The following is a 72,089-nucleotide window of genomic DNA, read 5'->3' as shown; positions in this document are numbered from 1 at the left end:
GAAGGGACACATAATCCAGACCAATAATTATTAAAGAATAGCAATGGTGAAGCAAGACGGTGGATTGTTTCCTATGCAGGAACACCAAATTTAACAGCTATCTACATTTAAAAAGTGCCTTCAGGGTTTGAGGGCAATCTGGCTGCAACATCTGTGACCCAACTGATTGTCATGTTTGATTCAGCTGACCTGACTGGCTAGGCAGGTGTCCGTTTTTCTCCCTCATTGCTCCATGTATTTCCCTTCCAAATCTGCGAGCTTGGTCAAAGAGAATGTCCATCCCCCATGAAGGAGGACTGGTCTTCAGTCAAGGATATACAAATAGCTGTGCTCCCCTGCTAAAACCTCCAAACAAGCTCTTGTAAAAAGCATCTTCATAAGAACCAAAAATCAGGTAAGAACTCAGAATACCTGGTTCTAAATTCATATCACCAAAAGAGGCATGGAAAAGGATAAGAAAGCCAGTCTTGAAATGCTGATGCCACCCCTCCCTCATTCTCCAGCAGCAGTCATAGGGTGCTGAGAAGTCTGTGCATTTGGGAGAGGGAGAGCACAGTGATGGTGAGACTTTGCATTGAACATAGGGCTGCCATGTGACAGGGGAAAGCAAAATTGGGCTGAGCTCAGTTGATGTCTGCCCATGAAGGGAGCATTTAGATAAACCCTAGCAAGAAGAGAATTGCCTATTCCTGCACTTGGAACTTGAGTTATAGTAAGTCCCACAACCAAAACAAAAGTGCTCTGGGGTCTTAAATAAACTCGAAAGGCAGTTTAGGCCATAGAGACTGCAAGACCTAGTTCTGATTTGGGCTTGGAGCCAATGGACTTGGGAACATGTGACTTATTGAGACACCAGCTGGATCAAGCAAGAAAGGGCTTACATCTCCCCTTCCCCAACCCCAGAGAGCAAAGCTTGTGGCTCCAAAACAGACCTCTTTTTTTCTGCTTGAGGAGAGTAGAGGAAAGTGTAAAGAGGACTTGTGTGTTGCATCTTCAATACCAGCTCAGCCATAGCAGGATAAGGCAATGGTCAGAGTTGTGAGGCTCCCCATTCTAGATCTCAGTTTCTGTACATTTTTAGAAACAACCTGGGCAAGACAAGGTCCCATTGCCTTCAAGGGAAGGACCCAGCCCCGGCAGGAACTATCACTTGCTGAATAGTGAACTCCTGAGCCCTGAATAACCAGTAGTGATATGTAGGTAGTATACTGTGGCCTTGAGTGAAACCATGAGATTTGCTGGGTTCAGGTGACACCTACCACATTCCTACCTGTGGTGGCTCTGGTGAAAGAATACTTCTACTTGAGAAAAGAAGAGAAAATAGTAAAGGGGACTTTTTCTTGTACTTTAGTTGCCAGTTTGGCCACCGTAGGATAAAGCAGCAATTTTAGTCCCTGGCTTTTGGACAGCATTCCTGGACATGCTCTAGATCAGAGGGGAGCCCACTAATGTGAGGAGTAAGTCCAAGGCCTTGCAGCATTCACCACAAGCTGACGCCGAGCCCTTGGAACTTAAGTGAACCCTGGAAGTAGCTTGGAAGTACTCCCTGTGGGCCTGTGGTGATGGTGGCCATGGAGTGAGACTCTTCTGTTTGGGGCAAGGGGAAACAAGGGTGGGAAAAATTGTGTTTCATGGTTTGAAGGCCAGCTCAGCCACAGTAGAATAGAACATGAGGTAGACTTCTAAGGTTTTTGACTCTATTCCCTGGCTCTGAACACACCTGAGGTCTAGGGGAACTTGTGACCCTGAAGGGAAGAACACAAGCCTGGCTAGCCTTACAACCTGTTGATTGTAGAGCTGTAGGGCCTTGAGAGAATGTAGGCCATAACAAGGTCATGGTTACAGCGGGCATTAGGTGAGACCCAGTGGTGTTCTTGCTTCAGGTCTCTCCTAGCACAGTCCCAGTGGCAATGGCCACAGGGGTGCTTGTATCACATCACCCCACGTCCCAGGTGAATCAGAAAAGAGAGAGAGATTTCATATGTATGGGAGAAAGGACGAGAAGAGAATAATAGTCTCTACATGATAATTTAGAGAATTCATGTGGATCTTATCCAAGACCACCAAGGTGGTATCCCTATGAGTCTTCAAGAACCACAGCATGGCTGGGCTTGGCATGCACCATAGTGCAGATATGGCTTAGATTATCACATTAAAGTCCTTTTGAATACCTGGTAAGTCTTCCAAAGATGGATGGATACAGACAAGCCCAGGCTCTGAAGATTAAACTAAATACCTAACTCTTCAACACCTAGACACTGAAAAACATCAGTAAGCATCAAGACCATTCAGAAAAGCATGACCTTACTAAATGAACTAAATAAGCTACTGGGGACCACTTTTTGAGAAACAAAGATTTTTGACCTTTCAGACAGAAAATTCAAAACAGCTATTTGAGGAAACTCAAAGAAATTCAAGATAACACAGAGAATGAATTCAGAATTCTATCAGATAGATTAACAAAGACACTGAAATCATGAAAATAATCAAGTCGAATTTCTGGAGTGAAAAAATGCAACTGACATACTGAAGAATGTTAGAGTCTCTTAATAGCAGAATTGATCAAGCTCAGGAAATAAGTAGTGAGCTTAAGAACAGACTATTTGAAAATAGAGAGAGGATACAAAATAATAAAGAATAAAGAAGAATGAAACATGCCTCCAAGATCTAAAAAAGGCCTCAAAATGGCAAATCTAAGAAATAATGGCCTTAATGAGAAGGTAAAGTAGTAGAGATAATGACCCTAAAGAGAAGGTAAAGAAATAGTAGAAGAAAGTTTATTCAAAGGGATAATAACAGAGAACTTCCCAAACCTAAAGAAAGATATCAATATTTAAGTGCAAGAAGATCATAGTACACCAAGCATTTTTAACCCAAAGAAGACTACCTCAAGAAATTTAATAATCAAACTCCCAAAGGTTAAAGATAAAGAAAATAACCTAAAAGCAGAAAGAGAAAAGAAATAACATGCCGTGGGGCTTCAATATGTCTGGCAGCACTCTTTTCAGCAGAAACCTTAAAGGCCAGGAGAGAGTGGAAGGACATATACTGAAGGAAAGAAAAAAAAAAAAAAAAAAAAAAAAAAAAAAAAAAACTTTTAACCTGGCATGTTATATTTGGCAAAAATATTCTTCAAACAAAAAGGAAAAGTAAAGGCTTTCTTAAATAAACAAAAGCTGAGGGATTTTATCGATACCAGCCATATCTTACAAGAAATGCTAAGGGGAATTCTTCAATTGGAAAAAAAGGGACTGTACTGAACAGTAAGAAACCATCTGAAGATACAGAATTCACTGGCAGCAGTAAGTACACAGACAAATACAGAATATTATAACACTCTCACTGTGGTGTGTAAAGTAGAACGACTAAACGATGAACCAATCAAAATAATAATCACAACTCTTAAAACGTAGTACAAAAAGATAAAAATAAAAAATAAAAATTTTAAAATGAGAAAAGGAAGTTAATAGTAGAATTTATATGAGTTTTCTTTCAGTTTGTTAATTGATTTATGCAAGCAATGTTAAGTGTTAAATAAAATAATGAATTATAAGATAATATTTGAAAGCCTCATGGTAACCTCAAATAAAACAACATACCACAGATACACACAAAGAAAAAGAACAAAATTAAAACTTAACATAATGGAAAAACACTTTCACTAGAGGAAGACAGGAAGGAAAGAAGGGAGAGAAGACCACAAAACAACCAGAAAACAAACAACCAAATTGGATGAGTAAGTCCTTACTTATCAATAGTAATGCTGAATGTAAATGGATTAAACTCTCCAATCAAAACCATAGAGTGGCTGAATGGATTTAAAAAATAAAATCTAAAACAAACTTCACCTATAAAGATACACATAGACTGAAAATAAAGGGATGGAAAAAGATATTTCATGCCATTGGAAACCAAAAAAAGAGCAGGAGTAACTATATTTAATTCAGACAAAACAGATTTGTAGACAGAAACTGTAAAAAGAGGCAAAGGAGGTAATTATATACTAATAAACAGGTCAATTCAGCAAGAGAATATAACAATTATAAATATGTATGCATCCAACAGTGGAGTATCCAGATATACAAAGCAAGCAGTGTTAAAGCTAGAGAGAGACTCAGACCCCAATAAAATAAGAGGCGAAGACTTCACACTTCACTTTCAGCAATGGACAAATCTTACACTTTTAGCAATGGACAGATCTTACAAACAGAAAGTCAACAAAGAAACAATCAGACTTAATCTGCACTATAGAGCAAATGGACCAATAGATATTTTCGGAATATTTTAATCAATGGCTACAGAATACACAACCTTTTCATTAGTAAGTGGATCACCCTCAAGGGTAGACCATATGTTAGGTCACAAAACAAGTCTTAAAACATTTAAAAAATTAAAAGATCAGGTAGTTCTAGATGCTTAGTGGTATTTCTGAGGCCTCTGTTCTATTTTATTGGTCTATATATCTGATTCGGTACCAGTAACGTGCTGTTTTGGTTACTGTAGCCTTGTAGTATAGTTCGAAGTCAGGTAGCATGATGCTTCCAGCTTTGTTTTTTAAATTAAAATTCTCTTGGCTATGCAGGCTCTTTTTTGGTTCCATATGAAATTTAAAGTAGATTTTTCCAATTCTGTGAATACAATCAATGTTAGCTTGATGGAGATAACATTAAATCTATAAATTACTTTGGGCATTTTCAAGATATTGATTCTTCCTATCCATGAGCATGGAATGTTTTTTTTTTTTCCATTTGTTTGTGTCCTCCCTTATTTCCTTTAGCAGTGCTTTGTAGTTCTCCTTGAAGAAGTCCTTCACATCCCTTGTAAGTTGTATTCCTAGGTATTGTATTCTCTTTGTACCAATTGTGAATGGGAGTTCCCTCAAGATTTGGCTCTCTGTTGGTCTGTTACTTGTTTATAGGAATGCTTGTGATTTTTGCACACTGATTTTGTATCCTGAGACTTTGCTGAAGTTGCTTATCAGCTTAAGGAGATTTTGGGCTGAGACAATGAGGTTTTCTAAATATACAACATGTCATCTGCAAACAGAGACAATTTGATTTCTGCTTTTCCTAATTGAGTACCATTTATTTCTTTCTTTTGCCTGACTGTCATGGCCAGAACTTCCAATATTATGTTGAATAGGAGTGGTGTGAGGAGGCATCCTTATCTTCTGCTGGTTTTCAAAAAGAATACTTCCAACTTTTGCCCATTCAGTATGATGTTGGCTGTGGGTTTGTCATAAATAGCTCTTATTATCTACAACCATCTGATCTTTGACAAACATGAAAAAAACAAGCAACGTGAAAAAGATTCCCTATTTAATAAATGGTGTTGGGAAAACTGACTATCCATATGCAGAAGGCTGTTGGATCTCTTCCTTACACTTTATACAAAAATTAATGCAAGATGGATTAAAGACTTAAACGTCAGATCTAAAACCATAAAAACCCTAGAAGAAAATCGAGGAAATACCATTCAGGACATAGGCATGGGCAAAGCCTTCATGACTAAAAAGTCAAAAACAATGGCAACAAAAGCCAAAACCTACAAATGGGATCTAATTAAACTAAAGAGCTTCTGCACAGCAAAAGAAACTATCATCAGAGTCAACAGGCAGTCTACTGAATGGGAGAAAATATTTGCAATCTATCCATCTGACAAAGGGCTAATATCCAGAACCTACAATGAACTTAAACAAATTTACAAGAAAAAAAAAACACCAAAAAGTGGGCAAAGGATATGAGCAGACACATCTCAAAAGAAGACATATATGCAGCCAACAAACATATGAAAAAAAGCTCATCATCACTGGTCATTAGAGAAATACAAATCAAAACCACAATGAGATACCATCTCATGCAAGTTACAATAGCAATCATTTAAAAAGTCAGGAAACAACAGATGGTCTAGAGGATGTGGAGAAATAGGAAGGCTTTTACACTGTTAGTGGGAGTGTAAATTAGTTCAACCATTGTGGAAGATAGTGTGGCGATTCCTCAAGGATCTAGAACCAGAAATACAATTTTACCCAGCAATCCCAATACTGGGTGTACACTCATTAGGATTATAAATCATTCTACTTTAAAGACACATGCACATGTATGTTTATTGTGGCACTGTTCACAATAGCAAAGAGTTGGAACCAACCCAAATGCTCATCAATGATAGACTGGATAAAGGAAATGTAGCACATAGGCACCATGGAATACTATACAGCCATAAAAAAGGATGAGTTCAAGTCCTTTGCAAGGACATGCAAGAAGCTGAAAATCATCTTTCTAAGCAAGTTAACACAAGAACTGAAAACCAAACACCACATATTCTCACTGATAAGTGGGAGTCGAGCAATGAGAGCACATGGATACAGGGTGGATATCACACCCTGGGGCCTGTCAGGGGGTGGAGGTGGGGCTAGGGGAGGGATAACATTAGGAGAAATGCCTAATGTAGATGACTGCTTGACGGATGCAGCAAACCACCATGGCACATGTATACCTATGTAACAAACCTGCATGTTTTGCAGATGTATCCCAGAACTTAACGTGTATATATTTATATATCAAAAATAAAAAAAGAAATGGTTGTGTAAAACAGTAATGCTTACAATAAAAAAATTCTATGTACAAAATTACTTACTTGAGCTCAAAGATCCCATTATAAGACCCAAATTAGACTTACAACAATGCAAAAAGGTAAAATAAGGGAAATGGGAATATTGTAGTTCTGATACCACAGAAACTCAAAAGATTATTAATGTCTACTACGAGCAACTATATGCCAATAAATTGAAAAATCTAGAAAAATGCATAAATTCCTAGTCACATACAATCTACCAAGCTTATGTCATGAAGAAATCCAAAACCTGAACAGACCAACAACCAGCAATGAGCTTGAAGCCATAATAAAAAGCCTCCCAGTGAAGTAAAGTCTGGGACCCAATAGCTTCACTGCTGAAATTTAACAAACACTTAAAGAAGACATAATACTCATGATACTCAAAGTATTCTTAAAAATAGAAGAGGAAGGAGCACTTCCAAATTCATTCTTTGACACCAGTGTTACCCAAATATCAAAACCAGACAAAGACCCATCAACAAAAACTGTAAAAAAATAAACTACAAAACTATGGGCCAATATCATTGAAGAATATTGATGCAAAAATCCTCAACAAGATACCAGCACACTGAATTTAACAACACATTAAAAAGATCGTTCATCAAGACCAAGTGAAATTTGTCACTCAGATGCAAGAATGGATCAACATGTGCAAATCAGTGAATGTGATACATCATATCAAGAGAATGAAGGATAAAAACCATATGATCACTTTGATTGATGCTGAAAAAGCACTTGATAAAATTCACCATCACTTTACAATAAAAACCCTCAATAAATTGGTGCTAGAAAGAACATACCTAAACATAATTAAAGCCATATATGACAGACTCAGAGCTAATATCATATTAAATGAGGAAAACCTGAAATACTTTTCTCTGAGATCAGGAACATCATAAGAATGCTTACTTTCACTACTGTTATTTAGCATAGTACCTGCAGTCCTAGTTAGATCAACCAGACAAGAGAAACAAATAAAGAGCATCCAAGTTGGAAAGGAAAAGAAGTCACATTTTCCTTGTTTGCTGATGATATGATCCAGTATTTGGAAACACCTAGAGAATCCACTAAAAAATTGTTAGAACTGATAAATCCAGCAACGTTGCTGGATACAAAATTAATATGTGAAAATCAGTGGGTTTTCTCTCCTTCCCTCCCTCATTCTTCTTCTCTCTCTCTCTCTTTTTCTTTCTTTCTTTCTTTCTTTCTTTCTTTCTTTCTTTCTTTCTTTCTTTCTTTCTTTCTTTCTTTCTCTTTCTTTCTCCTTTCTTTCTTTTTCTTTTTCTTTCTTTCTCTCTCTTTCTCTCTTTCTTTTCTTTCTTTTTCTTTCTTCCTCTCCTTCCTTCCTTCCTTCCTTCCTTCCTTCCCTTCTTTCTTTCTCTCTCTCTCTCTCTTTCTTTCTTTCTTTCTTTCTTTCTTTCTTTCTTTCTTTCTTTCTTTCTTTCTTTCTTTCTTTCTTTCTTTCTTTCTTTCTTTTGAGTCTCACTGTATCCTCCAGGCAGTGGCACGATCTCAGCTCACTGCAACCTCTGCCTGCCAGGTTCAAGTGATTCTCATACCCCAGCCTCCCAGTAGCTGGGATTATAGGCACATGCCAACACACCAGCTAATTTTTGTATTTGTAGTTGTGAAGGGGTTTCTCCATGTTGGCCAGGCTGGTCTCGAACTTCTGACCTGAGGTGATCTGCTCATCTCGGCCTCCCAAATTGCTGGGATTGCAGACATGGGCCTCTGTGACCAGTGAAAAATCAGTGGCTTTTCTATATACAAACAGTTAACATCTGACAAAGACCTTAAGAGTGTAATCCTACTTACAATAGCTACAAGTAAAATAAAATACATATAAATTAATTTGACCAAAGAAGTAAAAGATCCCTACATGAAAACTATAAAACATTGATGGAAGAAATTGAAGAAGACCCCCCAAAAATGAAATGATAGTCCATGTTGTTAGAATGGCAGAATCAATATTGTTAAAATGTCCATACTACCCAAGGCAATCTATTGATTTATTGCAATCTCTATCAAAATACTAATGACACTCTTCACAGGAATAGATAAAATAATCCTAAAATTTATATAAAACCACGAAACACCCAGCATAGCCAAAGCTAACCTAAGCAAAAATAACAAAACTGGAGGAATTACACTATCTGACTTCAAATTATACTATAGAGCTATAGTAACCAAAACAGCATGGTACTTGTGTAAAAGTTGACACATAGATCATTGGAGCAAAATATAGAACCCAGAAGGAAATACCTGCATCTATAGTGAATTCATTTTTGACAGAGGTGCAGACAACATACATCAGGAAAACTAATCTGTTCATTAAGTGGTACTGGAAAACTGAATATCCATATCCATCTCTCACTCATATACAAAAATAAAATCAAAATGAATTAAAGTCTTAGATCTATGACTTCGAACTGTGAAATTACTGGGAGAAACTATTGGCCAGACTGTCCAAAAAACTAGATTGGGCAAAGATTTTTTGTGTATGACCCTGCAAGCATAGGAAACCAAAGCAAAAATGGACAAATTAGATCACATCAAGGTAAAAAATATGACAAATTGGATTACATCCTGCTACACAGCCAAGGATATAATCAACAAAGTGAAGAGGCAGCCCACAGAATGGGAGAAGATATTTGGAAACTACCCATCTGACAAAGGATTAATAACTAGAATATATAAGGAACTCAATTCTATATAAAAAATATCATAATTTGATTGAAAAAATGGGCAAAAGACCTGAATAGATATTTCCTGATGGAAGACATACAAACGGCAAACAGGTACTTCAAAAAGTACTCGACATCATTGATGATTAGAGAAATACAAGTCAAAACTACAATGAAATATCATCTTATCCCAGTAAAAATGGCTTGCAGGTAATATTAGTACAAACACTATGTAGAACAGTTTGAGTTTTCCTCTAAAAATGCTAAAAATAGAGCTACCATATGATCCAGCAATCTGACTGCTGGGTATATACCCCAAAGAAAGGAAATCAGTATATCAAAGAGATATCTGCACTTCCATGCTTATTGCAGCCCTGTTAACAATAGCCAAGATTTGGAAGACACATAAATGTCCATCAACAGATGAATGGATAAAGAAAATATGGTACATATAACCAATGGATTACTATTTAGCCATATAAAATACTGAGATTCTGTCATTTGCAACAACTTGGTTGGAACTGGAGGTCATTATATTTACTGAAATAAGCCAAGCACAGAAAGACAAACTTCACATATTACCACTTCTTTATGGGAGCTAAAAATTAAAACAATTGAACTCATGGAGATAGAAAGTAGAAGCATGGTTACCAGATGCTGGGAAGGGTAGTGGGGTATTGGGGAGAAGTAGGAATTGTTAATGAGTACAACAAATAGTTGGAAAGAATAAATAAGACCTAGTGTTTGCTAGCACAACAGGGTGACTATAGTCAAACATCATTTAATTCTACTTTTTAAAATTAATAAACTAATACAATTAGATCATTTGTAAGACAAAAGGTAAATGTTTGAGTGACAGATACCCAATTTTCCCTGTAGTGATTATTACACATTGCATGTCTGTATCAAAATATCTCATATAACCCATAAATATATACAACTAGTATGTACCCACAAAATTAAAAATAAAAACTAAAAAAAAAATAAGGAAACGTCACATTTGAACTATACTTAGACCAAATGAACATTAATGACATATATAGAAGATTGCACTAAAAAGCAACACAATACACATTCTTCTCAAGGGCACACAAAACGTTCTCCAAGATAGATAATATCTTAGGCCACAGAACAAGCCTGAGCAGATTTAAGAAAATTGAAATTATATCAATTAGCTTTTTCTGAACACAATGGTGTGAAACCAGAAATTGCTAACAAGAGAAATCTTAGAAACTCCAAAAATACGTAGAAATTAAACAACGTACTCCTGAACAACCAGTGAGTCAAAGAAGATATCAAAAAGCAAATGAAAAAATACTGTGATATTTTTCTTGTAAATTTGTTTGAGTTCTTTGTAGGTTCTGGAAAAGAACAAACAACCCCATCAAAAAGTGGGCAAAGGATATGAATAGACACTTCTCAAAAGAAGACATTCATACAGCCAACAGACACACGAAAAAATGCTCATCATCACTCGCCATCAGAGAAATACAAATCAAAACCACAATGAGATACCATCTCACACCAGTTAGAATGGCAATCATTAAAAAGTCAGGAAACAACGGGTGCTGGAGAGGATGTGGAGAAATAGTAGGGCTTTTACATTGTTGGTGGGACTGTAAACTAGTTCAACCATATTGGAAAACAGAGTGGCGATTCCTCAAGGATCTAGAACTACAAATACCATATGACCCAGCCATCCCATTACTGGGTATATACCCAAAGATTATAAATCATGCTGCTATAAAGACACATGCACACGTATGTTTATTGCAGCACTATTCACAATAGCAAAGACTTGGAATCAACCCAAATGTCCATTAGTGACAGACTGGATTAAGAAAAGGTGGCACATATACAGCATGGAATACTATGTAGCCATAAAAAAGGATGAGTTTGTGTCCTTTGTAGGGACATGGATGCACCTGGAAACCATCATTCTCAGCAAACTATTGCAAGAACAGAAAACCAAACACCCCATGTTCTCACTCATAGGTGGAAATTGAGCAATGAGATTACTTGGACACAGGAAGGGCAACATCACACACTGGGGCCTATTGTGGGGAGGGGGTATGGGGGAGGAATAGCATTAGGAGATATATCTAATGTAAATGATGAGTTAATGGATGCAGCACACCAACATGGCACATGTATACATATGTAACAAACCTGCACATTGTGCACATGTACCCTAGAACTGAAAGTATAATAAAAAATAAAAAAAAAGGAAAGAAAAAATACTTTGAGACAAACAGAAATAGACGTGCACATACCAAAAATTATGAGATGCAGCAAAAGCAGCCCTAAGAGAGAAATTTACAGCAATAAATCTCTATTTTGGAAAAGAAGACATATTTCAAGTCAATAACCTAACATTGCATCTCGAGGCCCTAGAAAAAGAACTGACTGAATCCAAAACTATCAAAAAGAAGGAAATAAAAGGGACATGAAAGCAGAAATCAATAAAACAAAGACAAAAAAATAGAAAAAAAACAAATTGTTGGTTTTTTAGAGAATAAACAAAACTGACAAAATTAGCTATACTAACTGAGAAAAATAAAAAGAAGTCTCAAATAAAACTAGAAGTGAAAGAGAAATGACAATTGAAACCACAGATATGACGAGTTGATGGGTGCAGCACACCAACATGGCACAAGTATACATATGTAACAAACCTGCACGTTATGCACATGTACCCTAGAACTTAAAGTATAATAATAATAATAATAAATAATAAAAATAAATAAATAAAAAGAAACCACAGATATGCAAAACATCATAAAGGATTACTATGAACAGTTTTATGAGGACAAATTAGGTAACCCCTAAGAAACATATAAATTCGTAAAAATATATCACCTACCAAGTCTGAATTATAAAGAAATAAAAAATCTAAACAAACCAATAATGGGTAAGGAGATTGAACCAATAATTGTAAGTCTCTAATAAAAGAAAAACTCAGGGAATAATGGCTTCTTTCTGAATTCTACCAAACATTTGAAGAACTGATACCAATCCTTCTCAAAATCTTACATAGAATAATTTCTGGTTATTTTTTCTATGAGGCCAGTATCACTCAGATACCAAAACCAGACAAAGACATTACAAAAAAAAAATCAGGCCAATAACACTGATGAACATAGCTTTAAAAATCCTCATCAAAATACTAGCAACCCAATTCAAAAGCACATTGAAAACATAATTTACCTTGATTAAGTGCGATTTCCCCCAGGGATTCAAGGATGGTTTAACAGATGTATATCTATAAATGTTACCACATTAACGTAATGAAAGATGAAAACTATACAATCATATCATTAGATGCAGAAACAGCATTTGAAAAAAATAAACATCATTTTGTTATTAAAAAAACTGTCAACAGATTAGGTACAGAAGAAATGTCCCTAAATACGATAAAGGCCATATATGACAAACTGGCACATAACATTACAATCAACAGTAAAACGTTTAAAGCTTTTCCTCTAAGATCAGAAGCAGAACAAGAATATTCTCTTTTGCCATTTCTATTTAATGTAGTACTGGAAGTCCTAGAACAATTAGGCAAATGCATAATTAAAAGGCATTTGAACAGAAAAGGAATAAATGAAATTGTTGCCTTTTGCTGATGATATGCTCTTTCATATTAAATAAAAAAACAAAACTAAAGACTCTGCCAAAATGCTGTTGGAATTAATAAATGAATAAAGTTGCAGGTTTCAAAATCAGCATACTAAAATTAATAGCATTTTTACACACTCATTCACAAAATGTACAAAAAATTAAAATAGAAATAAAATTTAATCAAGGTGGGGGAAAATCTATACATTGAAAATGACTAAACTTTGAAAATAAAATTGAAAAAGACACAAATAAGTGGAAACCTTCTTTGTTTATGGATTGAATGAATTTATATTGTTAGAATTTTATAATATCCAGAGTGATGCATATATTTTATGCACTCTCTTTCAACATTCTAATGTTATTTTTTAGAGAAATAGAAAAAAAATCTAAAATTCATATGTAAATATGAAAACTACTCAATAGCTAGAGAAATCTCACATGAAAAGAACAAAGCTGGAATGTCACATTACCTGAATTCAAAATATATTGCAAAGCTATAGTAATTGAAGCAACATGGTACTGATATAAAAATAGACACATCAACCAATGTAACAAAACACAAATTCCAAAATAAGTTATATATTTATTTTAATTGATTTTCAACAAAGGTACTAAGAATACACAAATGAAAAAAAAATGCTTATTTAATAAAAAGGTGCTGAGAAAACTAAATATCCATTGGCAGAGGAGTGAGATTGGACCCTTATCTTACGCTATATACAAAAAATGTTGCAAAATTGATTAAAGGCTTAAATGTAACATCTGAATCTAAAACTACTCGAAGAAAACATAAAAGAAAAAGCTTCATAACATTGCCCTTGGAAGTGACTTTTTTTAAATTTGACCTCAAAAGATGAGGCAACAGCAACAAAAAAGACAAATGAAATTTTATCAAATACAAAAGTTTGTGTATAGCAAAGCAAAAAAATTAAAAGAGTAAGAAGGAAGCCTACAGAATTAAAAACCTTGTAAACCATGCATGTGGTAAGGGTCAATATCTAAAATTATAAGGACCTCAAATAACTCAATAGCAAAAACAAAAAATAAAAACTCAATTGAAAAATGGGCAAATGACCAAGTAGGACATCTCTCAATGGAAGGCATACAAATAACCAACAGATACTTGAAAATATGCTCAATATTACTAATCATTAAGAAATGTAAATTAAAACCCCAATGAAATATCACCTGACACCTGTCAGAATGGCTATTATCAAAAAGATGAAAGATAAAAAGTGTTGATGAGGATGTGGAGAAAATTGACCACTAGCACACTGTAGATGGGAATTTAAATTAGTATAAACATTATGGGAAACAATATGGAGGTTTCTTACAGAAGTAAAAATAGAGTTACCATATGATCCAGCAATCCCACTTCTGTATATATATTCAAATACTTTGAAATCAGTGCATCTAAGAGATACTGCACTCCCATTTTTATTGCATCATTATTCACAACAATCAAGATATAGAAACAACCTAAGTGTCCATCAACAGAAGAAAATGCATTACATATTCACAATAGAATACCACTTAGCCCTAAAAAAGAGGGATATTATGCCATTTCTACTAATATGGATGAACAAGGAGAACATTATACTCAGTGAAATAAGCTGGGCACAGAAAAACAAATACTGTATGTTCTCATATCCATGTGAAAGATTAAACAATGAACACATAGAAACAGAGAATCATGGTTACCAGAGGCTGAGGAGTGGGAAGAATGGGGAGATTTTGTTTAAAGATTACAAAACATTCAGTTAGACAGTAAGAATGAATGATAAGTATTTGAAGAGACGGCTATCTTAATTCCCTTGACTCAATCTTTCCACACTGCATACATATATCATAGACTCACTTTGTACCCCATAAATATGTTCAACCATAATTTTTCAATGGCCAGTAAATAAATCAAAAACAAAACAAAAAAAAATGATTTATTTTGAGGAGTGGTCTCATGCAATTATGAAGATTGCCAAGTCCCACAATCTGCTGTTTTGCAGGCTGGAGACCCGGGAAAGCCAGTGGTGTTATTTCAGTCTGAGTGAGTAAACCTGACAACCAGAGAAGCTGATAGTGTAAATCTCAATCCAAAGGCAGAACATTTATGCCCCAGATACAGAAGGAAGGCAGAAAGTAGAAAGGGACAAATCTCTCCTTTCTCAGTCCTTTGTATTATTCAGACCCTCAAGGAAGTGGATGGTGCCTACTGGCATAGAAGAAGACAATGTACTTTACTGAATCCGTCAATTCAAACGTGAATCTGATCTAAAAATAACCTTCAGAGACACGCTCAGAATTAACGATTAATCTGGGCACCTGTTATCCCTATAAAGTTGATGCATAAAATTAACCATCATGCATTAGTAGAACCACAGCTTCGGAATATTGTAGGAGATGAGTTTGTTGATATACCACCAGAAAATATCCTCAATTTTCTGCTTAAATTAGGCTATGAATAGTCAGCAAATTTTCTTCTGATCAAAATTTTTTATGTTACTTAACAGTAACCATTGGAACACAGAAGCATTTCTAAGTACATACTAAGAAAAAAACATTCAGTATCCACCACTTGTATCAAACTACAATGAATGTAAAAGCAGATCTTACCACTTCATTTTTATTATTATTACTACTATCATTATTATTATTATACTTTGAGTTCTGGAATACATGTGCAGAACGTGCAGATTGGTTACATAGGTGTACACGTGCCATGGTGGTTTGCTGCACCCATTAACCCATCATCTACATTAGCTATTTCTCCTAAAGCTATCCCTCCCCTAGTCTCCCACCCCCTGACTGGCCCCGGTGTGTGATTTTCCCCTCCCTATGTCCATGTGTTCTCATTGTTCAACTCCCACTTATGAGTGAGAACATGCAGTGTTTGGTTTTCCATTTCTATGTTAGTTTGCTGGGAATGATGGTTTCCAGCTTCATCCAGGTCCCTGCAAAGGACATGAACTCATCATTTTTATTTATTTATTTATTATACTTTATGTTCTGGGGTACATGTGCAGAACGTGCAGGTTTGTTACATAGGTATACACGTGCCATGTCGGTTTGCTGCACCCATCAACCTGTCATCTACATTAGGTATTTCTACTACTGCTATCCCTTCCCCAGCCCCCTCCCCCGCCACCCCCAACAGGCTCCAGTGTGTGATGTTCCTTTCCCTGCGCCCATGTGTTCTCATTGTTCAACTCCCACTTATGAATGAGAACATGCAGTGTTTGGTTTTCTTTTCTTGGGTTAGTTTGCTGAGAATGATGGTTTCCAGCTTCATCCATGTCCGTGCAAAGGACACGAACTCATCCTTTTTTATGGCTACATGGTATTCCATGGTGCCTATGTGCCACATTTTCTTTATCCAGTCTATCACTTATGGGCATTTCAGTTGGTTCCAACTCTTTCTATTGTGAAGAGTGCTGCAATAAATATATGTGTGCATGTGTCTTCAGAGTAGAATGATTTATAATCCTTTGGGTATATACCCAGTAATGGAATTGCTGTGTCAAATGGTATTTCTGGTTTTAGATCCTGGAGGAATCACCACACTGTCTTCCACAATGGTTGAACTAATTTACAGTCCCACCAACAGTGTAAAAGCCTTACTAATTCTCCACAGCCTCTACAGCATCTATTGTTTCTTGACATTTTAATGATCGCCATTCTAAGTGGTGTGAGATGGTATCTCATTGTGGTGTTGATTTGCATTTCTCTAACGACAAGTGATAATGAGCTTTTTTTCATATGTTTGTTAGTCACATAAATGTCTTTTTTTGAGAAGTGTCTGTTCATATAATTGGCCCACTTTTTAATGGGGTTGTTTGTTTTGTTCTTGTAAATTTGTTCAAGTTCCTTGTCGATTCTGGATATTAGGCCTCTGTCAGATGGATAGATTGCAAAATTTTTCTCCCATTCTGTAGGTTGCCCGTTCACTCTGATGATAGTTTCTTTTGCTGTGCAAAAGCTCTTTAGCTTAATCAGATTCTGTTTGTCAATTTTGGCTTTTGTTACCATTGCTTTTGGTGCTTTAGTCATGAAGTCTTTGCCCATGCCTATGTCCTGAATGGTATTGCCTAGGTTTTCTTCTAGGGATTTTATGGTTTTAGTCTTACATTTGCATCTAAAATCCATCTTGAGTTATTTTTTGTATAAGGTGTAAGGAAGGGTTCCAGTTTCAGTTTTCTGCATATGGCTAGCCAGTTTTTCTAACACCATTTATAAAATAGGAAATCCTTTCCCTATTGCTTTTTTCATGTTTGTCAAAGATCAGATGGTTTTAGACATGTGGTGTTATTTCTGAGGCTTCTGTTCTGTTCCATTGTTCTATATATCTGTTTTGGTATCAGTAACATGCTGTTTTGGTTACTGTAGCCTTGTAGTATAGTTTGAAGTCAGGTAGCATGATGCCTCCAGCTTTGTTCTTTTTGCTTAGGATTGTCTTGGCTGTATGGGCTCTTTTTTGGTTCCATATGAAATTTAAAGTAGTTTTTTTCTTAATTCTGTGAAGAAAGTCAGTGATAACTTGATGGGGATAGTACTGAACCTAAAACTTACTTTGGACACTATTGCCCTTTTCATGATATTGACTCTTCTTATCCATGAGCTTGGAATGTTTTTCCATTTTTTTGTATCCTCTCTTATTTCGTAGAGCAGTGGTTTGTAGTTCTCCTTGAAGAGGTCCTTCACATCCCTTGTAAGTTGTATCCGTATGTATTTTGCTCTCTTTGTACCAATTGTGAATGGGAGTTCACTCAAGATTTGGCTCTCAGTTTGTCTGTTATTGGTGTATATGAATGCTTGTGATTTTTGCACATTGATTTTTTTATCCTGAGGTATTGCTGAAGTTGCTTATCTGCTTAAGGATTTTTTGGGCTGAGACGATGGGGTTTTCTAAATATGCAATCATGTCATCTGCAAACAGAGACAATTTGACTTCATCTCTCCCTATTTGAACACCCTTTATCTCTTTCTCTTGCCTGATTGCTCTGGCCAGAACTTCCAATACTATGTTGCATAGGAGTGGTGAGAGAGGGCATCCTTGTCTTGTGCTGGTTTTCAAAGGGAATACTTCAAGTTTTGCCCATTCAGTATAATATTTGCTGTGAGTTTGTCATAAATAACTCTTATTATTTTGAGATACATTTCATCAATACCAAGTTTATTGAGAGTTTTTAGCATGAAGTGATGTTGCATTTTATTGAAGGCATTTTCTGATCTATTGAGATAAAGAAGAAAAGAGAGAATAATCAAATAGACACAATAAAAAATGATAAAGGGGATATCACCACTGATCCCACAGAAATACAAACTACCATCAGAGAATACTATAACCACTTCTATGAAAAAATCTAGAAAATCTAGAACAAATGGATAAATTCCTAGATACATACACCCTCCCAAGACTAAACCAGGAAGAATTCGAATCCATTAATAGACCAATAAGAAGTTCTGAAATTAAGGCAGTAATTAATAGCCTACCAACAAAAAATTTCCGGGACCAGATGAAGTCACAGCCGAATTCTACCAGCGGTACAAAGAGGAGCTGGTACCATAACTTCTGAAACTATTCCAAACAATAGAAAAGAGGGACTCCTCCCTAACTCATTTTATGAGGCCAGCATCATTCTGATACTAAAACCTGGCAGAGAAAGAACAAAAAGAGAAAATTTTAGGACAATATCCCTGATGAACATCAATGTGAAAATCCTCAATAAAATACTGGCAAACCGAATCTGGCAGCACATCAAAAAAGCTTATCCACCACGATCAAGTGGGCTTCATTCCTGGGATGCAAGGCTGGTTCAACATACGCAAATCAATTTACCTAAACAGAACCAATGACACACATAAACAGAACGAATGACAAATACTACTTAGTTTTAAAGGTCATTTGTGTGCTCACAAAATGCAAGTTTAAAAGGTTAGATTCCATCAAGCTTTAAATGGAAAAATCAAAGCTTCTATTAGCTTTATTCAATGTTGCTTCCATTCTTCCATCTCATTAGAAAAGGCTTCATGAAATTTCTGCTGAGTTTCTTTCAATAAAAATTGCCCAAGGCAAAGTACCAGAGAAATAGTTAAAATTTATTCATAATTTAAAGAAAAATAAGTTTATCTGTGTATAACTTTAATCCATTAAGGAAAGTTTATTGTAATCAATATTCCTTTAAAAACCTGTAGCCTAAAATAAACATTTAAGAGTTATTAACTTCAGGTTAGTCTAAAATGCTATGATAGTCAAGCATTGTTCTTTAGTCTAAAATGCTATGATAGTCAAGATTTTTTCATTTTAAAATGTTTTCAAGTTAAAAGTACTGATTTTGTCTTTTTTCATAAAATACTTTCTGTTGGACCTACCAATACAAGGTTAGTTGTCTTGTCCTGTGCTGCACACAGCAAAAAATAAGTCAAAACAGCGTTTTGACTTCTAAGTGTTTTTCCTTTTGCTTTGAATTGAAGATTGTCCTGTAATGAAGGCAGTCTTAATTTCTGTGATATATGTGTGTGGTTTCAGAAGGCCCAAACTATGTTAGTTGTGAAGATGACAAGACCAATTTCATCTCACCTGTCAACAATAACATCTATGTTCGTGGCTTTATTACAATTAAGAATGGGGTGAGATTCTCTAAAGTAAAGAACTTGAAATACTGTTGGGAACTCAAATGATTCAGAGTAACAGCCACATAGGACACTAGCAAGAAGCATTTGTAATATTATTGCCTAGGATACCTCTTTTTTTCACTTTACCTGTTTGCAAAAAAATGTGATGAAAAATGGTCTCAAAGGACAAAGTAGGATTTTAAGTCTCCACCAAAGCAGAAACAGCAGAAAATAATAATGTGTCATGCACCCAAGTGAATTTAAGAAGATCGAAGAGAATGGTTAGTTGTCTTGCCCTGTGCTGCACACAGCATAAAATAAAAACTGCAACTTTCAACAAAGCACTGCATGGACAAATCTACAAAGATGTAAGACGTCTCAAGACTAGAAAACAGCAATCTCAAACATTATCTTCAGTGAGTATGTTTGAGAGTAAATGTCATTCACCTATATAGATGTGAGACAGATGATCATTTTAGTCTCTTTGTGCATTTAGGTGTTACAGCCATTAGAAAAGATTAGCCTATAGGTACACTGTCCTAAAATGTGAAACTAATATTAACTAGGATTCAATATTGTGTAAAGTCAGATTCCATATAAACTTTAAAGCAGTTTTTTCCAATTCTGTGAAGAAAGTCATTGGTAGCTTAATGCGGATGGCATTGAATCTATCAATTACCTTGGGCAGTATGGCCATTTTCACAATATTGATTCTTCCTATCCATGAGCGTGGGATGTTCTTCCATTTGTTTGTGTCCTCTTTTATTTCACTGAGCAGTGGCTTGTAATTCTCCTTGAAGAGGTCCTTTACATCCCTTATAAGTTGGATTCCTAGGTATTTTACTCTCTTTGAAGCTATTGTGAGTGGGAGTTCAGTCATGATTTGGCTCTCTGTTTGTCTGTTCCTGGTGTATAAGAATGCTTGTGATTTTTGCACATTCATTTTGTATTCTGAGACTTTGCTGAAGTTGCTTATCAGGTTAAGGAGATTTTGGGTTGAGACAATGGGATTTTCTAAAAGTACAATCATGTCATCTGCAAACAGGGACAATTTGACTTCTTCTTTTCCTAACTGAATACCCTTTATTTCCTTCTCTTGCCTGATTGCCCTGGTCAGAACTTCCAACACTATGTTGAATAGGAGTGGTGAGAGAGGGCATCCCTGTCTTGTGCCAGTTTTCAAAGGGAATGCTTCTGGTTTTTGCCCATTCAGTATGATGTTGGCTGTAGGTTTGTCATAAATGGCTCTTATTATTTTTAGATACGTTCCATCAATACCGAATTTATTGAGAGTTTTTAGCATGAAGGGCTGTTGAATTTTGTCAAAGGCCTTTTCTGCCTCTATTGAGATAATCATGTGGTTTTTGTCTTTGGTTCTGTTTATATGCTGGATTATGTTTATTGATTTGTGTATGTTGTACCAGCCTTGCATCCCAGGGATGAAGCCCACTTGATTATGGTGGATAAGCTTTTTGATGTGTTGCTGGATTCGGTTTGCCAGTATTTTATTGAGGATTTTTGCGTTGATGTTTATCAGGGATATGGGTCTAAAATTCTCTTTTTCTGTTGTACATCTGTCAGGCTTTAAGAATGGGGTAAATAAATTTAGCTCAACAGCCACCCTCTTTCCCTTTAATCACAATAGAAAACAAGGTGACTTACATATAAGGAGTAAAAATTTGTTTCTTTCAAATTTGTAATTCTGGGAAATGGTGGTTTGGATAGAAATATAAGCTTCCATCGTTGTCCTTTATTATTTGTACGACTTTCTTTGATAAAGACAGCTTAAAAAGCAAACTGAAGGATAATATCAGAGAGCATAGTTCAACTAAATGGTATTTTATTCAATGATCTGTTCATAAAATATGTCTAATTTTTATGACTATATAATAAAATATCTGACAAAAACAAATGGAATGTGAAATGAGTTTATCCACATTTCTATAGATTTTTACCCAGAGCTTCAGAGAAATGTGAGGTGTAAAATAGGATTCAGGAAACACACAGAAGGCTCTTCACTTGCATATATTCTCTTCTACAGTTGTAACAGTGACCTCTCTATTTTCCTAAATTCTAAGTTTATCACACCCTTTTTGTCCTGAGGAAAGTATTTATAGTTTTCTCAACCTGTCAGGTTTACCTTACTCCTGAGACAGGCTTAGACCTATTAGTTACATGACTTGATACTCTTTTATTGTGTGTTTTAACTGTGAAAAGAAGTTTGAATTTTCAAAGCAGCCACATTCAAAATGAATTTGAAATGTGATCATTTTTATTCAAGGTTTGTAATGTCCAGGCACTTGTCACTTTTACAGTCACACATAGACAAGTAGGCGTGGCTGCTGCCAAAGTCAGAATTAAAACAAAACTGAAGTAAAATTTTCTATTGTATTTTTTCATTTTATGAAACCTACACATTGTGTTTCTTCTTCTTTTACGTGTCATTCACCTATTCTTTAAATGTCAAAGGAAATAAACATCCCTGAAATTATCAATGTCACTATTGCTTTATGCCTTTCCAAGATCAGAACAAAAGGAATCTTGTGAACATTCTGGTTTAGATAACAATAATTTAAATTTGTAATATAACAAATATGTTAAAGGAAACAAAGAAAACTTGGAAACATCTCAAAATACAGAACGTTGCAAATACACAGTGAACATGAAATGACTAACAATCTCATGACAAAATTGGGTCAGAATTCAAAGTACCTTAAAATAAAAACTATCAAAGTCCACTGATGTTTTAAATAATACCAGATATTCAAAATTAAAATATATTTGCTTTCTTCATGGCTTCTTTGCTTACAGGATAAAATGAATAACTGAACTATGCAATTAATTGCTAACTGATTCACTGCAGGTCAGAAAACTTTCACAAAACAGAGCAAAATGAATGCATATGGTAGAATTCATACACCCCCCCCACACACCCTACACACATATACATATAAATCAGATATTTTTGTTCCCTTTTCCATGTTCCTTCCATAGTATAAAAGGGCTCTACTGTTTCTGATCTCTGGTCCTTGCTCCCCTAACCAATTCCATGGGATGAGACTTTTTGTTGTTGTATCATCAAGATTTAGTCTTTATCTTTTACATTTCCCCATGCAGATTTAATATTTGATGGCAGTACTCAATAAGTTTCCAGGGTGGGAGCAGAAATTGAAGAAGTAGAACTAGAACCATGTATGATTTCATGTAGAGGGACTGCCTTACTAGTAACAAAAGTTGGGAAAGGCAGCAAGCAATAATAAGTCTAAATACTGAAAGCATTTTGGGAGTGATTGCCTAGAGTAGGAAAAGTATATTTGTCTGCTCAGGCTGCAATAACAAAATACCACAGGCCAGGTGAGGTGGTTCGTGCCTACAGTCCCAGCATTCTGGGAGGCCGTGATGTATCGATAGCTTGAGCTCAGGTGTTGGAGACCGTGATGTATCGATAGCTTGAGCTCAGGTGGCCAACATGGCAAAAATCTGCCTCTTCAGGAAAAAAAAAAAAAAAAATAGGTAGGTGTGGTAGAGTTGGAGTATGCCTGTGGTCTCAGCTACTCAGCAGACTGAGGAGGGAGGATCACTTGAGCCCTGAAGTTTGAGGCTGTCCTAGACAACAGAGTGAGACCTTGTCTCAAAACCAAACAAGAAAAAAACAACCAAGACTACATGGCTTACACAACAGAAATTTATTTTCTCATAGTTCTTAATGCTGGAAAGTCGATGATCAAGGTTTGGCATGGTTTGGTTCCTTGTGAAGACTCTCTTCCTGGATGGTAAATGAGCACTTTTTCCTCGTATGGCTTTTCCTATGTAAGTGTCTCTAGAGAGAGCACAAGCTCTTTAGTGTCTCTTCTGATAAGTACACCAAGATGGGGAAAGAGACTAAAGTAACCGTGTAATGCTGAGTTTCAGAATGACTCTCAGAGCAGAGAGGAAATAGCATTGTTTATTGTTAAAGAGATTTGTCTTCATTCAAAGACTTGACCTTAATAATCAAAATACACGAGGTACTATTGTCTAGCATCAAAATAATGCAATATTAAGCCCCTAGAATGATCTAATTTCAATATTTTTGTAGAAATTATGTGGGTGTCAGCAATTTGCTTTATCAAAAAATTAAAATTAGGGATTTCACAGAACATCCTAGATGAATTAATCATAACTCTTTGAGGAGAACTTGAATTCTCAAATTCTTGAACATGGTTAAATGAAGGATGCTGGAAATTTCTAGGTGATGTTTCAAGTATGTAAAAACCCTTAGCAAATCAGAAATGATGGTTGGCTTGGAGAGACACCAAACTGGGTGCCCTGTATGAACGTGAGTTGTTTCTTAAAAAAAAAAAAGTGCTTTATGTCTTTAAAAAAAAAAAAAAAAAGGATACATGTGCAAAGCATGCAGGTTTGTTACATAGATGTACGTGTGCCATGGTGGTTGGCTGCACCTCTTGACCCGTCCTCTGAGTTCCTTCCCCTCACCCACACCCTCCAACAGGTCCTGTTGTGTGTTGTTTTCCTCTCTGCGCCCATGTGTTCTCAATGTTAAACTCCCACTTATGAGTGAGAACATGTAGTATTTGGTTTTCTGTTCCTGTGTTAGTTTGCTGAGGATGATGGCTTCCAGCTTCATCCATGTCTCTGCAAAGGACGTAATCTCATTCCTTTTATGTCTGCATAGTATTCCATCCGGTATATGTACCACATTTTCTTTATCCAGTCTATCCTTGATGGGCATTTGGGTTGGTTCCATGTCTCTGCTATTGTAAACAATGCTGCAATAAACATACGTGTGCATGTGTCTTTATAGTAGAATGATTTATTTTCGTTTGGGTATATACCCAGTAAGGGGATTGCTGGGTCAAATGGTATTTCTCTTTCCAGATCCTTGAGGAATCGCCGTACTGTCTTCCACAATGGCTGAAGTAATTTACATTCCCACCAACGTGTAAAAGCATTCCTATTTCTTCACAGCCTTGCCAGCATCTATTGTTTCCTGACTTTTCAATAACTGCCATTCTGATTGCCATGAGATGGTATCTCATGGTTTTGATTTGCATTTCTTTGATGATCAGTGATGATGAGCTTTTTATTCATATGTTTTTGGCTGCATAAATATCTTTTGAGAAGTGTCTGTTCATATCCTTTGCCAACTTTTTTATTTATTTATTTTTCTTGTAACTATGTTTAAGTTCCTTGTTAATTCTGGATATTATACCTTTGTCAGATGGGTCTGCAAACATTTTCTCCCATTCCATAGGTTGTCTGTTCACCTTGATGATAGTTTCTCTTGCTGTACAGAAGCTCTTTAGTTTAATTAGATCCCATTTGTCAATTTTGTCTTCCGTTACAATTGCTTTTTTTTGTTTGTTTTTATCATGAAGTCTTTGCCCACGCCTATGTCTTGAATGGTATTGTCTAGGTTTTCTTCTAGGATTTTTATGGTTTTGGGTTTTACATTTAAGTCTTTAATCCACTTCAAGTTAATTTTTGTATAAGGTTCAAGGAAGGGATCTGGTTTTAGTTTTCTGCATCCCTTCTAAAACCAGTATAAGACAAGGATGCCCCCTCTCTCCACTCCTATTCAACATAGTATTGGAATTCTGGCCAGGGCAATCAGGCAAGGGAAAGAAATAAAGGGTATTCAAGAAGGAAGGGTGGAGGTCAAGTTGTCTCTGTCTGCAGATGATATGATTTTATATTTAGAAAACCCCATCATCTCAGCCCCAAAACTGCTGGAACTGGTAAGAAACTTCAGCAGTCTCAGGATACAAAATCAATGTGCAAAAATCACAAGCATTCTTTTACACAAGCAATAGGCAAGCAGACATCAAATCATGAATGAATTCCCATTCACAATTGCTACGAAGAGAAAAAAAAAATGCCAAGAAATATAGCTAACAAGGGATGCGAAGGATCTCTTCAAGGAGCACTACAAACCACTGCTCAAGGAAATAAGGGAGGACACAAACAAATGGAAACACATTCCATCATCATGGATAGGAAGAATCAATATGAAGAAAATGGCCATACTGCCTAAAGTAATGTATGGATTCAATTCTATTCCTATCAAACTCCCACTGACATTCTACACAGAATTAGAGAAAAAAAAAAAAAAAACTATTTTAAATTTCATATGGAATCAAGTCCCCATATAGACAAGACAATCCTAAGCAAAAAGAGCAAACCTGGAGGCATGCATACTGCCTGACTTCAAACCATACTACAAGGCTACAGTAACTGAAACAGCATGGTACTGGTACCAAACCAGACATATAGGCCAATGGAGCAGAACAGTGACCTCAGGAATAACACTACACATCTACAACCATCTGATCTTCAACAAACCTGACAAAAACCGGGAATGGAGAAAGGATCTCTTATTCAGTAATTGGTGCTGTGCTGTTTCTTAAACCCAGGAAAAAAATTAAATTTACATCAAAATAGAACAAACCTTTCTGTATAACTTTCTGGAATTCAATTACTCTTGATGTGTATGCATAGGTCTCAAAGTAAGAGTCAGTATTCTGGGTCTATCTTAAAGCAGTCACTAATTGGGAATCAAAAGGCACATCACTTTTCCTTATTTTTAAGTCAAGATCTTGGTGTTACTGCTAATAATTTCCTGCTGTTACTTTACTTTCTGTTACTTTATTGTAAGCAGAAACATTAACATACACACAACGTATATGCTCACATACATGAAACTGACACAAAGCATATTTAAAGTTTTATTTAAACTACCACAAAACATTCACATACATTGGATCCCCCAGAACACTGAAAGACATAAGAGATTCTTATTAAGATGTTTTCATAGTGCCAACACTGCGAGGAAAAATTGTAATAGCTTTTAATTCTGTCATTTTAATGAGCTATGGTACCCTTTTTAGTTTGTGTTTTGTATGTATGCTTGTTTGTGTATGCATGTGTTTGTATATCATTTGTGTATGTTTGTATGTGTTTTGAATACCAGAGATTTTAGCATATTTTTGTTTTTGCCTCCAACTATGTAACTATTCATCAACTATCTGAGGTGGAGAAATGTAAAATAATGTGTAGAGTTAAAAATAATAAAAACATCTTCGAGATGTATTAGCTAAAATTTATGCTCTTTGTTACATGTGTACATACTTTCCATTAAACATAACGAGTTCTGAAATTGCCATCATCTTGTATTTGAAGCTTATGTTGTGGTGTTTCCTGTGTTGGACTTACCAACGTGAGCACTAACTGGGTAGATACTGCCTGAATAAAAGCTAACAGAATTACAACTTTCATTATAGGTATGCTGTGCTATCAATTTTGTGTGTCATTGTAATCAGAGCTATTTCTCATAAACAAATACTGAATATAAAGTCACTTCAACATTTAAACAATTGCTTTTATTCTTTAGATCATATACATTAAAATAAAAGAATATTCAAAAATTGTACTTTGCTTCTGAAACATTTAAAAGTGATTAAATATTTAACTCAATGATAGATGTTTAAATGTCAGTATGACAGTACTCCATCCACATGTCCACAGGATTAATGAAGAAAAAAGGCTCTCTTTTAGAACTTGGACACATTTTTAAAGTTATTTTTCTGTATCTTAAATATAAATGAATACACAATGCTGGCAAAATGGAAACAGAGACAGGAAGGAAGGAAGAAGAGAAGAAGGGAAGGAAGGGGTGGAGAGAGTGAGGGAGGAAAAGAGAACAAGAATGAAGAGGAAAGAAAGAATATGGGGAATGAAGGAGAGCAGGCCTGAATGTAATCAGTTAGTTGATATCCCATGAGATGTCAGCTACATGTGACAACTCTACAACTCCAAATACACAGCTACACAGAGTAATACATACAAAGATTTAAGACATTTCTCCAAAATTGATGGTTCATTTTATAAATATGTAGTCATTAAGAAAACTACTATTTGCATTTTTATTGCTACAATAAATCTTCATTAAGAAAACTATTTTTATTTTTAGTTTTTAAACTTTTTTCATTTGTAAAATTTGTATTCATTCAAGAAAGCAATGCTAGCTTGATAACAGCTTAATTTTAGTTCTTTAACACCAAATCAGTTATTACTAGTGGAAATTCTCAGGTAAATTTTAAACACCTATATGCTAACACACACAGTCACACAACCAACCTAACTAATACTAGTAAAAAATATTTCTCTCACACCCATTTCACAGGAAATCCAAAACACTACTCTGGTATAATTAACTCAGGGTTTATCATTAGATAAGAGAAACATCAGTTTCTTTTCTAAAATTAGAAGATTCATGCAGAAAAAGTGAGAAATGCAATTCAACTCTATTAGTTTGCGGTATAAATATTCAACATACTGATGATATGTAATGATATTACAAATCATTATGGTTAATTTTCCATGTAAACTTGCCTCAATCACAGTACTTAGATATTTAATCAAAAACCAATCTAGATTTTCTGTGAGGGTATTTTGTAGATGAGAATAACATTAAAGCAGTAGACTTTGAGTCCTTAATGTGGGTAGACCTCATCCAATCAGTTGAAAGTTTGAAGAGTGAAAACTGAGGTCCTAGTGGACAATGGAATTCTGCCTCCAGATTACCTTCAGACTGAAGCTGGAATGTCACTCTAATATACAAACAGTCTTTCACTGTGGCATACAATGCCAAATAAATTAATCCGGCAAAATAATAATACAATCAACTTTAAAAATAATAAAATATCAAATGACTAGATGAACACTTCACATGATAAATTTAATTTAAACTCTTTTGTGCTTATTCTTCATACGTGTCATTTATGTTATGTCTTAAATAATTTGAGACAGCATTCTGTTCCAAATTATATACTACTCACTTTCTTTTACATGACACAACTCACATAAACTTTGTTATCTAAAGTTTACAAAAATAATAAATATTAGGCTATAAAAATTAACAAAATTAATAATAAAAATGTTTTTATTTTAGTTTTATTTTTGAGGTGAAAAATGTTAACAAAAACACTGATAAATTCAGAACTTATTAAAAACCGTAAAACTTATTTCAAACAATGTAATATTTATAGTAATATATATTTATTACACATTTTTTCATGTATTTCAAACAACAGAATATCTAGGATAATCTAAATGAAATTATAAGCTAGTGGTAACCATGAATCAGGAAAATTACATTTGTATTTGATACATTAATACTTTTAAGTTTTACATTTACAGCAGTTCCCTAGTCTGAATCTTAATTTTAAAGAGAGATGCATCACCTTAGTATTTAATGCATAAAAGTTGAGTGGCAATAAAACATTTAAAAAATAATTTTTTCACTATTTCTTACAACTGCTAGGGCAATTTTCCAGGATTCCCAACACATATAACCAAATATGCTGAAAAATTTTATTCTTCTAGAAAACATTCTTCAAAGAGCTTAATGAATAAGATAATTGGAAAGTGCTAATAAACTGAGAGTGCCATAGCATTAACAGTTTTCAACATAATAATCATATTACTTTTTAATAAGATTACTGCTATTTATGAGATATGATCATTTAAAAAGAAATTTGGAGATACATTCTTACAGGATAAAAAGGAGAGGGAGAGAGATACAAAGAGAGAGACCAATAACTAACATTAAGAATTTCTTCTCAAATTTCTCCTTATCATATTAGTTTTCCTTTTGCTTTTGTTCTGGGAAAGTTTAAATTTGATATTCATTTAATTTCAAACCTCAATTTCGAAACAAAACAAATGATTGAATATTTTCACAACTATATTATTCACTAATGTCAATGACCTTTAACCAGAAACCACAAGGAACACATCAGCAGCTTCAGCAAGAAAGAAGATCCCCAGGAGGGACCCTCAGGCACCTCAGTAGGAGGGTTTCAGGACTCACAGGATTTGCACTCTCATTCTGTGATTTTGGAAAGACTTTATGCAGTCATGGATTTACTCTTGAATTTGTTTCACTCTCAGGCAGCAGGATTAATTCGATGTATCTCTTTATCTAGAAGGATAAAGAGGCAGCAGTCCTTCATCCTAGCCAGAATAGGGGGATGTTGACCATTTTTATGGCTTGGACAAGGTTCAGTGTCTATGTTCAGACATGAGAACAGAGTGGTCTGCTTTTGTCTTGAATTATATGGGCAGCGAGTGACCTTACCAATGTTAATATTCAGTGAAGCTTTGTGTTCAACAGAAGAACATCAGGGCCTAACTACAACTACAAGGCTAGATCTCCTGTTATGGAGTTGTTTTTCTTTCTCATTAGTCCATGTAAGATTTCTCTCAGATGATTTATACATCCCATTCCGTGTACTGGCAAAGAATATCAGGTGAAAGTGTCTTTCTAATTAAATCCTATGGTAATGAGTTCAAGAGAGACTTTTGATGTAGTATATATGTCAAATTCCTAAGGTCAGAACAGAGAATAGTGGACAAAGAGTTTGCAAGAGGACTTGAAACTGTCTAACTAAGAAAGTTACTCTTCTAACACTATGTTGAATAGGAGTGGTGAGAGAGGGCATCCCTGTCTTGTGACAGTTTTTCAAGGGGAATGCTTCCAGTTTTTGCCCATTCAGTATGATATTGACTGTGGGTTTGTCATAAATAGCTCTTATTATTTTGAGATACGTTCCATCAATACCGAATTTATTGAGAATTTTTAGCATGAAGAGCTGTTGAATTTTGTCAAAGGCCTTTTCTGCATCTATTGAGATAATCATGTGGTTTTTGTCTTTGTTTCTGTTTATATGCTGGATCATGTTTATTGATTTGCATATATTGAAGCAGCCTTGCATCCCAGGGATGAAGCCCACTTGATCATGGTGGATAAGCTTTTTGATGTGCTGCTGGATTCGGTTTGCCAGTATTTTATTGAGGATTTTTGCGTTGATGTTCATCAGGGATATGGGTCTAAAATTCTCTTTTTCTGTTGCGTCTCTGCCAGGCTTTGGTATCAGGATGATATGAACAGACACTTCTCAAAAAAAGACATTTATGCAGCCAACAGACACATGAAAAAATGCTCATCGTCACTGGCCATCAGAGAAATGCAAATCAAAACCGCAATGAGATACCATCTCACACCAGTTAGAATGGCAATCATTAAAAAGTCAGGAAACAACAGGTGCTGGAGAGGCTGTGGAGAAATAGGAACACTTTTACACTGTTGATGGGACTGTAAACTAGTTCAACCATTGTGGAAGACAGTATGGCGATTCCTCAAGGATCTAGAACTAGAAATACCATTTGACCCAGCCATCCCATTATGGGGTATATACCCAAAGGATTATAAATCATGCTGCTATAAAGACACATGCACATGTATGTTTATTGTGGCACTATTCACAATAGCAGAAACTTGGAACCAATCCAATGACAGACTGGATTAAGAAAATGTGGCACATATACACCATGGAATACTATGCAGCAATAAAAAAGGATGAGTTCATGTCCTTTGTAGGGACATGGATGCAGCTGGAAACTATCATTCTCAGCAAACTATCACAAGAACAGAAAACCAAACACCTCATGTTCTCACTCATAGGTGGGAATTGAACAATGAGAACACTTGGACACAGGAAGGGGAACATCACACACTGGGGCGTGTTGTAGGGTGGTGGGAGTGGGGAGGGATAGCATTAGGAGATATACCTAATGTAAAAGACGAGCTAACGGCTGCAGCACACCAACGTGGCACATGTATACATATGTAACAAACCTGCATGTTGTGCACATGTACTCTAGAACATAAAGTATAATAAAAAATAAAATAAAAGAAAGTTACTCTGTCCGACTTCCAAAAAGAAAAAAAAGTCTGGTAGCAATAAACTAATAAATGAGGAATTTTTGAATAGTTACTTTAGAAGTGGTTTTGTACTGGTGAGTTTTTATTGGCCTTTTGCTAAAAGTTTTCTCTTAAAAACATTTTCTGCAACATTTAATGATTTAAAGTTTTTAAATCATGAATAAATATAAAAATATAAATAGACTCATAAATATATAAAAGCTAGATAGACAAAGAAATTATAGTCCCTTCAAACTCAACATGTTTAAATAGAACTTTTTCTGTTCTTCCAAAATAATAATTCTCCTTTGTCCCCACATCTGATCTATTAACACATTTTGACACTCTGCTAAAAAGTTATTGAATCCATCTGCTCTTCCCAAACCCCACATTTTTTCCTGATTGTAAAAGTTCATTATATATTGTATATATTATACATGTGTATATGTTACATTATATATTTTATATCTTCAGCTATAATGGTAGAATTTCTGGCCTTAATTATTTGTCAGTCTCCCAATTCTTTTTTCACTTCCCATCTTATTCTTTTCCCACTCAGCCCTCACAGTGATTTAAGAACACGTTCTGAGTATGCCCCTTTCTCTGCTTATAACTCCACAACGATGTCTGTCTCCCTTCAGAACAAAGTCCAGCTTCCTTGTCAAGCATTAGAAGGGCCTTAAGTTCCTTAACGCCCCGGATTCATCCTCAAAGTTTTAGGGGAAAGCAAGTTTGAGAGGCTCTGTCTCATTAGCCTGACCCAACCGATACTGTTATGTAGAAAATGGCCACTTAATCATTCTATGTAAAGGGTGAAGCAAATACATTCTCAAGGTTTTCTTTCCAAACATACGGATGCTCCTAAATTCTTCATTTGAGCCCTCCAATACCAATGAGGGTTTACCTCAATGAGCACACACACTTACACACACTATCACCCTATGCTCCAATTGCAATGTGTTTATTTTGTTTCTCATATTTTGACATTTTCCCCCTTTGGGAGTTAGCTCACAAGTTACTTCTGATCAGAACACTTTGCCGCTGTTACCTTTGTTTTACTGTCCCGCCCCCCTTCAAATTCTGTGGATACATCTAACTTACTATTTGTAACTCAGCCTAGCAATCACTTTATCCTATTTGCGGAAGAAAGAACTACCATAAAAGGCCTCTCTCGTCTGTTAATTTGGGAGCTCACTGAGAGTTAATGAGATTTATGTCTTTATATTTTCAGTATTCACAACTGTATTTGAAAATAAAGTTATCTTGATATTAGTGAGAATTTATCATTTTTGAATATAAAATTATTTTCACTTTTTAAATGTATGATTATTAACACGTTTCTTGGGGGGAAATAAAATAATCACGCTTTTAAATTTCTGATGTAACCTGTCCAATTTGACATTCAAATACAGGATAATGTGCCTCTGTGTTTTTCTCCTAACACTCATCAATCATCATTAATCTTTGACATCTTCTGAGTTAATAATAATCAAGAATCATCCCTCTTTTATTTTGGCTCACATCATTTTCGTTTCTTTTTGAAATGTAAATATGTACCATCATAAAACAGAAAAGATTAGAAATAAAAATATCAGATAATTGCCATTCAAAAGTGTTGTCACTAAATACAGAAGAGATTTTTGTTTTTGTCACTGTGAAAAGGATCCAAATATAAAATGGAAAAAAGCTATCTTTGATGCTCTTTCTTGATCTCTTTTTGTGTTTATATTTTTTGGAATATTTTTCTAACTGTATTTGGCACTAGCAAAAGTTAATCTAACATTAGCCTGCTTTCAACAACAGCCAAAAATTAACTGATAGCAAAGAGGTTGATCTTTCTGACAAAGATAGAGTGTAATATTTACACCTTTGCCTTCTATTCCACAGAAGTTGGGTACAATTGTAATTGTTGCAAAAAAGAGTGATAGTGGGTTTGAAAATTATTTAAGCTTTTAGAGAAAGTTTATTTTTAAAATGCCAAATTTCCTGCACCTAACAATAGCAGTATTTTATTACATTATTTAAATAATTATTATTTATTAAATAAACAAGTGTTATTAAAGAAACTTAAATAGAAATACAAATAATATAGTTATTGGTTGCAGAAAAATTTAGCACATCCTATATATGTGGAACAAAGTCTTTTAAACAAAATCATGGTGTGTACATGCTACATTTTATTTCACTTTGTGTGTGTGTCTGTGTGTGTGTGTGTGTGTGTGTCTGTGTGTATATTCAAAATGTCCTTTTATGACAAGTTCTACATTACCTAGCTTTCGCATACCACATTCTGATGCATCATACACAGTTCTTGGGTGGGGGTGGGGGGGTACTTTTGAAGTATAAAAAGCATTTAAAGAAATATTTTTGTTTTGTTTTAGAGATAGAATTTCTCTCTACCACCTAGGCTGAAGTGTAGTAGTGCAATTATAGCTCATTGCAGCCTTGAACTTCTGGAATTCAGTCATCCACCGACCTTGGCATCCCAAATATCTTTGATGAAAGGCCTGTGTCACCATGTTTAGCTAATATTTCAAGCTATTTTTAGAGATAAGAACTCACTCTCTTGCCCAGCTTGGTTGTGAGCTGTTGACCTTCACCAATCCTTCTGCCTGGACGTCCAAGTAAGAAAGTTTGTAAGAGTTTGAATGTAAATCCTTTGAATGTAAATCCTTCTAGGTTTGTTTCTCACTTTCTCTAATATTAATGATTAATGTGTTTCTAGTCACAACTTTTGTTAGTTATTCTCTTGAATCTCACACCATATTTGTAATTATGTATATATATGTTTGTAATTATGTATATGTATTTGTAAATATGTATATATCCATAATTATGTATATATCCATATATATGTATATAATATATATATATACACACACACATAATTACTAGCTGATATGGCATAAACAGTTTTAGGATTAATGCTTTTTACCTGTTGAAAACCAGAGTACGTAGGAGACAGGAGATTCCTAATGTACATTTAGGGTGCCATAGACATCAGTCAGTATATGCCACAGTGGGAAACAAGAACGTTAGATAATCTGGAAAGACTGCTAAGTGGACATTCTTTACGTGACTTTTTACTGTTTCAATGTCTGTAAGTAAAAGTAGTTAGATTACTTAAACTGTTTTCAAATCTCACCAAACATTTTGCATGTTTTATGTATAAGATGCATCAAATATACAAATTAAAATTCTCATTATTATTGCTGAAATCAGACATCCCAAGAATTTGTATACATTCTATAAATTAGAAAAAATAATTACAATGTTTAATGTGTTATGAACTGAATATTTTTGTTATTAATAACAAAAACCACAGTTTATTAAAATATTTAAGGACGCCTTTTACGTATTTTCCAAGAAATTTCAATGTGTGACAAAATGAAATCTAAACCTTAAACATGATGGTTATCACAATAATGCTTTACTATTAATTTTATTAATAAAAACAATCACTGACACCAATAGTCAAGCAGTAGATCACTCACTCCTGAATTAATGCATGCACATCCTTCTGTTATAATATGTATTTTACATGAATCCCACCTGCTTTTAGTGTAATTAATCAAAAGTGGGGTTATGTCTTCTCCATTATTGTATTCCAACTGTAAATAATAGAGTCAGTTATATAATAGGCATTTGATATACATTTGCTGATTCAATAGATGTATTCATTTACTTTGACATATATCAAATACTTTAGAAGATCCTTTTGAAGCTTAAAAGTTTGGAAAAGAAGAAATTAAAGTTTATTTTCTTGCAAATTATAACTAAAATTATCTTCCTCTTTCATATAATTTACTTTATGATCGTATTAAGCAAATAGCTTAGCCTTTGTATCTCAGTTTCTTTTGTAAAATGAGATATTGGACTAGGTAATTTTTATGACTATTTATATCTGCAACATTCTATAATAACAAATACAAAACACTCTTTTCTCAGCATTTCACACTTGCGATAATTTATAGGAGTTTATATAACTTTTAGTTTTGGTTTCCTCTCTGAGTGCCTGAAGACATGGAATCCTCTGCATTCTACTAGATTCTCTTAGTCCTGCTATAGAAACAACAATTCAGTAAGAACCTTCTTAAAAGCTAAAAAGAAAAAAAAAATGTATGTGCAATGTGGAATCTCAATATTCTAGGGAAAAAAAAAAAAAGAGAGAGAAGCTCTTAGCAGGAGAATAAATAGGGAACAAAAAGTTAAAAAAAAAAATGTGAATACAGTCCCAGGGAGAACAATCAAAGTGACTCACACAAAGACATAGCACTGATCACATTAATCAATTAGAAAAAGTTTATGGAAAAGACGTCACAATTCTCATAACAAAGGTAAGAGTTGAGAAAAGGCTTCAAGAAAATACGTGGATATTGGTTGAACTCCCAGAGGGCACAAGACAGCCAAATATGGAAGTTTTTACAAAACAAAGAAATAAAAGCAAACACTGTCTGAAAGATTTCACTATATACTGACCCAAACTTCCCACCTTGAAAGTTTCGTTAGAACACCAATAGCTAAATGGTGGGAAAGGGCCATTGTATTAAGCTAACTCCCTTAGGAAAGATAAGACTACTGGGGCTGATAAAAGTTCTTACAAGCATACCATATTTAGTTTCTAATAAGAGCTATATAGAACTATTCAACAGGATTTTGAAATACATACCATGTTCTTGAAATTTGAGGAGTAAAAATATTTTTCTAAATTAATGAATATATTGCTCTATTCTCAGGCCTAACAATGCCTTGAAATCCATGGAATTTAAAAATGGAGGATAACACCTCTGATTTCACAACATTAAAGAAAGAAAAGGTAAAACAAGATTGATATATCTAAAGTATATGTTCAGTTTATTTTAAAAATCCAGACAGGAAACCACGAGGGGATATATAAAAACAGACCTATTTTAATATAGATGGATGAAGACAGGCATTCAGAGATAAGAAAAGATTTAGTAAAACTCGAGGGAATATCATGTTTGTCTCTACTTTTAAAAGTGTGCAATATGTCCCTTTTCTAAATTTACAGAGTTCTTGTTGTTTAAAGAGTCGGAAAATAATTTTACTTGGCATCAAAATTGAATGTACTATAATTTCATAGGAAAGGAAGGAGAAAAAAGAAAGAGAGAGAGGGAGGTTTCATCAAAAATTCACATAGGTCTCCTGTGAGAAGCAGACAAAAGTGTTGCAGATCCCCTGTAAAAGAAGATCTATACTTCAGAAGGAATGCCCATAGTGTAAAATCTAAAAGGTGTTCTTATATTTTCCCACACTGGTCCTACAGACATATATTTAAATCTTATAAGAGATGCTGATTTAAGTCTTCAGTTTATTCAGTCCATACATAATGTTTTGTCACAAATATTCAGGAAAATGTAAGGTATAGCAGTATGTTCTTTAATGAGACTTAGAATTTATTTTGCATTGGAACCTTAAGCTTAAAGTGTTAACTTCTGTAACATTAAAAAATTGCAACTTTCTATAATATAATAGATAATGTAAAGATCAATGCAAAATTACATAGATTTTGCATTTCATACTGGGAATAGTATACAAAGTAAAACCAACTGATTCTCAGCACATGACCCCAATTATAAAAAGTTTGAACACCCTCTACATTTGAAAAAGGAAAGAATTATAGGCATCTATTTACATTGTGTAATGAATGATGAATAGTAGAATTAAGTCATAGAGCTACAATTAAGTTGTCTTCAGATAATATGGAAAATACAAATTATAAAAGGAATAATAAATTGGCCTATGGCTTTCACTCCATATGAATAGTTAGCTATCAAGTGTCATGAAAATGCCAAACATTTCTTAAAATACAACTCATTTTAATGTAATGAATGAATACATTATTATGCACTTTTTAGAAGGTAGGAGAAGGGCAGTATATCTATACAAAGAAAGAATATGACACAGACTAGTTTTTTAAAAATCCGACAACGCTTTAATTGAATTTGTACTCAGTTTTTTTTAATTTGTGAAATAGAATCATTTGAGTTTATAGCTATATACTTCATAGATACATTTTTTAAAGTTGAAACACATTTTGAATAGCAAAAGAACAGATATAAGAAAAATAAATAATTTACTGTTAAATCTTGTTTTTTTAAATCATACCACAATTCCTTAAAAAATGATTTAACACATTAAAGTAATACATGCTCCTTTCTTGTTGCTGTTCATTAAATAATTTTCAGGTTTTCATCTGTTAAGTACCACTAACTTTTTCATAATTTTGCAAACAATTATATGATAACTAAGACAGAATTTTCTACCAGACAATATTTAGCTTTACAATGTGATCAAACAACTTATAGCTTGCGTAACTCATTTTGCTTAAGAAATTATTAGTTGAACTGTGATGTTCCAAGGTAATATAAAAATGTTACAAACCAAAGAAAAAAGTAAATAATGGTAATCTTATATCTTTTTACATACCTATGAAGTTAGATTTTCTCATTTAAACACTCCAGAGAACCCTCTCAGAGCACACAATAACTATGTTCTCATTAAATTAATTGTCCAGTACTTCCTAGTTTGAATACATTTTATATAGGTGATATTCCATCACCATTCTCCATCATTCAGTTATCCATATTTCATCATATTTCATATAGTTTTTTATTTTTATACTATATTTTTAATTTTATACTATAATTCTATGCATTGTATAGCTTCAATAAAGATTATTCCATTCACCTATCAAATATTTACACTAAACCTACATATAATTGTTTGATTATTTACAGAGCAGCTGCAATCATTTAACCTAGCTACTAAAAGAATAATTTGACTAAATGTCTACATTCTTGCTATTTCCCCTTTGGGGTTATGCTTGTAGCAATATGGAAAGGTAAAAAGGGACTGCGAGAAATTAAATCATTTATAAAAATAGAAAATTATTTTATGATAACCATAAGGGCATTGGGTAGTGTATGTGTACTCCTGTGTTTGTATCTCTATATGCTCTGTTTTCCCTACCCTCTCCTCCCCTTCTTTCTCGTCTCCTTCCCTTACCTTCATTTCCCCCTGTATCTTTCTCTCTTTCTCTCACCATCCAATATTCATTTATCCACCCATTGATTTATACATCAATGCATCAGCTACATGTCTGCATCTGTGTGTGTGTATGTGTGTGTGTGTGTGTGTGTGTGTGTGTGTGTATGTATGTATCTACCTATACTTACTGGTCTATGTTTATCTATCTATCTATCATCTATCTGTCTTTCTGTCTATCTATTTATCTCTCCATTCTCTTCCTAAATATCTGGAAATCATTATATTGTTATGAAAAATCCAAAACTTTAGTTAATAAATCTAAACTTATTTCCAACCTAACTTAGAAATTTACTTAAATGTAAGGCTTGACTCTGGAGGTCATCAACATCAGTTAGTGTTTATCTAGAGAAAATTTCTCAGTACGTTATTTTTACAATAGAGACTCAAATGTGCATGGACCCCAAACCACTGCCACGTCTAAAATGTTAAAAATTCTAGTATTAACTACCCAGTCAGTATTTGCCTTTCTAGAGTTGTCTTATATCCACTGTTATAACAATTTGTTTCAATCCGGAACAACAGTAACAAAAAGCTATTATCTTGCCATTTATACTTCTCTAAAACTTAAAAAAAATCTATAATTGTCCCTCTCTCCATTCTGATTATTTTACACGTTTGCTGAAGAAAGTAAGCTATACCTTCTGTTGAGCTATAATTTTACTAAGTAGTCCTTCACACTTTCATTCAACATGTTGCTCTGTCACCTGAAATTTCATTAAACTGATGTTAACTCTGATGTGTTGATCTGATTCTGTCCCCTCACCCCCAAGATACCTTCAGAGGTGGTGTAGGTTTCCAACAGGAAGCACATAAATGGTGACCATTATATTTTATATTCTGGAATGAAATAAGGAACTTAACTGCCCAGATTCATTATTTCATTATGGAATGCAAAATGTTGAATTTCTAATTCTAGCATTATTTTTTTTTTAACTGGAACACCGTTAAGAGCAATGTCCCCTTAAGAATTATTTGGCTATTCTGAGGCAGAGTTTCTACATGGAAAGCAGAGTAAAAGGTCGATTATTTTTCTTCATTGGCCAGTACAAACATGTGTTGCTTAATGATGGGGATGTGTTCTGAGGAGTGCATCATTAGGCAATTTTGTCATGTGCACATCCTAGACTGTATTTTCACAAACCTAGCTGGTACAGCATGTTACAAACCTAGTCTATATGGGATAGCCTATTACTTCTAGGCTACAAACCTGTACAGCATGTTATGGTACTGAATACTGTAGGCAACTGTAACACAATGGTAATTATTTGTGAACCAAAACATACCTAAACATAAAAAAGTTACAGTAAAAATATGGTACAAAAGATTAAAAATGGTGCACCAATATAGGGCACTTATCATAATTGAAACTTACAGGACTAGATGTTGCCCTGGGTGAGTCAGTGAGTAAATGTGAAGGTCCAGGACATTACCATGTACTACCGTAGACTTTATATAAATATTGTACATTTGGGCTACACTAAATTTATTTTAAAAATTTATTTTCTTGATAATAATTTAGCCGTAGTTTACTGTAACATTTCACTTTACAAACATTTTCATTTTAAAACTTTTTGACTCCTGTAATAATGCTTAGCTTAGAACACAAATACATCATACTGCCGTACAAAATTATTTATTTTTATATTCAGAATCTCTAAGCTTTAGGCAATGTTTAATGTTTTCAACTTTATAAACATTTAGTTAAAAACTAAGACATAAACACACATAGTAGCCTAGCCCTGCGCCGGGTCAGAGTAAATGTCGTTGTCTTCTATCTCCATGTCTTGTCCCACTGGAAGTTCTTCAGGTGCAGTAATATGCATGGAGCTGTCATTTCCTATGATAACAATGATTCCTCTAAAACACCTCCTGAAGGACCTGCCCGAGGCTATTTTAAAGTTTTTAACAATTATGTAGAATTACTACATGAAAATAATAACAAGACACTTAGTATAGTAAATACATAAACCAGTAACATGCTTGTTTACTATCATTATCAAGTTTTATGTACCATGCATAACTGTACATGCTGTACTTTTATACAAGTGGCAGTGCAGTAAGTGTGTTTACACCAGCATCACCACAAACACATCTGTAAAGCATTACACTATCACTTTACAAAGGCTACGACATCATTGGGTGATAGAAATTTTTTAGCTCCCTTATAATTTTATGGGACCACTGTGGTGTGTACAGTTTGTCTTTGACCAAAACGTTGTTATGCGGCACATGACTGTATTTAGAATACAGAGTTGTTCTCCTTACACGCATTTTTGACTAACATAATCTCCTGGATTCAAATATATTTAATGTTTCAATACTTTATGACGGTGATGCTTATTGATGCTCCTATGTTGTCCTATATCTGGGCAATGGGAGCAAATGCAGGATAGCTTTTAAGTGTTCTTGACATGACCTTTAATCTTTGACAATTTTCTTATTTCTGGTATGATAAAATATTTGTATTATTTTTATCATATAACTGGAATCAGCTATTTCTTCTAGAAATCTTCATCCTTACTAGTGAGAAAATCAGAGGACATTAATCTCACTGCTATTAAATTCATCATAATTTCTATTCTCTTTCAGGACATAAACCTAAAAAAGACACATATATATATATTTTAGTGATAAAATATATACATTCATTCTGTTTTTTCTAGATCATATCTAAGCTTCTGGATTTTCTGTTATTTGATTTTGTATGTCCGTGCCATTGATACTTACAACCTTGATTAATAACAAAGTTGTCTTAATTAATGGCTTGCTTTAACCTACGTGCCAGTTTCAGGAAACAATACCAGCACTACTAATAACAATATGATTAGAAAACAACAGGGTTCTTTTGTGTTGTTGTTTTGGTTTTTGTTTGTTTGTGTGTTTACTTTTTTGAGACAGAGTTTCACTCTTGTTGCCCAGGTTGGAGTGTAATGGTGCAACCACAGCTCAACGCAACCACTGCCTCCTGGGTTCGAGTGATTCTCCTGCCTCAGCCTCTCTATTAGCTAGGATTACAGGCGTGTGCTATCATGCCCAGCTAATTTTGTGTTTTTAGTAGAGACGGGGTTTCTCCATGTTGGTCAGGCTGGTCTCAAACTCCTGACTTCAGGTGATCCATCCACCTTGGCCTCGCAAAGTGCTGGGATTACAGGCATGAGCCACCGGGCCTGGCCAAAACAGGTTTTTTGTTTGTTTGTATGTTTGTTTTTAATCTTCTTCTTCTTTTTAAGACATATTCCATCAATCAGATTAGTATTTCAAAATCACTGAGATAAAGACTCTCTACTGCACTATGAAAACAACTTGCTACAGTTAAACTTGTATTTTGCTCCATTTTTAAAGATTTAATTTTTAAATATATTTTGTTTTATAATTATAGAATGCATGTTCATATGTCTAAAGTTAATTTCATAAAAGTCCACCTTTTTTTTTTTTTTTTTTCCGATACAGAGGACAGAGTCTCGCTGTGTTGCAGAGGCTGGAGGGCAGTGGTACGATCTCAGCTCACTGCAACCTCCACATTCAGGGTTCAAACGATTCTCATGCCTCAGCCTCCCGAGTAACTGGGATTACAGGTGCCTGCTATCACGCCTGGCTAATTTTTGTATTTTTTATAGAGACAGAGTTTCACCATGTTGGCCAGGCCTGTCTTGAACTCTCTACCTCACGTAATCCTCCCACCTCGGCCTCTCAAAGTGCTGGGATTTCCTGCATGAGCCACCATGCCCGGCCTTTATTTATTTATTTTTCTTCTTGCTCTGTTTAAGTTGCTTTTTTTTTTCTCTTTTCCTCTCTCTCTGTCTCTCTCTCTCTCTCTCTGTCTCTCTCTCTCTCACACACACACACACACACAATTCTATTTGAATTTTGATTTATCCTTTTATTTTGATTTGTTTGCAGATTTGTTTTTAAATAAAACACACACACATTTATGCATGTATTATCTCATCCATCCATTCTTTGATAAATGAAAACACACCAGTAACAATAGTATCCACTTCACTTTATACTTTATCCCAGAAATTTGTTACATATATAGCTTGTCTTCATTCTTTTCTAAACTCCAGAGTATTACATTGGGCGAATATACTATAGTTTATTCAATTAATCTTTATTAAAGGATTTTTGGATTTTAGACAGTTCTTCACTATTGGTTTAAAGTTGTTCTTTCTTGGTTTTATTCACTGTATGTTTAATTTCTTTGTAATTTTTGTTTTATTAATCTATTTTCCTGATCTATCAATTTTTTCTTATAGCTATGTTTGTTATCCCATAATTTTCAGGTGTTTAGTTTTTATAATTACTTCCAAGATGTTCTAAAATTTCACCCTATATTTTCCATTAGACAGAATAGTCAATGAATAACTTGGTTACAATGTTTGTTATTTTAATGTCTTTTGATAAGCAGATATTTTTACATTTCTAATGATTCATCTATTTCGTTATTTTAAATTATATTCTTTCTTTCTAGTAAACGTTAGCTTAATCTCAAATCACAAAATAATTCTCTTATGTATTCTCCCAAACATTTTTTTACTTTTCTGTTCAGGTGTATTATCCATCTCAAGTTAATGTTGTGTTTGATACAAGTCAATAATTAGGCACTTTTTTGTCTCCACATATATGGATATCCAGTTTTTCTGAGATCATTTGTTTGAAGACTTTCCTTTCCCACACTGACTATATTTAATACTTTACTTTTTAAAATATATTTTCCATTTTTTGAAAATCAGATGACTGTGTAGGTATTAGTCTATTTCTGTGCCAGTGTGTGCGTGTGTGTGTGTGTGTGTGTGTGTTTCTATGTGTTGGTTCTTATGCCAGTACTGGTAGTGATAGGAGGCAGACAAATTCCTAGGCAGACAGCGAGGAGTCCCCAGTGGAACTCAACCTTCAAGCCAAGGACAGTCTGAAGCATGAACACCAAACTAGCAATTCCGGATCGAGTCCATAGACCAGAGTGAAAACTTCCTTTTTATGTTCAGTGTGCTCAGCCCCTGATTGGTCCCAGGCCAAGCCTTCACTTCAGCCCCTGATTTGTTCTCCACATCACCATACCTCTTTCTGAATGGTACCTTTTCCAAGCCCACCCAGAAATCAATCAGCACGAATCTCCCCGTTCTAAATCCATAAAAACCTGGATTCAGTCTCACAGCTGACAACTCACTTTCAGGATCCCTCTCACTGCTGAGAGCTTTCTCTCTGTCCCTCAGTAAAATTATACTCTGCCTTACTCACACTCTAGTGACCATGTAACTCATTCCAGTTGGTTGTGAGACAAGAACTTGGAACTTTCCGAACTGCGGGAATGAAAGAGCAGTAACACTCCCTCCCACCTCCTGAACTTTGAGAAGGAAGACATTTCTTGGGGACTCCTCCAGAATCAGTGGAAGGCTGAGTAAGAGGGACCCTATGACTCTTCACTTTCAATTCCACAGCTGCTTGTCCTCAGATATTTTTCTAGAACAGATGGAGCACTGAGCTTCTGTCAGTTAATTAAGGGTGAATTGTGTGGCTGCTGGTCTACAACACACAGGTAACAGGCTTGCCGGGCAGAACTTTGTTAATAACCCTTCACCTTTAGGTGTTGGGAATGCTGGCATTGTTCCAATCTAGTTTACCTTCATGGAAGTCTTGCCATGCCATAGGATCAGAACAAGGTCCTTAAGGTATCTTGCTGAGGGTACATTCTTGGTGTTACCTGAAGACTCCTGGACCAGCTCCAGTCACCAAAGGTTCATTCGTGTGTTGTTTAAAGGTTTCCAGTCTTTCCCATCATACTTTCTTTTGAGACTGTCATGGCTGCTAACCCGTCCTTATATACAACTTTACGAGCGGTTTTGCTACCCCAAAGAGATAGTATTACTGGGCAGAATGAGTACTTGGCTTAGTCATCAGGAGTATAACTCAGAACAATGTGGTTTTTATTTATTTCTAGAAAGAAGGGAATACAAAGATTTAAAGAGTTTTTTTTCCTCTGTTGAAGAAACCCACTGGCAAACAATAGGAGGCTATTTTGCCCTAGACAACATTTCATTCTCTGCATTATAGTTGTTTTTCCAACTTGTCAGGAGTCAACACAGTGCAGCAAACAGGGGAGTCAATATATGCAAAAAAAATTGTTCTTTTGGGGCCATTTTGTTAGGCTGGGCCCCCAGTCCTTGCGGACCTCTCTCTGCCTTCTGCCTAAAGAGGATCTGGTCCCTCAGCTTCACACTAACATTTCAGACTCTCTCAATAACTGCAGAATCCCTTGGATAAATTGGAACGGATGGCAAGTGGACTCTTCCCTTTGAGTGCCTAATCTGCCTTATTCCTGAAAATCGAAGTCCCTTGTCTGCTGGTCTTATTACAATCAGCTTGTGTGGGTCCTACAGCTTGCCCCATTTGTGAATGGAAAAAATCTGCTTGTAATAGGGAAGCAACAGTGCACATGCCCTGCCAGTTGTTGGCTGCAATTTGATGAGGGCCACTGGGAACTAATTTGATGGATCCATACTCCCTCCTAAGGTACCTCTCTTGTCTTCAGTTAGAATCATTTCTCGGCAGGAGAAGGGGACTGTGTCTGGGAGTCAACTGCTCCAGTTTCCTCAGGTGATATGATCTGGCGCTGTCTATCAACTATCAGTTGAGGGATGTTTTGAAAGATTTAAGGATGCTCCCTCTGTTAGAGTTCCTTGACCAAATCCTATTACTTCAATGTGTTTTCCAAGCTTCAGTCTGGAGCCCTAGAAGGGAAACTAGATCTGAAGGATCCAGAGGCAGTCAACAGTGAAAGGCTAGGGAACAGTGAGGGTAAGCATGATGATTCCTGCCAATCAGGCATTCCTGCTTCATGGGTGGAGGTCATGCTTGCATCCATGGCATGACATGAATGCCATAAGCCCATCCATGGTGTCAGTACCAGTTACTGAAATTCTAAAGATGCCTTAAATTCAAGATAATAAAGATGGGTAACAAACCACCTGCAGCCAGCAATCCCCTGGAGTGCATCCTGAATCACTGGAACTCCTTTGACCCTCAGACTCTAAAGAAAAATTTTCTTTCATTCTTTTGAAAATGGGCCTGGCTGGATTATAATTTGCAGGATGGGGAAAGTTGGTCTCTGGAGGGAAGTACCAATTTTACTATTATCTTGCAACTGGACCTTTCTGTAGATGTGAAGGCAAATGGTCTGAGGTCCCATAGGTTCAGGCTTTCCTTGGCCTTCAGTGTAATCTAGACCTTTGCTGATGTTGTAGGATTGATCCAGCTCTCCTGGAAGTCATCTCAGGAGTGGCTGCAAGGACAACCCTTTGGACTTTCTGGGACTGGAGCTGGTCCAGGAGCCTTCAGGTAACACCAAGGTGTAGCCTCAGCAAGACCCCTTAAGGACCTTATTCTGATCCTATGACATGGCAAGACTTCCATGAATAAAATCTAGATTGGAACAAAGGAACTAGGGAAGCAAACTCCAGAGGTGTCTCCAGTGTGGGAGTGGGCTACCTCTGGTCCTGCTCCTCCTGGTCTATCCAGTCCTCCCTATCCAGGTCCTCTCTAAAGCTTGTTCCTATCCTAGAAATTCTCATTTCAGGTGGGTCCCAGCCTCACTTCTGCCTATGCATGGACTCATCAGCATGCATTTCTCCATTCTAAGACCGTAAAAACCCAAGAATCATTCTTACAGCCACCAACCCACTTATGCTTCCCCTCTCACTGCTGTGAGCTGTCTTTCTGTCACTTAATAAAATTCTACTCTTTCTGATGTCTGTGTACCTCATTCCTCTCAGTCATGATGATAGTGACAGGAGAGAGAAATTTCTAGGTAGACATGGATTGGCCCCCAGTCAAACCCAACCTTCAAGCCGAAGACAACCTAAAGCCTGACAACTGAACTGGCAGCTCCAGATAGAGGCCATGACCAGAGGGAGAACTTCTATCCCATATTTCCCCTTCCTTGATTGGTTCCTTCTGGATAATGCCTTCTAACCAATCAGATGGTACTTTCTCCAAGACCACCCATGGACCAATAAGCATGAACTCCCCAGTCCTAAGTCTATAAAAACCCTGGACTCAGCCTCACAGACAGCTACCTACTTTCAGAGCCCCTCTTGCAGCTAAGAGCTTTCATTCTGTTACTCAATAAAATTATTCTCTGCTTTACTTGCTGGTGTCTGCATACCTCATTTCTCTTGGTTACAGGACAAGACCCCGGAACCCACTGAATGGTAGGAACAAAAAGAGCTGTAACACTCTTTACCACTTGCTGATCTACAGAAGTGAAAAAAGCCACTGTGTGCCGCACTCTCCCATTTATCAAACCACAGACAGCAGGAATAAAAAGACTTGTAACACCCTAGCTGAACTACTGGAGTGAAAAACCTACTGGATGCCACTCCCTTCTGCTTACCAAACTATGAGAACAAAAAAGCTGCGACAGTGGGAAAAGAACTTGGAACTTCTCAAACTACAGAAGTGAAAGAGCCTAAACACTCCCTCTCACTCGCCAAACTTTGGAAGTGAAGAAGCTACAATACTGTAACACTTCTTCCTGCCCACCAAACTACAAACTACAGAAGTGAAGAAGCTGCAACATTTCCACTGCCTTGATTACTATAGCTTTACAGTAAGTCGTAGAGTTAAGTAGTACACATCCTGCAATTTGTTGTTCCTTTTCAGGAACGTGTTAACTATTCTACATCATCTCTACATTCATATGAGTTTGTCAGTTTTTTACACAATATCTGCCAGGATTAGATTTGGAATTACATTGAATGTTTAAAACAATTTTTCCAAAATGGATAACCTTAATATATTAAATTTACTGATTCACGAAAATCATATACAGCTCCATTTTTTTTCTTCAATGTCTGTCAAGAATATTTTGTAATTTGCAGTTTATACATTACCTACACATTTTATTAAAAGTATCTCTAAGGAGTTTTTGTTTTTTCATGTTAATATTAACTAAATTATTCATGTTTTTCTCTTTTTGTTTCCTTTTAGTGTGCAAAAATAAAATTTCTAAGTTATTATGTAGATTCCTAGAGATTTTATATGTAAATAATGAAGTAATTGATAAGTAGCTTTTTATTTATTTTCCTTACCTTACTGCAACAACCTTTGTTGCAATATTGAACTGAAGTGGTGAGATTAGGGATTCTTGACTTTTTCCAAAATATATTTGGAAAATCTTCAATATTTCACCATTGGATATGATGTCAGTTTTAGATTTACTTACATGCTGTTTACATGGCTTAAACAATTTCTTTATATTCTTAGGATGCTGAGACTGTTTATGTTATTAACATTGTAAATTTGAATAATGCCTTTTCTGCATCTATTGGAATGATCGAGTGCTTTTCTATTCTATTCTATTAATAACAAGAATTAAATAGATTGATTTTAAAATTAATCAGACCTGAGCTAAACATAGGCTACCGTGATATGTGAACATTTTCTATATTGATGGATACGATTTGCCAGTAATTTGTTAATGATTGTTGTGTTTGTGTTTAAGGATGACATCATTGTTTATATGTTCTTTTTCTTTCCTTTTTGGGGGTAATTTTATTATCATAGTTTAGTGTTAGGCATTAGCAAAGAAGTGGGAAAATGTGTTTTTCTTCTCTATTTAAAGGATCATGTAAGACTCTGATGATCTGATTTTTGAGATTTTGATTATATTCACCAATGAAATAATTTTACCTTGGAGGTGTCTTTATGAAATATATTTTATAACTAATAATTTAATTAGTAGCTATAGGCTGTCAAGTTTTCTGTTTTACTTCATGCCTTTTTTGATAGTTGTACTTTTCAAGAAGTGTATTTATTTTATCAACATGTTCAAGTCTATCAAAACAAAGTTGTTATTAATATCCCCTTATTATTTATTTATGTATTATCTGTGGTGATAGTCATGCTTTCAGTCAAAGATGCTAATTTGTGCTTTTTTGGTGTTTTTTAAATTTAATAGCTGAGCTAAAGCACTATCAATTTTGTGTGTATTTTAAAATGACCAACTTTGGCTTTACTAATACTCTATGTTTTTGCCATTGATATCACTTCTGTATTTTGTTCATTCACCCAATTATTATTACTTCATTTCATCTTACTCTTTTTTTAGCTTATTTTGGAACCATAAGCAATTACTTAGGCTTTCATTTTCTTCTTGTATAAAATGTACAGCTATGGATTCATCTCCAACTATTTTTGTGGCAGTATCACACTGTTTTTGGTATGCTCTAATTTCTAGTACAAGGTATTTTTTTGCTGTTTGTGTGCATGTGTGATTCTTCTTTGATCTTGAATCATTTGTAAATGTATTCTTAAACATCCCAGAGTTTGTATTTTTAAATATAGGTTATTGACTACTGACTAAGTATATTTTCTTACAAAACTAATTTTGTATAATATAAGAACTTTTAAGTTATTTAACGTGTTTTAAGTACCATCAAATAGTATATTTTGGTACATGTGACAAGTACAGTTGAAAATAATTCATATTACGAAGTTGTTAAATTCAGTGTTCTATATTACAATTAATTCAAAGTCATTGGGAGGATTTTTTCAAGTCTACGTCATTGTTGGTTTTTTTCTAGTTGCTTTTGTCAGTTTCTGAAAGATAAATTTACTATCACACATTCTGCTTATGATATATTCTACTTCTCTTTCTATGCTTATCAATTTTGTTTTATGTATTTGAAAGCTCTTCTGTACATAAACATTTTCAAGTTTTTTATTTTCTGAATAATCTTGTATTATTATGAAATATTTCTATTTATCTCTTTTCATTATATTTATCATGATATCTACTTTTTTATAGGAATGTAGAAAACATAGCCTATTTATTCTTTTTTTTCCTTTGGCATGATGTTTTTTTCTATATACTTAACTTCAACATATCTATGTCTATTTACTTAAAATATATCATTTGTCAAAGTATTTTTCTCCACTTTGTAAGTAATGCATCATAAACATTAAAGATTAAATATCTTCAATTTAATTAGGGTATTAAATTCATTAATATTTAATGCCAATCAATTAGTTTGAATAGAATCCTAGAATTTTAATTTATGTATATCATCTTATTATTTCTATGCTTGTTTTCTTCCCTTTTTGGGATGACTTGAATTTTTTTTTTTTTTTTTTTTGAGACAGAATCTCACTCTGTTGCCCAGGCTGGAGTGCAGTGGCCAGATCTCAGTGCCCTGCAAGCTCCGCCTCCCGGGTTCCCGCCATTCTCCTGCCTCAGCCTGCCGAGTAGCTGGGACTACAGGCACCGCCACCTCGCCCGGGTAGTTTTTTTTTTTTTTTTTTTTTACATTTTTCGTAGAGACGAGGTTTCACCATGTTAGCCAGGATGGTCTCGATCTCCTGACGTCGTGTTCCACCCTCCTCGGCCTCCTAAAGTGCTGGGATTACAGGCGTGAGCCACCGCGCCTGGCAACTTGAATATTTTTAGATTTTCATTTTAGGTTATACAATAATTTTTTAGATGAATTTATTTGCATACATTTTTAGTGGATATACTAGGGATTAAAATATAACTCCATCAAGTTTGATAATCTACTAAGAATAACATTTTAATGCCTGATAAAAAATATATAAATCTTGTACTTATACTTAATAATTCATCCCCTTCCAATCTTTCATATTCTAAATGTAAGGTATTTGTGTATGTATATATACTTATGAAATATATATATCATATACTTATGAGATATATGAGATATTTATATACTCATATATACTTATGAGATACATAGATATCATAAGTACATAAGTTTTAAGCTCCACAAGGCATTTTTATTCTGCTTTTAAAAACAATATATACATACACATAATATATATCATATATTATATATTATATATCTTACAATCTTATAAGATACATATATCTCATATATACTTAGGAGATATATACATATGTATATATATCTCATAAATACCTACGTTTTAGGCTCCATAAGGCATTTTTATTTGGCCTTTAAACAATCAAATGTTGTTAAAATTATTAAGATAAAATATATTATTTTATTCACTAATTTGCCTTTAATTTTATTTATTTTTTCAGATTAAAACGTTTCCATTTCATATTATTGTCCTTTATTTTAAGGTCATTCACAGTAAAGGTTTTCTGACAAAAGATTACTTTGTTTCTTTTATCTAAAAATATCTTTATCTCAATTTCATTTTCAAAAGATATTCTTAGTGGATGTAGAAATCGATTTTTGTGGCACTTTAAGAATATGTTGTTCCACTGTCTTCAGAATTTCATTATTTCTGATAAGAATCAATAATCATGAAAACTGATATTCTTCTAGATATAATGTGCTGTTTTTCTCTGGTTGCTTTTAATATTTATCTTGATTTTCTCTTTATTTGGGTTTAATGGTGGTTTGATGATAAGCCTCAGTGATTTTCATTTTCTTAGTTTAAACTCTATTAGGTTTTGTTAGACTTCTTGGATCTGTAAATTTGTATCCATCACCACATTTGTAAAAATTGCAGTCATTATTTTTCCAAATATTGTCTCCACAATATATATCCTACTTATTCTCACTATTTCATAAACTACATTTATGTTAGAATATGATATTGTTCCATATGCCCCTAAATAACTTTATTTAATTTTTGACACTTTTTGTCTACTCTTGAATTTGCATAAACAAATAAAACACAAAACAATTTATTGGTCAATGCTTATATAAATGAATATTAAAGCATCTAATGTTATGTTAGATGGGATTTTATTATGATTTGAATATCAAATTTTAGCAATAGAAATGATGACATTTATTAATAGTTTGGTATCATATTAGGAAACTTCAATCTGCCTACTAATTTTATCCATTTATGTATTAATAACCTAGAACAGTTTGGCAAACTCTGGTTCATAAGTTTGTCATCCGCTTTTTTAAAGAAACTACTACAGAAATTTATTTATTTATATATTTCCTATGGCTGCTTTTGTGCTACAATGTCAGAGTTAAGTCGTTGCAAAAGAGACTATAAGGACCAGAAGTCTGAAACATATACTATCTTACCCTTAAAAAAGAAGTTTGCCTACTCCTGACTTAAAACGTAGGTGAAAACATATTTATATGGAAATTTTAAGCACTCTCTCTTATTATAGGAAACACAAAATATAAACTGTCTTTAGATTAATTTGCTGGTTATTCCTTATTAATAAGTTAATATCTAATGAATATATGTTTTCCTTATGACAAGCATTACATTTTTATCTGTTTTATAAGCAAAACATATTAAAAACATTTTTTCAGATCTAAAAGAAATAATAAAAAATGACAGTAATTAAGTGGTTGATTAGTTTAGTGAAATTCATATATACTAGTTATTGCTTAAGGAAGAAAACATATGTTTAAAAAATTGACAAGAAGACAGAAAATATACTAACACTTGGTATTTTGTCTGTTTTCAGGGATAATGAACCTTAAATATTAAAATTTTATTTTGTAATAAGGTAAATATATAGAGAGAATTTATACTGATAATAAAAATATGTTTTTTTAAAAGCATGAGAAAAAGCTAAAGACCATTAGTGATCCTATCAATAGAAAATAAAATTATGAAACGATTCTTTTTTTTTTTTTTGAGACAAATCTCACTCTGTCACCCAGGCTGAAGTGCAGTGGTGCGATCTCGGCTCACTGCAACATCCACCTCCTGGGTTTAAGCAATTCTCCTACTTCAGCCTCCCAAGTAGCTGGGACTATAGGCGCCCACTACCGTGCCCAGCTAATTTTTGTGTTTTTAGTAGAGACAGGTTTCACCATGTTGGCCAGGCTGGTCTCAAACTACTGACCTCACGTGATCCGCCCTCCTCGGCCTCCCAAAGTGCTGGGATTACAGGCATGAGCCACTGGAAAGAATTGTTCAAAACGAATGAAAGTTAGCAGACATAAGACACTTATAAATAAGAGTTCAAAAGGCATAATTAGAGTTTCAGGTAATAAATTTTATTATCACATAAAGACTCTCAAAAATATTAAAACTATTAACAAATTTGAGGGAGAAATCTTATCCATATATTATGTTTGATTACAGATTAAATCAATATGTCATTTTACAAGAATAAAAATAAAATTTTCTGAAACTATTCAGATGTAAGACAGAAAATAACAAACCAAATACCGCATGTTCTCACTCATAGGTGGGAACTGAACAATGAGATCACTTGGACACAGGAAGGGGAACATCACACACACCAGGTCCTATTGTGGGGAGGGGGTAGGGGGGCGGGATAGCATTAGGAGATATACTTAATGTAAATGACGAGTTAATGGGTGCAGCACATCAACGTGGCACATGTATACATATGTAACAAACCTGCACATTGTGCACATGTACCCTAGAACTTAGAGTATAATAAAAAAAAGAAAAAAAAAAAGAAAATGCTCACGTTTGGATCATTACATCAGGAAGAGAGTTGGGAAAATATATAAACTCAGATCTATGCCTGACAGTTTCAATAGCAAAAACTTTATTACATCCACATGAAAATAGATTCTAGAACAAAGAATTTTGGACTGGAAACTCAATCTCTTCATTAAAACAGTGAATGGAAACTGATAAATGGAGACCCTATGTCAAGTGTCCAAAAGTCAATGAAACAAAAATCACTTAAGATTGTAACAGTGACTGACTGTGTATACATTTCTTTTACTACTACTTGCTATATACAAGTCATATTTAAAGGATTTTCTATAGGTCAAATGAATGAAGTCAATAAAAGCTAACATTTTTATTGTGCTTAATCTACTTCAGGCACTATTCTAAGTACTTTCAAACATTAATTCATATAATCTTTATGACAATCTTATGTTGTCAAGCTTCACATTTTGGCAATGTCTCTATTTGCCTAGACCCACATTGGGGTCCTAGAAACTGGTCTTCAACTACTGCCCTACACCTAAATCCAAATTTTGATGTGATAAATATTTAATTTTGCAAAATTTTGGAATGTACAAGCCACCCTTGTTTTTTATATGAACTGCAATTTTGGGGGTCCTCAAGAGCACCGTCCAGTGTAATAATTCATTAAGACTCACAGAACTCACTGAAAGCCATTATAAACACAATGACTATTTAAAATATGCCATTAAAATCAGCCACAAAAAGAGATGAATGGGGAAGAGTGCAGGAGGTTTCCAAATATGAAGCTTCCAGTAGTACTCTTCCAGTGATGTCATGCACAACACTAACTGCTCTCAGCAATGATGTGTAGCAATATGCATGGAGTATGGCCAACACAGGAAGCTCACCTAAGCCTTTTGTTCCAGGTTTTTTTTTTTTTGGATTTGATCTTGTAGACATCACTACCCATGTGGCTGACCTTAGCCTCCAGTCCCTCCAGAGGTTAAGTTGACACCTTGTGGCTCAGAGGTCCCACCACAAATTATTGTTAGCATAGACTATTAGGCATGACCCAATCCCCACAGGTAAACAAAGCCACTCTTATCAGGCAGGATATTCAAAGGACTTAAAGATTAACTCTCGGAAAAAAAGAGCAAAAACCGGACCTCTCTTTTGGAGAGGTTAATTTTTTCCTACATTAGTCCACAGACATGGTGCATCTGTATTGGGCTTTAATCGATTGCATAATTATGTTAGGTAAACAGGAAAATGCCTTTTCAGATTTTCTTAAATTAAATCTTAAGAATATTAATGACAAATGCACAAAAATCGTATGTAGTTTCACATTACATCTTAACCAAATATGCCACCTTTTGAATGCAGCAAAATTAAATTATTTTCAAATTATTGTTATATGACTTCAAAAATGTCCTGCACAATTTGATGTGCCTAAATAATGAGAACTATCCCTGGAAAGAGAAATATACACCCGAAATGATTATTGCAATTTATTTTCCTCTCACTTTGCTTCCAAATGACTTGTAAGAAAGATATAACTTAACAATACAATAACAAGTAAGGATGCTGCAATTTCATGTCCTGGGAACCTAATATCTTTCTTAATTATGAATACAACTCTTATTAAGAATATATTTGGAAGAGCTGCAAAGGACATGTATAAACCCTTACTTTGAAGTCACTATAAAGTAAAAGAATGACAAAGTAGGGTAAGTGTAGTGCAGAGTAGAAAAGCTATCTTGGCACAATTGTCACTGCCTCATAAAATTCTTTTTTCCTGACTTTACAAGTGAAAATTTAAACATGAGTATACCTTTAACTAAGCTTAGTATGCCAGGCTAAACATGGTAAACTCTATGTGTTGGTGAATAAATATGTCTATTGGTATTATTATATGAATGTCCTTAAATAAAATATCTTTCTAATTTTAAATACTACGCAGAGTGTGGTAATGTGAAATTTCCTTTCAATATCTGTAGTATAGCTGTTAGGAAATAGTAGCTGGTAGCGTTCTGACTTCTAGTCTTAATAACTACTTTCACTGAAAATAAAATGCATCATTTTGGACATTCATTTTCAATTTCGTCTGCCAAATGAAATGTTATCATTTACAAACCAATGGAGTGATCTGATCAAACACAAATTCGATTATGCTCTCTCTTCCACGCTAAAATTTAAACCTACAATAGCACGTAATACATAATTCAAAGGTATTCAATTTTTGCAGCATTTCCTACAGTGCACAAGAAAATTTCTTTTTGCAAGCCACTAAAATCCAACTAATTGGATATTTTATTTAATACTACCTTCGTTAAGGTTAGATTTATCATGTTATTGATCACCTTTCTCATTTTGTGTTAACAAATTCAAAGTAAAGAACTCATACTTTTTTGATATTAACTATTTTGTTCACTGAACCTCTTTTAAAAGTATATTTATTTTTCAGAGATGTCTCATATAGGTAATTTCAGAGGAGCAAATATTATGTAGACGTCTTTGTCTACCCATGTGTAATATTTGGATGCCTTAGCCAATATCAAAATCATGTACGAAGACTAATTTTAGAATAAAATTAAGTATATGTGTTCAACTTATAAATTGTGATAAACCTAATGCTATATTATTATACCATTACATGACATTATATATTATTTGTTCCTTATTCTTATATTTAAAAGTGTATATATTCTCCATAGTAATTTATGTTGTCTGATTTGTTGTCTATTGTAATATTAGAATAAGAAAACCTTTTATCTTTACAGTTGAATTGTTGTTTTTAATTTTTTTACTGTGGTAAAATACACATAACATAACTTTTCCATTTTAAGCATTTTAAGCATACAATCCAGTGGCATCGATTACTTTTACAATGTCATATATCCATGGCTTGTATTTCCCAAGATTATACCTCATCCCAATCAGAGACTCTCTACCCGCAAACAATATCTCCTCCTGTCTTTGTATGATTACGTTTTATGTTAAGTATCTGTTTATAATCCAATTTTGTTTAACGCTTAATTACTGTACACATAAATGAGAAGACTTTTGGCTAAACCATGAGCCTACAATTTCTGTTTATTAAACTATAAAAATATATTTTAGAAACTGCTGAAAATATATCTTAAACACACTGTGGTATTGTGGGCAGGGAAGGGAAAGGATGTCTTGAGGTCCTGGTAAACATTGGTCACACAAATGGTGTTGAAGGAATATATTTTGAATTAAATTCATTTAGATACATGCTATAGGACTGCAATAAACAGATATCCAAGAACTTCCTCAGGCTTCTAGAAAGTGTTAAACATTTCTCGTGATAACTATTCCAATAAGCGTCTAATAATAGAATCAAAGACTTTGTCACCACCTATTAGTTTCCTTTCCTTTTTACAACACTCATTCTGCCCACACTTATCAAAGGGCAACTATCAGATCCGCATATCTGGCAACACTTTCTTAAGTCCTCTACTGTTAACTTAGAGAATCCAAAATACAGGCTGAGGTTAGATAAGAACCACACATTGATGCTGCTAATTGTGTCTTGCCACAAATATCGGAAAAGTACTTAGTTCTAAAACCATGAGAAGAAAATGGATTTAATCAGAGACAACATATCTGCCCTCTCAAAGATTTTTATTTTTATTTTTTGGATGAAGAAGAAACAAATGTATTTGTTTATAACGAACTCCATACAGGCAAAATTGGGCCAACTTCAATACCATGGAATATCCTTGTTTGCAACAAATAATCACTTGGGTATCACAGCAGGAGAAAATGCTTTATTTTCTAATTCCTAAGTCTAATTTATATTCATTTTGAAATATAATTTATTTGCATTATTATTTTCTACTAATATGGCTACTCAACATAGTTGAACAGATGGAAGCATTTTTGTTTTTCCAGAAGACCAATAGAATTATAGTTTGTTCTAATGTTTATTTAAAAGTGTTTTCATGCCACATTCTTTACATTCATCTTTTAAAAAGTACAAAGATTTATTTTTGAAGTATACAACCAATAATCCTTCATTTTCTTTCATAAATTGTAAGAACTGTAATGAAATTACCTACATCTGATATACTTTGATTTTATTTTTTTAATTATAATTTAATTTAAAATCAAATTATAGTCTAGTACTCAGTGGAATCCTCCTACCTGTCCCTGAGCTTTGACATATAGAAAAATCCTTTATATTATAACTCAAGTCAATGTGCCTGTATCTGAGTCCATTTGTCCTCCAAACCAAATTTGCTAGTGCTCCCCTCAGATTGCCGAAAGGAGTGATTATCTGCAACAACTACCCCATTGCCTAGCACAGAAGCCTATGTTTCATGATTCACTGACCCATTTCCTTTTCTTACTGCAATATCTAACAAATCACATGTGGATTCTATCTTCTAAAACACCCTATTTTTCTCCTAGCACTTGCCACTAATCTGGTTATGTTGTCATTAATTCGTCTTTGAACTGCTGCAAATTATCACTGTTTTCTTCATTTCCCAAACTTTCGACAAATCATGTCATTGCCCCTCCTTAATAAATATTTAAATTAATATGTAACCACGTCATTGTTACCAAAGTACCATATGTCTTCTTATTTTTTCCACGGACATATTATTTAATCACATAATTTTTACAAAGCATTGAGATTACATATTTGTTTCTTTGTTTAGGTGTTTAAGGACATTATCCCTTAATAGATCACCTTTTTAAGACAGGTGGCTTCAAAAGTATCCTGGATATTTTTCAGTGCCTGGAAATGAAAAAATAGCTTTGGTGGGCAGGGCACAGTGGCTCACACCTGTAATCCCAGCACTTTGGGAGGCCTAGACAGGTGGATAACCTGAGGTCAGGAGTTTGAGACCAGGCTGGTCAACATGGTGAAACACTGTCTCTATTAAAAATACAAAAATTAGCCAGGCGTGGTGGTGTGCGCCTGTAGTCCCAGCTACTCAGGAGGCTGAGGTGGGAGAATCACTTGAGCCCAGGAGGTGGAGATTGCAGTGAACCGAGATCACACCACTGCACTCCAGCCTGGGCAACAGAGGGAAACTCCATCTCAAAAAATAATAGTAATAATAATAAAAGAATGAAATAAAAAGATGTGTACTTCTCTCCTTACCACTTACCAGCTTACCAGAGGGGTAATATTGGCCAAGTAACTAGACTATGCTGTACCTCAATTTTCTCATCTGTAAATTGGATGTAATAGTAAAATATATCAGGCGGGGTTGTTGTGAAGATTACGTAGTTTAATATGTAAAAGTACATAGAATAGTGCAGAAAACTCATCAGCACTATGTAAATTTTAGCCATTATTTCATAAGTAGCATATGAAGACAAGGAATATTTCTTATTTATTATTTTTTCTTTCTCAGCAGAACAGTAATTCTTACAGGGCTTATGCTCCATGAATATGTGTTAACAGATATGTCCTCAACTAAGTTAATTAATGCTTTAATAAATTCAAGAGAAATAATTATTATATAAAACAATAGATGTTACTCTCCCACCCAAAAAATTGGAAAATATAATTCTATAATACAGAATTATTATCCAAAAAATTATATAGTCTTAATGTGTGTAATGATTATATGCTATAAATATATTACATAAAATGTAGTTATCTTTTATTAAGTCCATAATCTTGTTCAGAAATTATACATAAGCAATTTTATTTCTATTATTTTTATAATTGGTTGCATTTTTACTCAAGATAACCAAGCTACCATGCTATTTTGTATCCACAGGCATTATGTTTCCAGGCATACAGATTTCTATCAATTATCATTAAAATAATAATTAGTATGGAATTCTTTCTCATCCTTTATTTTAGAAGGCATAATCCTATATTACTCTGATATCATTATGGGCCTTGCACATAATTAAGCTACGTATATTCATGGTGCAATTTCAGCACTGCTCTCAAAGTCCTTCTTCAAGTAAGAACCCCACTATGAAATTATAAAGCAAATATGGCCTAATGTGTGAGAAGTGCAATATTACATGATTAGTTTCTGTAAATGTATTTTATCAGACTCTTCTCAAAACACTACCTTGAAGCATTTTCTCTAAATGAATGGCAGTTTTTTATTATAGAAAAACAAATGAGAAGAAGTAGATATTTTGGAATGTGAGGCCGTCTCTTGAAAAGTCTAGATCAAAACAATAAAGTTGCAGGTAGCCAGACAGCAGTAGGGGATCCCTATACACAGTAAAATTTAACGATTTCTAGTTACAGATTTATTAACTTTTTCACGAGAGTGATTGATAAATAAGCTATAACAAGTAATCTTGCGCAAGCTTTCTCTTTGCCATTCCAATACTGTGCTTGGCTAATCTCTGTTCACCTTTAAAATGTCACCCTGGGGAAGCTGTCATCCTGGATTCTCTGTCCTACTCTGTGGTATACTGCTTAATTGGGGTAAAACAATCTTACATTATCTGATAAAATTCTAAATATACTTTCCATAGAGACCAAGCCAAGAGCTATAATTAACAATAATGAAAAGGTTGCAATCAATACTATTCTTCTACTACATCAAGGTAAATAGTATTTTTGAACTGGCCTCGACAACTCATCTCCACTGACAATATCCTTTCTTAGAATAAGACAATCTGCATTCCAAATTACTAAATTTCTTCACCAGAAACTTTTAGAACATATTAGAAATGTACATTGAGGATATTCCCAAAATGATATCCAACAATTAAAAGTTTGTACCATGATTCTGGCCACAATGCAATGAACTATTTATTAGCTGTTACTGCAATGAATTCAGTGGCTGAAAAAAAATTACTAAGCCTGAGTGTTTACAGCTACTTTTAATTTCTGATTAGTCCCTATTCTTTTAGAAATACAAAGACCAGGCCCAGTGACTCACACTTGTAATCCCAGCACTTTGGGAAGCCGAGGCAGGAGGATTGCTTGAGACTAGGAGTTTGAGACCAGACAGGCAACATATTATGGCCTCATCTCTACAAACACTAAAAAATTAGCTACGTATGGTGGTTCATGTGTATATTCACAGCTGTTAGGGAGGCTGAGACTGGAGGATCATTTGAGTCCAAAAGCTGGAAACTGCAATAAGCCATGACCATGCCACTGTACTGCAGCCTGGGCAGCAAAGTGAAACTCTCTCTCAAAAAAATAAATAAAAATAAAAAAAAGAAAGAAAGAAAGAAAAGAGAAAGAAGAAAAAAGAAAAAAGAAAAAGGAAGAAAGGAAAGAAGAGAGGAAGAGGGGAAGGGAGGAAGAGACAGAGAAGAGAAGGGAGGGAGAGAGGGAGGGAGGAAGAAATTAAAAATACAGAAAAAGTGAAATATATAAAATTTATTTGTATGAGTATTGGTTAAATTCTTGAAAAGGGGGAATTTAGAATATTAAAACAGATTAACTAGATTTTTAAAAATTATGGCTAGATTTAATTTACCAAGAATATCATTGCCAACAAATAACATACATTATTAAATTCTAACAGCTGGGTGGTGGTGAGAAGGGAATTAATCAATACATAAATCAATAATGAATGAAGAAAATAGTATTTTAGTGTTCAGTAACTATGTCAGGCAAAACTTAAAAGCACTATTACAACAATTTGGCAAGAAAATTCAGTTATTAAAATATATTCATTAAAGCTCTTCCCTTTGTCTAAGAATCACACTGAAATTACTTTACTACAGTACCTCTGGTTTTGAACTTTTATTAACTGTGAAAAAAAGCACATTGGGATTATTGGTCAGAGTTTTTCACAGTTATTTCCACATCACCAACTCCTCATCAATCAAGAAATTGCCATTTTTTTCCATAGAGTATATTGAAGTTCATATTGTCTAAATGTCAGTGAGAAAAAGACTTAATTCTCCTTGGCAAGACGATCATGTACTTTCACTCTTGCTCCATAATTTTCAGCCATTATGGCACTTTCATTCTGGAAATGTGTGCACACATGAAGCAGCAGTATAGATTGAAATGGCAGAGGCTTTCTAATAATCCAGAGAGATGAAAATCCCCAATGTGCTGTGAGCAGTATCTGAATGAAACAAACTCCAGCATTTAATTCATGGGAATAATTTTCAAAGTTCCCTTGGATTGTCCTGACAGTTTCTATGTAAATAATTCAACTTTACATGTTAAGAACATTTCTAAGCATGTCTGTATTCAAAAGATGATTGTGTTATCAGTAACATATTTCTTGCTTTATGAGTTTTTACAAATAATAAACCCAAATACCCTTGTCATTAACCAATATGTTATATCTCTGAGACTTTTATACTAATTCTAAAATAATGGAAATTATGTTTGTATTTCGTCATTGGGTTTCCTTGGGCTCGCTGATTTTTTTTTAAGTAAAGTGCAAGGATTTTTATGTATTTTGTATCCTGCATCTACTCTTTAAAAATTGAAGTATTCATGTATATATCCTTTTTATAATATATCACAGAAAACTTTATGCCACCCAATAATGTTCATAAAGATTTATTTGACTAATTGCCTAATTAATATAAATCCTACTTTAAAAATTTCACAGGCCTGTGCAAATCCATACTGATAACTTTATTAAAAATATAAGCCTGTACATGAATGTATGTATGTATATATAAATATACTTGCACATACTTAAAATGTGGAACTTAATCTATTTTAGGAGCTAATCCATAATTTAATACATTCGGATGCATATGGAAAGTAGGAGAAGGTGTTTCTTCATGATATTTAGTGCAAGAGCACAATGTGTTGTGTTTGTTTAGCACCTGCTGTGCTGCCACATGCCAATCCACACTCTCTTCATCACCCTCACTTGTACAAACAGCAGAAAGAAGGGACATTGAGTAGGATGATTTTATCTGGAATGAATATATCTCTTTATGTTAAAGTACATAACAGCACTTTAGGTCACTTACAAACTCTGCTCATTTTCAAGGTCTAGTACATCTCTCACCTTTTTTTTTTTTTATGCAGAATTCCAAAATACTGATAATCCCCCCTGAAGTTTCCTTTCACAGAAGTGTAATGCTTTTAAGAATTAGTAAGTTCCCCAAACATGTCCTTCCTTAATTGACCTTCAGCATCTTTTTTGATTGTTTAGTTCTAAAACCTTGACTGTTTTGTATGGTTCCATATCCCCATATCTGTTCTTTTTACCTGATATTTTGAAGATGGTATTCAAGCATTTTTTTTAGTATTTTATATGTATATGGAAAGGGACAATGACTGAATGGAATATTTCCAGATAAGGCAATCTGACTGTAGAAAAATATGAAGAAGATTTGAGAAACTTATCATATTTAATTGAAAAAGATTTAGAGGGTAATTTGATCACTGCACTGGTATCATTCAAAATGTTCTTCATAGATAAGAGGGTAGATATATTCTGTGTTGCTTCAGAGAGTCATACACGAATAATTGAAATCAATATGCAATTACATTTTTGAGGAAGGAGAGTGTAGCCTATTATCTAAGTACCAATTAGATCAGTGGATAGCTTGGAAATTGAACAGAGAACAAATAAGAAAACATATCAGGAAGGCATAAGGACTAGAGGCATGAGAAAGGATTTTTCATTAGTCAATTAATGAGTCAATTTAATAATATTCCAGAAATCAAGAGACAATAACACAAAGATGTATTACTTTTCTCCTCCCTCCAATTACCACTGTGCTGTTCTCAGCCAAGCTGAGTATCTTCCCTACAAGTCTCCTGACTGAATGAGACTTAGCAGCCCAGTGGAGAACAATGGGAACTCTACTGAGTTCTGTCATTAACAAGGCAAATGGTCCCTCAGTTACTTCTCTTGTTCACTGTGTCTGAAAAACCAAGTTCACATGTTAACTCATATTTTCGGGATTTTTACAACTTATTTCTTAACTCCACAGGGAACGTAATAATCAGTGTTCCTGAAAACATCTGTTTTAAGGTAAAACTCTAAATGGCTAATTTAGAAGAAATAATGAAATATGCTAAATACAAAAACACAATGATAGAAAGGAAGGAAGAATCAATATTTGAGAGATATTCAGAAACATTTGAATTATGGCTGAATATTGGTGAAAGTAAAAGGAAGTTGTAAATTTTGTTCTTTCTCACGTATTCTTCAATACAGGTCATATTACAGAAGACAAATATTTGGTGAGATGATAAACCGAGTATGGAATATATTCGATTTTACATGTCTGTGGGAAATTTGATTAGGAGATGGAGCAAGTAATTGTGCATATAGATCATGATATGAATAGGAAGTTCTAGACTTTTAATCAACAATAATTGGAGAGTGAGTATAGAAGAGATTGTACATATGAATAACTGGTATGAAAGAGAGAATTCAGAATAATTATACTGGAGGAGAAGAGAAAACTACTGAGAATGTTTGCTTATAACATCAGAGATTTAAACCTTTGGCAGAGGAAGAGAATCAGTCATGCAAGAATAGAAATAATGAGTAAAGAAAGCAAAAAAAAGTAAATTGTCTAAGTATTACAATTTAGAGATATTTCAAGAAGGATAAAATGAGGAAAATTATTTAACAATTGAGAGATAGTAAATAAGATGAAATATGAAAAATGTTTCCCAGGATTTAGGAATAAAGATATCATTGATGCTTTGTTTGAACTATAATCCTGTGGAAAAGACAATTTATTAATGGGTATGGCTTTTAATCATTGTTCTATGCACATGTTTATTTTTATTTATATATTTTCAAAATTTTTATTTTAGGTTTGGGGGTACACGTGAAGATGTGTTACATAGATAAACATGTGTCACGGGAGTTTGTTGTACATAATATTACATCACCCAGGTATGAATCTCAGTACTCCATAATTATCTTTTCTGCTCCTCTCCCAACCTCCCTCCTCAAGTACACCCCAGTGTCTGTGATTTCCTTCTTTGTCATTTAGCTCCCATTATAAGTAAGAATATATGGTATTTGGTTTTCCGTTGCTGTGTTAATTTATGATATGGGTTGGCTGTGTCCCCACTCAAATCTCATATTGAATTGTTAACTCCTATAATCTCCACATGTCATGGGAGGAACCCGGTGGAAGGTAATTGAATTATGGGAGTGGGTTTTCCCCATCCTGTTCCTGTGATAGTGAATTAGTCCCATGATATATGATGGTTTTATAAAGATGAGTTCCCTCACCTGCCACCATGGAGGATGTGCTGTTGCTCCTCCTTCACCTTTTAATATGATTGTGAGGCCTCCTCAGCCATGTGGAACCGTGAGTCCATTAAACCTCTTTTTCTTTATAAATTATCCAGTCTCATGTATTTCTTCATATCAGCATGAAAATGTACTAATACAGTTTGCTAAGGATGATAGCCTCCAACTCCATCCATGTTCCCACAAAAGACATGTCTTGTTCTTTTTTATGGTTGTGTAACATGCAAAATTATTTATTGTGTATCATAAATGCTTTATGTAACTTTTATTTAGAAACTATAGTTAATTTTTACATGTATAACTATTTGTAAGTAATGTTTTTAAAGACAGAATATTAATAAGAATGAGGAATACCTTTGCTATTTTTTAGCTCAATATTATAGTATTTTAAATTTTCCACTATTAGAAATAATACTACAACGTACGTGTCTACATATAAATTCTTCTGTAGTTCCTATATCTTGACAATAATGTTCCAGACAGGATTAGGAGTACAACCAAAATTTTGAATTAGCAATATAAATTATATAACACAACAAGGGCCCCAATGTATTTTGCTAAAATAATTTTCTAGTATCCAATACTTATTTATAGTTCTGTCAATGAATTAATGGCATTTTATTAGCATTGATAAGTTTTTTGAACATTATATCTTAATAGTTTATAGAATATGAAAAGATATACAATAAAGACAAAATAGAATATTTGAAATAAAGGCAAAAATTAATCACAATAATGTGTTAATCTATAAAGGTCAAAAAAACGGATATTTGGGAGGGGAATGGGAAATTAACAACTGCTAGTTGCATAACAATAACAAAATTATGACACAGTCAACATCCCAATTTTCAAATATATTACAGTGTATTAAATTAAAGTTCATTAATCCACAAAGTACAGAAAGCTAGAAAACAAAGAACAATTACAGTTCATTAAATCATAAAATGCAGAAATCTAGAAAACAATATTTTCCATAAGAAACAGATTCATGAGAAGGAGGAAGTACTTCAAACTTGAACTACTGAACGTTTTATAAAAAAGGTAAATCATGACAAGACTTTCAAAATTTCATATAACTTTTTTACTTAAAAACATTAAAGATTGAGAATCTTTCATTTTGTTTCAAAACTATGAATTTTAGTACACCAATAGGATAGTTCAAATGTTTACTTTAGAGAGGCATGTGAATGTAGATGTTAGTAGCACAGATTCTGAAGTGACACTCCCTCTCTTCATATCCAGATCAGCTAACCTCTAGCTCTGTGACCTTAGACAAGTTATTGAAGCCATCTTTTCTTTTGTTTTCTCTTGCATAAATTGGAGAATATAATTGTATCTGCCTCTTCGAATTTTTATGAAGATTAAAACTTTAACATGTAAAAATGGTTCAGAATGATGCCTGACACATGTCATCTGTTATATATAGATTGCCATTATTATTATTATTATTACTGTCATCATTCTTATTACTACAAATAAATCTTAGTGAAAATAAAATTTTTAAATATAATAAAATGGAAGAATAATAAATTGATGAATTTAAATTCTCTTCTAAAGGTAAAGGGGAAGCATCTGGATATTTTCAATAGACATGTGACCATACAAATATTTGTCTGATTTTTACCAAAATGAATTTGACAATAGTAAACAAAATAGTTTAGCAATAAATCAGTTAAGAGTTAATGAATAAATAGGTAGGGATAGCAAATACGGGAAAAAAACAAGGCAAAGATTGCAATATCATTCTCAATCATTTTTCCTAGTATGTGCATTGAGCACAAACTACACAGCAGATATTCTACATGCAAAGCGTTATCATCTCAGACTGTTCTTTTAGAAAAAATAAACATCTAAATGTCCATTGCGACATCAGATCACAGGCTACAAAACAGATGAAACCAATACACCTGCTGTTTAAAATGTCAAAGCTCAAATACTTTAATATTTTATAAACTCTGTTGTTTCCAAGACCTAATACATGAAAACGTCATTCACCAATTCTATGCTTATCTGTATAGCAGCACTTAGCAATCACATTGATGCCCTTGGGATAGTCTTCCTTCTTTATCTCTTAAAATTGATTCTCTCTTCATGACATTTGCACCTTTTTTGTTATAGGATATGGATTTTAAAGGAGTCTTCAGTCTTTCTCAAACTTGACACCCAGAGGATATATCTTAATTAAGTTTCAATAAAATGTTTCTTTTAGCACTTTAGATTTCATGAAAAAGTTGAGCACAGTAAGACCATAATGAAATGCAAATTTCTTTAATGTTAGCTCCTGAGTGTGGGAAAAAAAAATGTTTATAGCAGTAACCTTCATATGGCCATCAATATCTACGCAGAAGCTAAATAGTCTTTGGTCTGCCCTTGTAGTTTTTGTCTTTATTATCTCACAGTGAATATGCAGAATATAAAAGCTATTTTGCAAGAGAGAAAACTAAAACATATATAGCTTCTCTTTTCTGGTAGACTGCGCATTGTTAAAAACCAAAATGACCTACTAATTAAGTCAAATATAAAATTAACCTAGTAAAAATATTATTTAGCCCAATTATCACAGGTAAACAAAAAAGCAAGCTGATTTATTATTACATTTTGATTTAATTACTACTGTTATGAAACTGACTGCTTTGATTTAAGTAAATATAAGTTAATGTAATTAAAGAATTAATATAATCTTATGAAAATTAATCTATTTGTTAAAATAAAAGAAAAATAATGTGGTAATTGAACCTAAGACTACTTTAAAAAGTGAAGTCTATTAAAAATATTAATGTGGTGGTAAGTTTCTTTGATGTTCTTCTTGCCTCATATACTCCACATAGAGCTGAAGCATGCAGTTATCTAGAAATGTCAGTGACACAGAGAAAAAAAAAATCCCCAAGAAAAGTGGCAAAGGGGGGCAGTTTAGCAATAAAAAAAAGAAAAACAAATCTGTTAGATGATAAACAATCTACTCCAACAGTACACCATAAATATCGGTTGCACCACCACCTCCCATGCCAGGAAAGTGAAACGGGTAGCTGAGACCTCCACCCGCATGATGGTATAATGAGTTATCTTACAGATCCCCCAGAGGGTGTCAGAGAAGGCTTGTAGAATATTCTGGTATTTTACCATCACATAGAGCTAACTAGGAGACCCTCAATGTGGAGATTCCATGACAAGACAAAATTTCTACACTTGCCAAGCAGCAATCAGGAGCCCCACCACCCTGCGTGTCAATTAGAGGCCAAGCAGTGAGCCTGGACTTTTATGGCCAGCTGGACATGTCAAGATGGTGATCCCCTTTGCTCTTCTAATGGCATTGAAAAAAGCTAGCTAAAACAGAAGGTTTCGTTAAGATTCAGTCTTATAGCATAATGCCTAAAATCCGGTTTTAAAAAATCTTCTAAAAGTAACATTATTTAAGCTGATGAATCATAGTTATATACATTTATGGGATAAAATATGATCTTTTGATGCATGTATACAACGTGGACTGATTAAATCAAATTAATTAGTATATCCAACCAGGTCTTGATATAAAATGATCATGTCAAAAACTAGGAAAATCTCAAACTGAATGCAAAAAGACAATAGATGGCATAATTGATATGGGGGAAATGCTAGAATAATCTGGCAATAATTTTAAAGCAGTCATGATTAAAAAATGCTTCCATAATTACAAATTTTTGCAACAAATGTGAAAATAGAAAGCCACAGCAGAGAAATAAAAGATATGAAAAAGAACCAAACGGATGTTTAAGAACTTAAAAATATAATAATTAATATAAAAAGTTCAGTGGATGGAAAGAGGAAAAATTGATAAACTGAAGAATAGAAAAATAAAAATTAACCAATGCAAATACTTGAGAAAAAATTAGACTAAAAAATGGAGACTTAGGAACTTGTAAGAGGATAACAAAAGATCTAACATTCCTGCCAGTGAAATTACAGAAGGAGGAAAAGATGATAGAGCTGAAGAAGTACCTGAAGAAATTAGGGCTGAAAACGTTCCAATGTTGTCCAGAGATACAAAGCTACAGACTTATCATGAATGAAGCAGTGTGTTACTTTTTTTCTTTTTTTCTTTTTTTTTTTTTTTTTGAGACGGAGTCTCGCTCTGTCGCCCAGGCTGGAGTGCAGTGGCCGGATCTCAGCTCACTGCAAGCTCCGCCCCCCGGGTTCCCGCCATTCTCCTGCCTCAGCCTCCCGAGTAGCTGGGACCACAGGTCCCGCCACCACGCCCGTCTAATTTTTTGTATTTTAGTACAGACGGGGTTTCACCGTGTTAGCCAGGGTGGCCTCGATCTCCTGACATTGTGATCTGCCCACCTCAGCCCCCCAAAGTGCTGGGAGTACAGGTGTGAGCCACTGCACCCGGCCAAGCAGTGTGTTACTCTTAGTGAATGGAACTGATGCTTACTTGGGATATAGACTTGCATTTCCTGCATGTAATGCTTCTGGGAAAAAAAAAAAAAAAAATATATATATATATATATATAATCAATTGGTTTACAGAATGCTTGTCTACCATTATGGTATGCCAAACTGCATTGCTTCTGATCAAGACATTTACTGCACAGCAAATAAAGTCTTGTAATGAGCCCATTCTCATAAAATTCACTTGTCTTATCATGTGTTCCTATATTCTGAGGTAGCTGACTTTATAGGGGAGGAAAACAGCTTTTTGAAGACTCAGTTACAATGCCAGCTAGGTTAGAATACCTTGTAGGACTGGGACAAGGCTCTCTAGGAGACTTTATGGTCTTTGAAACAGCATCCAAAATATAGCGCTACTTTTCCAATACACAGGATTCATGGGTCCAGGAGTCAAGGAGTAAAAATGGAAGTGGAACAAGTCACTATTGCCCCTGTTGACCTACCAGCAAAATATTTGCTTTCTGTCCCCATGACCTTATTGTCTGCTGCCTAGAGGGCTTAGTTCCAAGGGAAGGAATGGTTCTAGCAGAAGATACACCATAATTTAATTGACCTAGATGTTAAGACTGCTACCTGGCAATTTTGGGCTCCTCATGGCTCTGAATCCACAGGCAAAACAGGGAGTAACTGTGGTGGCTGCCTGGATTAATTCTGACTGTCAAGGTAAATTAGACTACTATTTTTGAAATGGAGATAAGAAAAAAGTATATATAGAAATCCTTTAGGGTGCCTCTTAATATCACTATTACCTGTGTTTAAAGTCAATAGGAAACTGCAATAACCCTATTCAGGCAGAACACTTATGGCCCAGAGCCTTCAAGAATGAATGTTTGAGTCACTCTTTTAGGTGGGAATTACAAATTTGTATTACAGTTTTTAAGTATTATTTACATTATAGAATTTACATTACAGAATATCAAAGAAAAAAGTGAACATCATTCATGGATTTACATTCCCATCTAGGGAAAAGATTAATGTGTTTTTATGCAGAATACTATATTATGTTAAGTAGAAGTATGATCCTGCCATTGTTTTTATTTGAATATTAGGTATTAAGGAGTTCTGTATGGGTTTCAAGCTACAAAGGCATGGAATTATAATGGTTAATTTTATATGTCAACATAACTGGGACATAGTACCTTGATATTTGGTCAAATAACACTCTACCAAAGATCTTTGTGAAGGTATTTTTAGATGAGATTTAATCATTAAGCCTTGAGTAAAAAAGATGATCCTTTATAATGTAGATGGACTTCATTCAATCAGTTGAAGTTCTTAAGAAAAAAAAAGACCAAAGTTCCTGGAGGTAAAGAGATTTCTGCCTCCAGGTTGTAGTCAGACTTGAGCTACAACGGCTCCCCAGGACTCTAGCCTACTGGACATCCTACTGGTTATATTTCTCTGGAGAACTTTAACACATCACCTAAGTAAAGTTATACAAAATTTGTCCTTTTGCGATTGCCATATTTCATGTAGCAGAATGTCTTGCAGGTTTATGTGCATTGTCACGTGTGTTAGAATTTCCTTCACATTTTACTGCTGAATCTTGTATTCCATTGTTTGTTGTCTTCGTCCATTTTATGTTGCAATAACAGAATACCATAGACTGGATTATTCATGAAAAAATACATTTGTTTCTCAGAGTCCTAGAGGCTGGGATGTCCAATATCGAAGTGCCAGCTTCTGGTGAGGACCACCACGGCAGAAGGTGGAAGGGCAAGAGAGCACAAAAGGGTAAACAGGAAAGTGGCCACGCTCACTCCTGCACTCACTCCTGAAGTAACACCATTACTTCATTCATGAGTGCAGAGCTCTCATGACCTAATTACTTTCAAATTCTCCACCCCTCAACACTGTCACATTGGGGAATGAGTTGACAACAAATGAACTTTGGGTGACACGTTCAAGCCAGAGCATATGTAAATAACACATTGATTTTATTCATTCATCCATTTTAAAGAACACTTTGTTGCTTGCACCTTTTGGCTCTTATGAATAATCCTGCTAAAAATAACAGTGTACAAATACCTATTATTGCCTGATTTCCATCCCTTTGAGTATCTACCCAAATGTGGAATTTCTGGTTCAAACAGTAATTCTAGTGTGAACTTTTCAGGAATTGTCATACTGTTTTCCATAGCAGCTGTAATATTTTATTTTCCTACTAGTAGTACGCAAGAGTTTAAACTTCTCCGCATCTTTGTAAATACTTGTGATTATTTATTTTTTAAAAAATAATGGCGATTGTAATGATATAAAATAATATCTTTTGGGAGCTCTTTTTGTATTTCCTCAGTGATCAGTAATATTAGTCACTCTTTCGTGTTCTTATTAGTCATTTATATGCCTTCTTTGGAGAAACATCTATTCAAAGGCTTTATCCAGTTAATGTGATATATATATTTTTTTAAGTTGTAGGATTTTTTTTTTCATTTTCTGGATATCAATTAATCATCAGCTGTAAAACTGATAAATATTTTCAGTCCATAGGTTACTTTTTCACTCTGTTCAGAGTGTATTCTATAAATAAATATTTTTAATTTTGCCTGGGCTTATGATTTCATATCCAAGAAATCATTGCGAGATCCAATGTCATGAGGTTTCCTCAGTTTTCTGTTAAGAATTTTATAATATTAGTGCACACATTTAGGTCTTTAATCAATTTTGAGTTAATTTCTGTATATGTCATAAGGTAAGATTCCAACTTTATTATTTTAAATATGGATATACAATTTCCCCTAAATCATTTGTTTAAAAGACTGTATTTTTTTTTTCCATTGAATAACACTGGCATATAGAACACATATGTGAAGCATTATTTCAGGAATCTCTATTTTATTTCATTAGTGTATATATATGTCTTTATGTCAGTACTACAGGTTCTTATAATTATTGCTGAATCCATGTAGTAAGTTTTAAAATTAAATGTGCAACATCCAACTTTTTATTTTTCAATATAGTTTTGGTTATTACATGTCCTTTGAGATTCTGTGTAAACTTTGTAATAAATTTTTTCATATTTTCAACAAAACATCATTGGAATTTTGACAGTGATTGTATTCAATCTGTAGATTGCATTAAGTAGTATTAATACCTTAAAAATACTAAGGCATCCAATTTATGAACATGGGATGTCTTTACATTTATTTTTGTCTTTAATTTTTTCTTAACAGTGTTTTATCTTTTACCTCTGATATAGTTTGGCTCTGTATCCCCACCTAAATCTCACCCTGAATTTTACTTTCATAATTCCCACATGTTGTGGGAGGGACCTGGTGGGAGATAATGAAACGTGGAGGCAATTTTTTCCATACTGTTCTCATAGTAATGAATAATTCTCATGAGACTTGATGGTTTTATTAGGGGTTTCTGCTTTTGCATCTTCTTCATTTTCTCTTGCTGCTGCCATGTAAGACGTGCCTTTGCCTCCTCCCATGATTCTGAGGCCTCCCCAGCCATGTAGAACTGTAAGTCAATTAAACTTCTTTTCTTTCCCCATCTCAGGTATGTCTTTATCAGCAGTATGAAAACAGACTAATACAGTAAATTGATACCAGTAGAGTGGGGCAGTGCTGCAAAGATACCCAAAAATGTAGAAGCAACTTTGGGACTGGGTAACAGGCAGAGGTTGGAACAGTTAGGAGGGCTCAGAGGAAGACAGAAACATCTCAGAAAGTTTGAAACTTCCTAGAAATTTGTTGAATGGCTTTGACCAAACACCTGATAGTGATATGGACTATAAGGTCCAGGCTGAGCTGGTCT

General features: G+C 34.3%; 1 long non-coding RNA gene across 3 annotated transcripts; it reads left to right on the top strand.

Annotated features, from left to right (window-relative positions):
* Positions 1-33,853: 33,853 nt before the first annotated feature.
* Positions 33,854-49,347, top strand: LOC102122248 (uncharacterized). Of its 3 annotated transcripts, none has more exons than XR_006695943.3 (3): positions 33,854-33,917; positions 45,606-45,699; positions 46,546-49,347. It is a non-coding gene; the product is annotated as an uncharacterized lncRNA (long non-coding RNA). The 3 variants fall into 3 exon arrangements; XR_006695944.3 differs by lacking the exon at positions 33,854-33,917 and adding an exon at positions 35,036-36,109; XR_012431837.1 differs by lacking the exon at positions 45,606-45,699.
* Positions 49,348-72,089: the final 22,742 nt, after the last annotated feature.

The sequence above is a fragment of the Macaca fascicularis genome, chromosome 2 (genome assembly GCF_037993035.2).
Source record: "Macaca fascicularis isolate 582-1 chromosome 2, T2T-MFA8v1.1".
NCBI classification, from domain to species: Eukaryota; Metazoa; Chordata; class Mammalia; order Primates; family Cercopithecidae; genus Macaca; species Macaca fascicularis.
The sequence above is the reverse complement of the archived record's forward strand: the minus strand, read 5'-3'. Positions and strand labels throughout refer to the sequence as shown.